Source organism: Primulina huaijiensis, chromosome 9 (assembly GCF_012295235.1).
Source record: "Primulina huaijiensis isolate GDHJ02 chromosome 9, ASM1229523v2, whole genome shotgun sequence".
NCBI classification, from domain to species: domain Eukaryota; kingdom Viridiplantae; phylum Streptophyta; class Magnoliopsida; order Lamiales; family Gesneriaceae; genus Primulina; species Primulina huaijiensis.
In genome coordinates, this window is record NC_133314.1 from 16,192,976 (window position 1) to 16,258,219 (window position 65,244).

The following is a 65,244-nucleotide window of genomic DNA, read 5'->3' on the forward strand; positions in this document are numbered from 1 at the left end:
TTTTACGACATCATGACTTTGTTCAATTTGTTTCTTTGGAATTTCAATTCGAGCAGGAGCATTTACAGCATGTATATATGATTTAGTTACCCCTTTTGTATCTGTAAATGCATCTGGTATTTGATTTGCTATTCTTTGCAAGTGCACAATTTGCTGTACATCTTTTTCACATTGTTGTGTTCTTAGATCCAGATGTAACAATGATGAAACATACCATGTAATTTTTTTTTCGGTATGTTTCTTGTCTCCCCCTAACATTGGGAAGATTTCCTCATTAAAATGACAATCAGCAAAACGTGCTATGAACACGTCGCCTGTCTGAGGTTCAAGATATCGAATGATTGATGGACTATCATAACCGATATAAATACCAATCTTTCTTTGAGGTCCCATTTTCTTTCGTTGAGGTGGTGCAATAGGCACATACACCATACATCCAAAAATTCTCAGATGAGAAATGTCTGGTTCTTTACCAAATGCAAGCTGCAATGGGGAGTATTTATGATATGCACTTGGTCTGATGCGAATTAATGAAGCAGCATGTAAAATTGCATGTCCCCATATAGAAATAGGGAGCTTTGTTTTCATAATCATTGGTCTAGCAATCATTTGCAGACGTTTAATCAATGATTCAGCCAATCCATTTTGAGTATGTACATGAGCAACAGGATGCTCAACAATGATTCCCATAGACATACAATAATCATTGAAAGTCTGGGAAGTAAATTCACCAGCATTATCAAGTCTAATTTTCTTGATTGTATAATCGGGAAATTGATTCCTCAATTTTATTATTTGAGCAAGTAATCTTGCAAATGCAACATTTCGAGTTGACAATAAACATACATGTGACCATCTGCTGGAGGCATCAATCAATACCATAAAGTATCTGAATGGTCCACATGGTGGATGGATTGGTCCACAAATATCACCCTGAATACGTTCAAGAAACATTGGTGATTCAGTTTGGATTTTGGCTGGTGATGGTCTTATAATAAGTTTTCCAAGAGAACATGCTTTACATTGAAACTTATTATTCTGAAAGATCTTCTGGTCTTTCAATGGATGACCATGTGTATTTTCTATAATTCTTCGCATCATTGTTGAACCAGGATGTCCTAATCGATCATGCCAATTGGTTAATATTGAAGAATTATCAATTACCATGTTTGATTCAATGGGACGTATATGTGTATAATGCAATCCAGTAGGGAGCATTGGTAGTTTTTCAATCACATATTTCTTTCCTGATTTATATGTGGTAAGACACATATATTTCTCATTCCCTTCATTCATTGTTTGAGTATCATACCCATGGGAATATATATCATTAAAACTCAACAAATTTCTTTTCGATTGTGGTGAATATAAAGCATCATTGATCAAAAATTTTGTACCATTAGGTAACAAAAATTGTGCTTTACCACATCCTTTAATCAAGTCTACAGGACCTGATATTGTATTCACCGTTGTTTTTGTTGGTTTTAGTTCCAAGAAATATCTTTTATCTCGGAGGATAGTGTGCGTTGTACCACTATCGGGTATGCAAACTTCAGCTTTGCTCATAGCATTTTCCATATTTGAACTTCAAAAAATATGCAATGAAAAAAAATTAATGACAATACATATGTAAATATAACACATATCATAATTGTACAATAAAACATTATCATATAAATACATGAAAAATAAATTATTGTACATTTATATTCTACCACTATATTGTTCATTTTCAGAGAAATCATTGAGAAAATCTGCAGCATCAATATTGTTCATTTCTATCCCACCAACATATTGATCATTTCCAGAGAAATCATTCATAAAATCAGAAGCATCAAAATGAGTTGAATCACTCAAACGGTCACTTCTCTCAGTGAAGTTGATCTCTTTTTCTTTCTCCTTTATTGATTCTTTTATAGAGCTTGCAAAGGTGCTCAGGGGCTCGACAAATACGAGACCAATGTCCTGGATTGCCGCATCTGAAACAAGAACTTTCAAATCTTTTCGAGTGATTTTCATTAACACTCATGTTCTCATGATGCCTTTTCTGTGGGTGGTTCGTGACGCCCTTTTGAGATGTGTTATAAAAATAATTATCTCTATTGTTTTCAAAAACACGGCCTCGACCACGACCAATTCCACGTCCACGTCCACGACCACGACCTCGACCTCGACCTCGACCTCGACCAAAACCTTGTCTTTCAATTTGATTTTGGTTTCCAGGTTTAAATTCATTTTTACTTACAGCATTTACTTCTGGAAATGCTGATGATCCAGTGGGTCGGGACTGATGATTTCTCATTAGTAGCTCGTTGTTTTTTTCCGACACAAGAAGATAGGCGATGAGCTCAGAATATCTCGCAAATCCACGCACTCTATATTGTTGCTGTAAAGTTATATTTGATGCGTGAAACGTGGAAAATGTTTTTTCAAGCATTTCCGATTCTGTGACCTCATGTCCACAAAATTTTAGCTGCGAGATTATTCGATACATCGCTGAATTGTAATCACTGACTTTCTTAAAATCTTGGAATCTTAACATATTCCATTCATCACGGGCGGTCGGAAGTATAACTTCCCTTATATGTTCAAATCTTTCCTTCAATCCTTTCCACAGAGCCATGGGATCTTTTTCGATAAGATATTCACATTTTAAACCTTCATCGAGATGTCGACGCAAAAATATTATAGCTTTTGCTTTTTCTTGTGATGAAGATATATTATTTTCTTTAATGGTCTCACTTAGACCCAATGACTCAAGATGCATTTCTACATCGAGAGTCCATAGCATATAATTTTTCCCCGTAATGTCGAGCAACAAATTCGAGCTTTGTCAAGTTTGACATGGGGGTACTAAAAAAAATAATAATGCATTTTATTAGTTAATGAATATTGCAATACAAAGTAATAGATAAAAAACAAATACAAGCATTCGTAAAAATAAAGAAAACACATGAGGAGGATATTCTCCGATAAGTACAAGATTCGTGAGTATTATAACCAAAATAATTAAAAATAACTTTGTGAAAGCCATCTTCTTTTTTCTTCAAAAATTTGATGAAGAATAATTTTAGAGAAGAAGAGAAAGTTGGAGTGATTGAATGTGTTTGTGAGATCATATTTATAGGGCAAAAACTAGCCGTTTTGTTACCGTTTATGACCGTTGGTGTACAAGAAAATAAATGTATGTATTTGTATAATTTTATGGTAATAATATGGTGTATATAATATTAGTAATGTTTTAAATAATTATGTATATCATATCACAATATTATAATGAGGTGTCATAAGATATTTTGTTTAAAAACCTTATAGACTTTTATACTTGTCGTATCCCTTACCGGGAGTGTGGGATGTCGTCTTAACATCCTCCCAGGATTTATAACAAGTTTTTTGAAAAATTTATTTTTATTATTTATAATAACATTATATTATATAGTAAATATATAAACAATAAATAAATAAACAATAAAATAAATATTATTACTTTTGTTACTTTTTTCTTCTGTTTTGGAGCTTGGAAAAATATGGAGGACTTTTAGAGCTTCGTGCTGATAACGTGTTGTGAAAAAGTAAAAATTTACGGGAAAAAGTAAAAATCTCAAACTCTCAAAATTATCACACTACACACTTTATAATATTTTTCTCTCAACTCAATTGTGATTTTCTTCACAAATGAGAGATCTATTTATAGAAAATTTTTACAAATAATCCAAAAATAAATTACATCATTACCTTCATCATCACACATAAATTTCAATATTCAACACCTAATTTTACCTAATTTTCAACATTCAGATATTCAACATTCAATATTCAAATATTCAATATTAAAATATTAAATTTTCAACAAAAACTAGTATTTTAATAAGTTTGACGTTTTAAAATGTTATCTACAGAATTTTTTTTAAAAAAAAATTTAATATTTAAATATAATGTGAAACAAAATTTTTAAGGGAAAAAAACTGTATAAAATATGTTGATTTTTTATCTGATGTGATATCTGATCATAGGTTAATATACACTTGTCGTTTTACTAAAAACCATAATTTATATTTATTCTACCACACAAAAGTTCAAAGCATCATGTTTTACTCACTTACCCAATCTAGATAATCAATGCTTACCAACAATACCTCGAAATAACGGTGTTATCTTATAAGATATGAATGATGAGGTATTTGACTTTAATTTTGATGAATTTACACGAGATGTCATTATCTTCGCACTGCATGACATGCTAGATGAGTATAAGAGACTCTCAAAATCATTCGAGAAGTTAATGCAGAAAAGAAAGGCCTCAAAGTTAAGTCAAGTGACTTTGGATATATGCAACGAAAGGAGCTTCAAAGTTTTAGGGTGAAATTAAATCTGTTGATAACTAAAATTATAATATGCGAAGAATGTTCCAAGAAACGTTGAATGAAAATCAAAGTTGTTCAAGTTTGTTAACACAAGGAACAAGACTTTCGTTTCTCTTGGAAACATCACTACAGCAAAAATGCAATACGACAACGGATCCATTGTCGTAGCCTTTTTAAAACTGTTGTAACTGAGGATGTTGTCGTAGGTGCGTTCAACGACAACGTGTAAAATCCGTTGTCTTAGGTACTAATTAGCGACGGTCGGTTGATGACACATCGTCGCTAATTAGCGACGTATATTTTAGCGACGGTTGAATATACCGTCGCTAATTTTCGCTAAAATTAGCGACGGTTCTCCATAAATTTTTGCAGTAAAATAAAAAAATTACTTTTAATATTTAATAAATCTAAAAAAAACTCACAGTCTCACTATTCTAACAATATTCATGATCTTAACTAACTCTTAAAAATTTACCAAAAATTGAAGCGAAAAATTTTACCCTAAATCGAAACTAAAATACTCTAAGAAAGAAAACTTTAAGTGTTGTGAAGTGGTGTGGAGGAAAATGGATATAGAATGTGGATATTTATAGACAATTTGCGACGGTTTTTTGTTTTAGCGACGGTTTTTTGTAAACCATCGCTAAAAGCGACGGTTAAACAAAAACCGTCGCTATTAGCGACAGTTGTTTGTTTATCCATCGCAATTAGCGAGGTTAAACAAAAGCGCGGTTAGCGACGGTTAACAAAAACTGTCGCTATTAGCGACCGTTGTTTATTAAACCGTCGCTAATTTAAATATTGCGACGGTTTTGCTGAAAATCGTCGTAATTTTTAAATTAGCGATGGTTTTAACCGTTGCTAAATTTAGCGACGGTTTTAGGTTAACCGTCTAAATTTAACGACGGTTTATAAGAACCGTTATTGTTTGTCCAAAAAACACGCTAATCGACAACGGTTTTAGAAACCGTTGACGAATATCCAAAAAAACACGCTAATAGACAACAGTTTATAGAACCATTGTCTTTGACCCTAAAAAAAAGGTCAAGAAAACCGTTGTCTTTGACCCCCAAAAAAACGCTAAAAGACATTTAAACCGTTGTCTTTTACTTAAAAAAACGATATACGACAACGATTTTCACTAAAACCGTTGTTAAAAAGTGTACAACAACGATTTTAGTGTAAAACCGTTGTCGTAAGTGCATTGTTGAAGGGGTTTTTTCTTATAGTGCATACATGAAATGTAAAAGAAAGCTGGTGATAAAACTGATTAGCTTTGGCAATAATAATAGCAACTCCCATGAAACAAATACTCAATCGTGCCCGGACAAAAATGATAAATTTTGTCCAATTCAACACGATATATGAACGTGACAATATAGAAATCCAAAAAATTCTGAATGTATTTTATGAGGACATGGCTAAGCATAAAGGACTGAGCTATGTCGAATCGGAAAGTTCTAAGCCCCACAGGACTTGGCTAAAGCAAAGAAAAGGCCCAGCTGGACAGGGTCACAAGTCTAGCTCGAGCCAGTCTAACAGAAAGCTTTATCCAGCTGGACATAACTCTGTGAAAGGTACATAGAGTCAGTACTATAATTGCAAGCCAATTCAAAAGAGATACAAACTAACTTAAAAGGATGATCGTTCCAAATAACATATGGTGAGACATAAGACATATCATAGCACCACACATGATTTTGCACAGTCTCACACTTTCATGGACATACACACGGGTAAACCAAATAGTCTAATTCAAGTGTGGGTATCAAAATATTGTTTCAATGACTGCGGGTGCAGAAGAAGAAGAAGAAGAAAAATAAAGAATCCACTTAGTATCTGTATAGTGGTTAGTCAAGACACATTACGGGAGATGTCAACCTGATCTCAGAAGTCATTGAATGCAACTGACCAAAAATCACTTTTGGTGATAGATTAAAAGATAATGATGAGGGTAAGAGCAAGATTATCCACGACAAAATCATTATCAATGATGTGATTTTAGTTTAAAATCTTTGCTAAAAATTGATTAACATTAGCCACCTATGTGATAATGGTATTCTGTTGAATTCCACAATCACACATGTATCATAAAATCTAGCAACAGTGATATCATGCTAACTGAACTAAGAGAACAAAACACCTCTCATACATTTTTTTTCATTTTCATGGTAACAAACACTGATTGAGACAAAAAGAGATAAATCACTTAATTTCAAATCATTTTCGATCTGAGCAATCAAGAGTTGATAACCAGACTTCCCAAAATCGATTTTACAAAAAATAATATCTGCACTGCAAGCCAATAGGTCTACTTTTAAAATAGGCGTAAATCCTCTACCAAATACTTGGATTTGCTGTACATAGATCTATTATATAATATACCAGTGAGCTTAAGCGGGATGAGGTACACTCTAGTGATAGTAGATTATTACTTCAAGTATACATGGGGTGATATTTCTACCATCCAAATACCGGATAAGTGTCCACTTGGTCAAGATTTGAAAACGGTTGAAAAATGAGAAATTTGTTGTGATAGATTGGATAAAAAGCGACAGAGATACTAAATTTACAAATAAAACACTTTCATAGATGACCAAAGAATTAAGCATGAGTTCTCTGCGGCAATGTAACCTCTACAAAATGGTGTTGTTGACAGAAGAAACTGGACATTAAAAGAAGCAGCTAAAACAATGATAGCAGATTCTAGAGTTTCTCATAAACTTTGGGCAGAAGTAGTCAACACATCTTGCTTTATATAGAACATATCAAATGACACACATCAAATGATAAATGAAAAATATAACAAGACTCTTTATGAGATCTGGAACGAAACAATACCGAATATTTCCTAGTTTGTTTGGCTACAGTTACTTCATCCATGATAATGGGTATACACATTTCACCGCGTTTGATGCTAAACTTTATATGGGTATATTTCTTGATTATTCCTCTGTTAACAAAGCTTATAGAGTATTGAATAAAAAATTTCTAAGTTGAATAAATCATACATGTTATCTTTGATGAAGCATTTGTCCATCCAGCTGAAGAAGAAATCAATGTGCATGATTTGAAAAACAAGTTGGATACTACTTACGACGATCTCTTACTTAAAATAATATTATTTTAATAATTGCAGAAGAATAACAATTTTCATACTATATGATTAATTATAAATGTAGCTCTTATAACAAAATAATGATCACAATGCATTTTACAAAATAAATTTAATAATAAAACTCCAACGTTTGAATACCATAATTATAAAAATCCACAGTTAATTAATAACGAGTGGTTTAATTTGGAAAAAGAGTCTAACGTGACATAATAAATTTCAACGTGCTTGTCACCAACACTAATGAATAAAAATCAGAGTAAATAGTTTCAAAACGCGCATAAATAAAATATGATGATCTGCAAGGTCATCGAGTGTGCACTGCCACTGGTCAGAGTCTGTTCACTGGTCACCGCCTCATCTAACTCATCTGCATCGATCAAATCTAATGAGTCTAATGACTCAACAAGCATAAAATGTGAATAACAAGTAATATGTAATAAGATTCGTGCAATTTAAATATAGCTAGTACATAACATAATATGAGCATAAATATGTATAACGCGAATTTCATGTATAAACATTTTCATAAAATCATATTTTCATGCTCGTCATACATAATCGTAATCGTAAATCATTTTGCGTGGAGTTCTGCTTAATGCAAGTGACCCATAACATAAATCGTCTGATCAAACTAACCACAGTACTGGGCCGACAAGGATCACCACAGACTTTGGACTGGATGTCCACTCCCTAACATATAACATAATTCCCTCGAAGAGGTTGGAGAAGTTCTCGGACACGTTCTCCGGCTTCCAAACCCATAAACATAATTGTCCATAAGACAAATCGCATACCTCAAAAATAATCATTTTCCACGTCATACATACATACGAACATCGTGGAAATCGTTGGATCGTCCCCGGACATGTTGCCACAACATCCTCAATTAATATCCAAAACAGCCCCTAAAGATGCATTTGGACGCGTACGACTCGCGAATTAAATAGAACCACTTGGGACTCGACCCACACGCGAACTACGTACCAAACTATTGTCCAAGGTCCTAAACCCAGCCCGAACTGTAATGACCCGAATATTTATTTTGAATGAATTACTAATTAATAGATGATTAAACGGTTGCTAATTAAGCATTATTAAGGAATTGATAATTCGGGATCAACCTGTTGGGATCCACCGAATTTAAAATGGACAACCCAATCTACTTCAGATTACATTATCCCGAGAAATCAAAGAAGAGAAATGAGATTCTGATACATGGCAGATAAGATTGATTCGGATTTTGTGAACTAGTCCGGATGCAGCTTATAAATAGAAGCTGATTTCTTTTATTTCCTACACCGCTTCTTTCAGAGAGAGTTCTAGCCATATACCTTTGATTTTCTAGCCAGTTTCTAAGTCATTTTTGTGTCGGGAAGTTTCGGAGCTAATATCGACTCGATGAGGGGTCAGTGAACTGGATCGAGACATCGTCAGCGGGCTGACGACGGACGCATGTATAATTTTAAGCCTTAAATAGTGATTTAAGGATTATTAGGAAGAACTTTGTAGCATGTTTGGTAATTCAGGATCTGGTTTGATAATCATTTCATTATGTTGGTATTGTCTAGGTTTAGAGCTTTCTGTCATAATATTTTAGTGAGGTACGTGATGTACTGACCGAGATATCCAAGCGTAGTATACACCCTTATATGCTGCATATTTATCTGTTGCATGATACATGTTTTACTACTTTGGCATATTACGCATGACATATCATGTCGAGCCTGATATCTTTTGAGATATATCTCGTTTGTTGGGGCGGGGGCCTCTCAGCCCTATTCTGTATTGTGGGCGATGCGGTATCGAGAGCTACAATGTTCGATGGGACCCGCGGGCTCTGATGACATGGACATTGTAGGTCCACATCTTGATGACGAGTGTGTGAGCCAAAACATTCCTAGGACAGATTAGAGACTACACACTCAGGCTCCTTTAGACTGAGCATGAGATTCTTGACTTGATCCTTGATATCCGAGCATATTGCATTTTGCATGCATCATATCAGTTGGTATACTCGTACATTCTCGTATTGGGCGATTGTCGCTCACGTCATTGTTTTTCGTCTTGGGCACCCCATTTCATGGGGAAATTCTTAGTTTGGACGGTTCGGACGGTCAGGACAGTAGCTAGAGCAGTTGGGTTTTCGGTGGCGATCCATTGGAGGTTTTATATGGTTTATCTTTTTCTTATTCAGAATTATGTTTTCGTTATGGTTGTATTAATCATTAATGTTTAAGACCGATGTTATTGTTTTGTTTTCGTTTGGGTTGTAAGTTGATTAAGTTATTGATTTTCGCTGTTTAATTGTTATTATTAAGTTTTAATTTTGCATATGTATTAGTCTGTTTAGTAGTGGCTCGGTAAGGGCACTACATTTAGTGGCATCGGAGCATGCAAAGATTTTTGGGACATTAGTAATTATGTTTTGAGGAATTAGAGTTTGATTTTGGTTTCTTTTCAGATGTCAGGAGATGGAAGCAGTCACGGAAGTGTTCGACATGGCCATTATGGCGACGATGAAGCTGTCCGAGAACATCGTCATAGAGATCATGACAGAAGGCGTCACCGAGATCATGATGAAAGGAGACGTAGGAACCGTATCAACATTATGGATTTCATGAAGATTGGACCTTCACCGTTGACAGGAGATGAGAATGCTGATATTGCTGAAGCTTGGGTCGATATCATGGAGCAGTGTTTTCGACCGCTGCACTACGACGAGGATGAGAAGATGGAGATAGCCGATTTCATGATCCAAGGAAAAGCTAGGAAATGGTGGAAACCTGTTTCTGCCATTCTAGTTCAACAACATGGACAGATTCGTTGGGAACATTTCCGTCAAGCCTTCATCAATCGTCACTTTCTGTCATCTCTTCATCAGGAGAAGAAGATGAAACTGTTGACCATTAAGGAAGGAGATTCTAACATTGAGAATTACCAAAATCGTTTTACGGATTTGTTGTCGTACGCTTCTCACATCAGTGAGAATTCTGCAGCAAAATATTCTCACTTTTTGAATGGTTTGAACCAAGAGATTTTTGATCGAGTTTCTGTCTGTGACAATCTGACTTCATACGAAGGATTAGCGAAACATTGTCATCGAGAAGAGATCAGTATTGCTAAGAAGAAGGCTATGCAAGCTAGCAAAAATTCTAGTTCGTTGAAACCGAGGGGTCAGTCTTTCAAGAACTACATATCTTCTTCTTCTTTCGGTTCTGGAGGGGTGCACAGTTTTGGTAGAAAAAGATGCAATGTGGCCATTGCGGAGGCAATCAACAGACGGAGAATTTTCGAAGAGTGACAGGTGCTTGTTTCAATTGTGGTGGTTTTGGTAGATTGCCCTAACTTGGATGATCAAAGTGGAGGCTGATGTTCTATGACAGGGTCTTACAGTGGAAAACTAATGGATCGGTTCTAACACCTGCAAAGGTGCTTTAAACACAATATTATCAATGAGCTTCAATAGCTCGTGTTCTAAGAATGTAAATACCGATGAATTAAATCGAGTTTGGTTTTAAACCAAGCGGAAGACACTCGAAATAATCTTTCGTTAAGAAAGCTGACTTATTTGAAAGCCATTTAACTTGTGTAAACTGAAATAAAGGGGATCAGTTATTGTAAATATCACTTCAGTTATGGTGAGAACTGAACTGATAACAGCTCGAACTGATCAAATCAATTTGAAAACGATAGTTAAACAGTTAAGTACACAAGATATATTTATAGATGTTCAGAGACTTCAACTACTCCTACGTCAGCCTTTCTACCACCTCGGGTAGGATCCACTAGAAGACTTTGATTTATACAATACCTTGTACAAACCCACTCAGCTCAAAACTTACCCTACTGCCTAACTGAAGTCCTAGTCTAGACTGAAGGCAACATCTTTCAGCCAACACTTGTTTAATGTCTATGTGTTAAAGACTACATAAACAATATTAACGTCTTTGTGCAAGAATCACTCAATTTATCAATACGCTCTATCTGTATGTACGTGAGTGATGGGGTGTGTGTGTGAGAGTGAGAGAGAACTGATACGAAAGTGTTCTCACACACTGAGAGAAAAGTTCTTCTAATCTAAGCTGATAACACTTTGAAGTGTTCCCTCAAATCTGGGCTGATTGTTTTTTGAAAGCTGATATGAGTTAATCGTGCCCTCCCTCTTTTCACACACTTCTATTATTTTTCTTCACACTTTTGTTGATTGTCTTGGTCTTGAATTTATAAAGGCTTCGAGATTGTTCATCAAGACTCATCAAATTTGTCCGTTGCAGTTTTAATTTGTTCCTTGATATGTGGTGTGCTGTCATTATGCCACATAACTTAAATTCCTAGTATTTAAATAAAATTAGTGTAATGGTGAGTAGGGTCAAATCCACAAGGAACGGAGGACGATTTCTTTCGAGTAAAATGTAAATACCCGGGGGGTGGAATTTCAGGATATCAATTTAATAAAATACTAAACTAAATTTATCCAAGAAAATAAAAACAATGAATTTAAATGATAATTAATCAATTAGAATAAAGTGAATAATTTAATATGAGAAAGATCTGATTCAAGAGAGTTCTACTATTTAATTATATCATTGTTCATCAGCTAACAAATAATTTATTCAAGTTATTCCAAGCAATTAACCTTAGAATTATAGAGATAGACGCTAAAATTCTTGTGTTTTCCTAAATTAATTGACCGAACCCAGCATCCCATCAAAATTTATCAATAATTAACTAGGCACGATAGTGTTCCATATTAATTAAAAATAGCATTTTCGTTTTTGTGAAAACAGTTAATCCTAAAATCTAACAATCGAGATAGCAGCAATTGATAGATCAAGTTTCGTTGATTTATTTAGATTAAATATATTATGATAGCACAACACATCTTATCTATGCTACTCATATACCAATCATTCATGACAATTATGAATTAACGAATTCATGGTTAGCAGTAGAAAATCCTATATCGAATTAAATTGTCAGATTAACCCATATACAATATTCATATAATTAAATCATAAATCGACAAATACTTGAAATAACAAGAATATTAAATCTAAGAACGAACACATCAAGTGATAAATTAAACAATAAAAACAACTCTTAAATCAGACTATAAAATTAGCCAAGCATGGCTCAATTTACAATCTCCATAAAAATAAATAAAGAAAGGAAGAGTACTAGAATTGTGGAGAAAATTGGAGAGAATACTTGAGCCCCTTTTCTTCTTCTTCTTTTTACGTGAGTTTTTGTTGGTGATTGGAGAAATCTTTTCTTCTCTAAAATCCGCTGCCTCCCACGTGAGTTGTGTAGGTAAAAAGGAAGTTTTGGGTCCAAGAATATAAAAAGCCCACTAATATAAAATTATAACTTAATCACTAAAATTAAAATATACTAGAAAATATCCTTCAAAAATATAGAGTTTTTTATGGAAACAACTCTATCTTGTATTTCTTCCTTATATAAAAATTCCTTAATTGTCACTAGGCAATCGAAGAGTAGTCATAAGGCGTGATCACGCCTTGTCCAAAAACCACTTCTGAATCTTTATGCTTCAAGTATTTCACTAAGATCATATCGGCAACTTTAATTGTGATATAAAATCACCTTTTTAGACCAAATTTATCGCAAGAGCAGAAAACTTCATCCTACAATAAAATCACACAAAAATGTGTCAATTAAGCACGTTGAAAGTGGTAACAATGAGAGATATGACAACAAAAAATGCCAACTATTATGAGCCTATCAAATTTCCCACACCTAAACCATGCTTGTCCTCAAGCATAAAAGAGTCCAATTCATTATATCAACTCATTATCCTCTTTCTTTTTCATTTACTTGTCCGTAAAATATTTTTTTTCATGCACCAAAGAAATTTAATTGTTGGACATCTGACTACCAATATCATGAGTAATTACTTCCATCCGAATGTATAGAAATAAAAATGCGTAGAGTCCAAACACTCCTCACAGGATTCGCTGATACACTTATTATTTCAACACATCATCAAGAGCAACTTCTCATAAATGTAGCAGTAAGAATGTAAAATCAGTTGCACACAAAGAAAACATCAGTTTATTTATTCATAGATTCGCATCATAGGCATTCAAGATTCAAATGAGAGAGCTAACGAATAAACACTAAATACTTTATGGATCAAACAAATTCACTCTACCATGTTTTTTTTTTTGGTTTTATTGTTTTTTGTTTTTTTCAATTAAACATGCAAAAAAAATGAGAAAATTGAAAATAGAAATAAAACTATATACCCTCTCCCACACCTATATGTGGCAATGTCTTTAATGACACAAAAAATAGATACACAACACAGACAGTAAAAACGCAAGAGAAGTTAGAGAACTCCCCTGAAAATTGTTGGGCATCGTGGAGTAAAGCTTTCTATTGCTGTGGCGGGGGAAATGATGGAAGCTGTTGAGACAAGATGTGAAAGAGGTGAGAACAAATAGTGTTAGATAAAAGAAACGTAAATTCTGTTTTTTTTTTTCAGAAGATTTTTTCGAACAAGGCGTGATCACGCCTTGTCAAAAGACATATATTTTGTTGGGACTACAGAGGAAGTGTATGAACAAGGCGTGATCACACCTTGTTAAAAGACTTTATCTGCGTTTAAGGACTCAAATTTTTTATTTTTTTTGCGCAGAAGTGGTATTCTTATAAGGCGTGATCACGCCTTGTTAGAAGACATCTTCTTCACAAAGGTAACAAAAATTTTGTACTATTTGAAAAAAAAAAATTTAAAATAATAAGAACAAAAAATTTGGATTGTCTCCCAAAAGCGCTTGATTTTTAGTCATCAGCTTGACCCTCAAAAGCACTCATCAAATAGCGGTTGACGCCCAAAGTACGTGTCATATGACACCACATATGGGTCTTTGTTCCACGTGCCCTCCAGTTTGGCTTGATGTATGCAATGTAAGCTCGTCTCCTCAACAAAACGTGACTTTAAATAATAGGCATGAGATGAGAGTATCATCGTTGGCCCTTGAAGAACAAAATCTGTTGAAATCGGCAATGAAGAAGGACAAGGATCTCCTAGATGTATGTATGATAATATTATCGACGAGCTCAAATCGATAGTCTCAGGAGCTTGTCCATCTCTCAACTTCATTGGTGCCTCATCTTCGTGTGATATTTCTTCCAAAATTTCTTCAGACTGAGGCTCGACAGTTTCCTCATTCAATGTCACGCGCTTGTTTACCATATCATTCAATCGACTTATGATTATTTCAATACTATATCCCTCATATTCTTGATGCTCGAAAGGTTGGTCTGTAGAATCAGATTGGCTAATTTCTGGAGTGTATTGGTGGCTCCAACTTTGCAGCGAAGGATCTCAATACTGATGGTAGTCAAAGTCGTCCATATCATTTAGCAAATATATCACATTGTCTTCACGTCGACAAAGTAGTGGAGTACCAGTTGTTAGTACTCCATTAAATACACATCTTCGTGTAAATGCATCCAAACCTTTAAGGAAAAGTCGAAGAAAAACATAGTTAGAAAAATCATGATTCCTGAATGTTGTTGCTAAATTATTGAATCTCTCTCATGCTACGTAGAATGGCTCTCCGTTTTGTTGGGCAAAACTTGTGAATATTTGTCGATGAAACATCTCGAAGTATTTCACAACAAAAAATTCTCAAATTCTTCTTTTCTTGATGAATCACATGTACAAGAAGAATGAGACATAAAAAATAATAACAAAACTCGAAAAAAAATTACCTTGCACCGTTCCCTGGCAACGGCGCCAAAATTTGGTATGTTGTCGTTGTGCCATCAAACTTAAATTTCTACTCTTTAAATAAATTAGTGTAATGGTGAGTAGGGTCGAATACATAGGGAACCGAGGATGATTTCTTTCGAGTAAAATGTAAATACGGGGGGAATTTTGGAATATCAATTTAATAAAATACTAAACTAAATTTATCCAAGAAAAGAAAAACAATGAATTTAGATGATAATTAATCAACTAGAATAAAATTAATAATTTAATATGAGAAAGATCTGATTCAAGGGAGTTCTACTATTTAATTATATTATTTTTCATCAGCTAACAAATAATTTATTCAAGTTATTCCAAGCAATTAAACTTACAATTATAGGGATAGCCGCTAAAATTCTTGCGTTTTTCTAAATTAATTGACCGAATCCAGCATCCCGTCAAAATTTACCAATAATTAACTGGGCACGATAGCGTTCCATATTAATTAAAAATAGCATTTTCGTTTTGTGAAAACATTTAATCTTAAAATCTAACAATCGAGATAGCTGCAATTGATAGATCGAGTTTCGTTGATTTATTTAGATTAAATATATTATGATAGCACAACACATCTAATCTATGCTACTCATGTACCAATCATTCATGACAATTACGAATTACCGAATTCATGGTTAGCAGTAGAAAATCCTATATCGAATTAAATTGTCAGATTAATCGATATACAATATTCATATAATAAAATCATAAATCGACAAATACTTGAAATAACAAGAATATTAAATCTAAGAACGAATACCTCACAGTAATAAATTAAACAATAAAAATAACCCTTAAATCAGACTAGAAAATTATCCAAGCATGGCTTGGTTTACAATCTCCATAAAAATAAATAAAGAAAGGAAGAGTACTAGAATTGTGGAGAAAATTGGAGAGAAAATCCATGAGCCCCTTTTCTTCTTTTTCTTTTTACGTGAGTTTTTGTTGGTGATTGGAGAAATCTTTTCTTCTCTAAAATCCGCCGCCTCCCACGTGACTTGTGTAGGTAAAAAGGAAATTTTGGGTCCAAGAATATAAAAAGCCCAATAATCTAAAATTATAACCTAATCACTAAAATTAAAATATACTAGAAAATATCCTCCAAGAATATATAGTTTTTATGGAAAAAACTCTATATTGTATTTCTTCCTTATATAAAAATTCCTTAATTGTGACTAGGCAGCCGAAGAGTAGTCATAAGGCGTGATCACGCCTTGTCCAAAAAACACTTCTGAATCTTTCTGCTTCAAGTATTTCACTAAGATCATATCGTCAACTGTAATTATGATATAAAATCACCTTTTTTAGACCAAATTTATCGCAAGAGCAGAAAACTTCATCCTATAATAAAATCACACAAAAATGTGTCAATTAAGCACGTTGAAAGTGGTAACAATGAGAGATATGACAACAAAAAATGCCAACTATTATGAGCCTATCAATATGTGTGTTGTCCTTTCTGACAGTTATTCTGGAACATCTTGACTTTAACCTCTGCTGTAAAGTTCATTGTTGTCCTTTGATTGGACAATTGGTTTTCTTAAATGCGCACAGCTGGTTTCCACTTTGATAAGTTTGTCATGTTCTGCAAACTGATCGGTTCCTAACTGGTGCTTTGAACTGATCAGTTGAACTGATCTTGAACTGGTGTGGTGAAATCAGTTGGCTCGTCAGCTGAACTGATTTCACTGCATCAGTTGAATTGGTCGGCTGAGATCTTCATCAGTTGAGCTCTTCATCAGCTAGCCGGGCTTCTGAAGGTCTTCTGCTAAACTACCTATCATCTGAACAATCAGTTGAACTAGTTCAGTTTGGGCAATCAGTTGGCACTTTCAGTTTTGGCTCGGTAGCTTTCTGCGCACTTAGGTGAATTCATTAGAAAAAAAATAGCAAGTTTTTTTAATAACAAAATAAAGATTGCGAACATGAAATGTTCCAACAAAAATATTCCGAGGCTACTGTGCAACAAAAAGGTTTTCCTGCTCAAGGTTCTCGTCGTGGAAGAATATCACAAGGATCTCAGAAACGCCTACGAATCCAGGGGCAAGTGTTTTCCCTAAACAAAGAGCAAGCTGAGGAGCAAAACGAGAGAGTCATTGCAGGTAATTTTATTTTATGTGGTATTCCTGCATATGTATTAATTGACAGTGAGGCATAGCATTCATTCATTGAATCAATGTTTTTTAAGAAGCATAAACTACCCTACTTGTCATTAGATGGTTTGACGTTGGTGTCTACACCGATGGGACAAGAGGTTTTAGCTAAAAGACTTGTAGTAGACTTTGTGCTGGAGTTTGGGGAAAATACTTGTCTGCCAATTTGATGATATTGGTTATGGAAGATTTCGATTATATTATGATAATCGACCTATTGACTAAGTATAAAGCGACTGTAGATTTTTATCAACGTATCATTCAGTTTTGTTCAGAAAAATATGAGAATTGGTTTCTTTTTGGTGAGGGATCTCGACCTCTAATGCCAATAGTGTCTGCTGTAAATGCACAACGGGCTTTAGCGAAAGGAGGAGAGCGATACCTCATTTATGATGTTGACGTATCGAAGGATGTAATTGATGTGAAGAACATTCCAATTGTCGATGAATTTCCTGATGTTTTCCCCGATGAAATTCATGGATTTCCTCCGGAGAGGGAAGTGGAAGCGGAGATAGAATCGGTACCAGGAACCGCACCTATCTCCAGAGCGCCTTATAGATTGGTACCAACGTGTTGGGGAATTACACCCGAAGCGATGCCGACCACGATGATAATATAGTACCCAAAAAATTGCGGAATAAAATAACTAACAAGAACACAAAGATTTACGTGGTTCACCCAATATAGGCTACGTCCACGGAGTACTGCAACTTTTATAACTGGAAGAAATATTACAACAAGTGTATACACCAATACACTCAATATTTCTCACACTCCCAACCCAAGTATACCGAGAAAATAATTTCTCTAACTCACACAAGAGAATTCCCGCACTCAAGAAAAAAATACACTCTTTTTTTCTATGCACTCTCTTTTTATCAAAGCTAAAAAGCTTTTGATTTTGGGATACTAAAAGCAAACAAGGAAGACTCAATTTATAACAAATTTCTGGAACCAACCTTTTTGGATTTCCCGATGTGGGATATGTGTGAAAATATTTTTTATTGTTATTTAATTTAATGTGGGTCCCACCACATTAAATTCTTACCTAACAATTCTCCCACTTGAAGACTTGATTTCAATCATGTTTTCACACCAACAGTGCATCAGCTCATGCCTCCTTTGTTAGTCTAAGAGACCAACTGAAGTCAAACACAACTTCAGTTTTCCAATGATAACAGCCTTCGTGAGCATATCAGCTGGATTCTTGCTTCCAAGAATCTTCTCAAGCTTCAACACTCCATTCACCCGATCTCTAAAGATCCTCATTCCAAGGATTTGTTTTGCATCAACCAAATCCTTCAAAGCAAATTCCTTTGATAACTCTTTCTCGAGTCTACCAATCTCCTCCAGACAAGCTCCTGCTATCAACATATCATCTACATATATCAGTAGTATGATATAATAACCATCAAGCTTCACATAACAACAGTGATCAGCCTGATACCTCAGAAAAACCATATTATTCATTACACCATCAAACTTCTTGTACCACTGTCTTGGAGCTTGTTTGAGACCATACAAGTTCTTCTGAAGTTTGCACATCATTTTCTCTTTCTCTCGTACTTCAAATCCCTGTGATTGATTCATTTCTTCATCTAGGTTTCCATGAAGAAACTTCGCCTTTACATCTAACTGTTCAAGATGTAAATTTTCTTTTACCATCAATCCAAGTACAGTCCTGATAGTAGTTAATTTACCATCAGAGAGAAAATATCAGTGTAACCAATGACTTCCTTTTCACCTTTTACAACAAGTATTTCTTTGTACCGCTTGCTACCGTTATGTTCTAACAGGTACTCCCACTTGCTATGTAAAACCTTTTTACCTTCAGGAAGTTCTGACAACTCCCACATGTGATTGGATGAAAGTGAATCCATCACATCTTCCATGGCTAACTCCCACTGTTTAAAGGTCTCGTAAACATCCAATTTATTTTTCACAAAATAAACCCAAAATTTCCTGCTCGAATCGTCAACAGTAGTGCGATAATATCTTGAGTGATCTCCAAGGGATGTCACAGGAGATGGTCCACATACATCAGTATGTGCCAGCTCCAAATCCGCTGATTTCGGTTCTCTAACCTCTTTTGAAAAGCTCACTGTTTTATGCTTTCCAAAAAATACAGCTTCACACAGCTTCTGTTCAACGATCTTTAATTCCGGTAGCTTTGCGTTTGAAACAAGCATCTTCATTTCCTTCTCACTCGTATCCCCAAGCCTACTATGCCATAGACTTGAATTAGCTCCAGCATCCACAGCCGCTAATTTATTTCTCAAACTGGAAGTCATATACAGTGTTCCAGTTTTTTTTCCTCGAGCAACAATCATGGCTCCCTTTTTCACTTTCCAAGAACCATCACCAAAGGTCACCTTATGACCTTCGTCGTCAAGCTGACCCCCTGAAATCAGATTGTGTGTCAACTTTGGTACACGCCTTACTTTGTTGATTTTCCAGACAGATCCATTTGTCATCTTCCTCCGGATATCACCCATACCAATTATTTCCAAAGGTTTTCCATCAGCCAGGAAAACTTTTCCCTAATCTCCCGCAATGTAATTATCGAATACATCACGATCACCATTGGTATGAAACGAAGCTCCCGAGTCCATAACCCAAGAATCAACCGGGCTTTCCATAGATAGTAATAGAGCATCATGTACCTCTTCAGTAACAACATTAGCGTCGTTCTTAGTTGATTTGCAATTCTTTTTCAAGTGATCAGTTTCACCACAGCTCCAGCACTTCACATTCTTTTCAAAATTGCTTTTGTCTTTTCCGTTTCTCGACTTGGATCTACCGTGCCATTGGTTAAAACTCTTTTCGCCACTCCTTCCCCTTCCTCTATTCTCGAGATTTAGAGCAGAACTTGATGATGTTGCTTCACCAAAATCCATCCTGCGAACTTCTTCATCAAGAATTTGATCTCTGACATCATTGAATTGTAGCTTTCTTTTTCCAACAGAGTTGCTAACCGCTGCCCGCATCGGTTCCCAATTGTTTTGTAAAGACGCAAAAAGAATAAGAGCCCGAATCTCATCATCAAATTTAATTTCAACTGATGTCAGCTGTGAAACAATCGTGTTGAATTCATTGATGTGTTTAGCCACCGATGCATCTTCTCTCATCTTCAAGTTAAATAACTTCTTCATGAGATGTACTTTATTATTTGCCGATGGCTTTTCGTACATGTCTGACAAATTGGACATCATCTCCTCCGTCGTTTTTGCCTCCGCCACGTTATGTGCCACGTTCTTCGTTAGGGTCAATCGTATTACACCTAACACTTGTCGGTCAAGAAGCTTCCAGTCATCATCCTCCATCTTTTCCGGCTTCTTTCTAGATAGAGGTTGATGCAACTTCTTGCTATACAAATAATCGATAATCTGTAGTCGCCAGAACGTAAAATCTGTACCGTCGAACTTGTTGATTCCCGGTCCCGATCCATCATCTCCGGCCATCACTTCTCTAGCCTTAGCAAAAAATCTTTTCTGATGTGGAAGATCAGGCAAAGCTGCAACCACAGAGCATACTCAGAATTCTTAAGAATATTCACAACAAGGCTCTGATATCAGTTGTTGGGGAATTACACCCGAAGCGATGCCGACCACGATGATAATAAAGTACCCAAAAATTGCGGAATAAAATAACCAACAAGAACACAAAGATTTACGTGGTTCACCCACTATAGGCTACGTCCACGGAGTACTGCAACTTTTATAACTGGAAGAAATATTACGACAAGTGTATACACCAATACACTCAATATTTCTCACACTCCCAATCCAAGTATACCGAGAAAATAATTTCTCTAACTCACACAAGAGAATTCCCGCACTCAAGAAAAAAATACACTCTTTTTTCTATGCACTCTCTTTTATCAAAGTTAAAAAGCTTTTGATTTTGGGATACTAAAAGTAAACAAAGAAGGCTCAATTTATAACAAATTTCTTGAACCAACCTTTTTGGATTTCCCGATATGGGATATGTGTGAAAATATTTTTTATTATTATTTAATTTAATGTGGATCCCACCACATTAAATTCTTACCTAACACAACGGAGATGAAAGAATTGAAACAACAGTTACAAGATCTTCTTGACAAGGAGTACATTAGACCCGGTGTGTCTCTTTGGGGAGCACCAGTGTTGTTCGTTAAAAAGAAATATGGGTCTATGCGGCTTTGTATAAATTATCGACAGTTGAACCGAGTAACAGTCAATATTAAATATCCGTTACCACATATCAATGATTTGTTTGATCAATTGCAAGGGACTTAAGTGTACTCAAAGATCAATTTATGGTCTGGATATCATCAACTTCGAGTTCATCAACATGATATCCCTAATATTGCATTTCAAACAAGGTATGGACATTACGAGTTTCTAGTGATGCCGTTTGGTTTGACGAATGCTCCAGCAGTATTTATGGATTTGATGAACCGAGTATTCCAGGAGTATCTTGACAAGTTTGTCATTGTATTTATTGATGACATACTGGTATACTCTCGTAGCCTTAAAGAGCATGCACAACATTTAAGGATTATGTTGCTAACCTTAACGAATCATCAACTGTATGCTAAGTTGAGCAAGTTCGAGTTTTGGCTCGACAGAGTTGTCTTCTTGGGACATGTTATATCCAAATATGGGATATCAGTGGATCCTAGCAAGATCAAAGCAGTGTTGAGTTGGACACGACTGGAATCAGCTCAACAGATAAAGAAGTTTTCTAGGTTGGCAGGTTATTACGGGAGATTCATCTCGAGATTTTCTCAGATTGCCAAACCATTGACACAACTGACGTGTAAGAATGTACAGTTCGAATGGACTCATGATTGTGAAAATAGTTTCAATGAACTGCGTCAACGTTTGACAACTGCACTAGTTTTAACTCTGCCATCTAGATCAGGATGGTACATTGTGTACACTGATACATCACTTCAAGGACTTGGGTGTGTTTTAACCCAGAATGGTCATATGATTACATATACGTCCAGACAGTTGAAGAAGCATGAAGAGAATAATCCAGTTCATGATCTGGAATTGGCAGCGATTGTATTTGCTTTGAAGATCTGGCTATATTATCTCTACGGAGTGGAGGTTTTATGTGGTTTATACTTTTCTTATTCAGAATTAGGTTTTGTTATGGTTGTATTAATGTTTAAGACTGCTGTAATTGTTCTGTTTTCTTTTGGGTTGTAAGATTATTAAGTTTTTTGTTTGAATTGTACTTGGAGTTTCAATTTAGGCATGTGATAAGTCTTAAATTCAATTGAGTTTGTACAAATTTTTATAAAACCAAAATTCTCTAGTAAATTTCTTCCTAAGTGGAAGAAAAAGATTACGAGAAGGATTAATCATTTGAACTTCAATTTGACATGTTATCACTTGAAGTACATGAATATATCTCTCAATAGATCCAGCCGAACCATTCCGCACTTTGAAAAAATTTAAAAAATGGTTCAATCGCATTAAGTCGGTCAATAAAAGAATTTATACAACTTACTACTTCAAAGTCTGGCTCAATGATTATCTTGAGTTTAGAAAAATTTAAAATGGTTAATTCATTCTTCTAAACTCGTCCCCTACATATTCAATAATGAATAAAAATTTTATATCATATTTATATATAACAAGAAATAAATTATTTTTCAAAAAAATTGTATTACATTAGAATAATAACACCTTTAAAAATTTAAATCTGATAATTACTAGTCAAATTTAATTTATAATACAATAATTACAAAATTAAATAGCAGAGGTATATATNTTACAACATTAAATAGCAAAGGTATATATGTTATGAGAAAAAAATTATATATTTATATTTTTTCTAAAAAAACATTCTAAATACAATATATATGTTTATTCAACTTTCATCACCCCAAAAATAATTTTATTATCACAGTTTTTATAGTCTAAAATAAAATATTATATTTTAAATGTATAAAATAACTAGCCGAGTAATATTTTTAAAACCTAATTAATTTAACTAGTTATAACATCGTGTCTGTTCGAATATTTTAAGACTTATGAATGGAAATTAAGTAAAAGAATAAGAAGGAAAAACTCAAATGATAGTTTCACAGGCGCCTCAGCGCCCAAATCCGGCTGGAACAATCTAGGCTACTGGACAGACGCCTAAGCACCCCTCTGTGCACTGAAATTTTTGCAGGGCCATGGAGGAGGCGCCTGACGAAGCTGGTTGACAAAAGGTTCCGAGTTTTAATGATTTTTTTGCATCCAAATAGTGTCTTTTTATGGTTGTCATCTGAATTTTGAATGAAGGGACACCTATTGATGAAACAACATATCTTTGTAGGTTGATATTTATATATACATGATCAAGGATCAACATTAAACACTTTTGAATTAGATTTTCTACTAAAAAAAGAGTATAAACTATTTTCAAGTTATTGTCATTGAAAATTAATGTGTTATATTTGCAAGAGGAGTTGTTGTATCTTGGGGAAGGATTGTCATAAATCGAAGCACCAAGGAGGGACAAATTTTTATAAAGAGATAGTGTTTAACACTTGCCTCCACTCTCAATTATTGCATATGCATTCACCTTTTTCGAGATTTCATCCTAAAGGCAATGTTGATACCCAAAGGAGGGCTACAGCAGATGCATGAAATCAAAGCGATTTCCTATGCAACAACTACATTTTGAATGGAATTGAAAATGCACTGTACAATGTATATTGTCAAGCCAAAACACAAAAGAGTTGTGAGAAATGCTTGAAAAAATAATATAAGGCCAAAGATATTGTTCTTTAAAAAATGATTATTTTATGCTTCTAATTGGATTACAAGATGATAGATTCAAAATCTATTGTTAGTCAAGTGCAAGAACTTTAAGTAATATTGCACAATATTCATGCAGAAGGAATGAGTCTAAGCGAGTCCTTTCAGGTTGCTTCTTTGACTGAGAAACTCGCTCCTTTGTGGAAGGAGTTCAAAACTATTTAAAGCACAATACAAAGGAGATGAGACTCGAAGACTTGATAGTGAGACTAAGAATTGAGGAGGACAACTTAAATACTGAATACTGACAGAGCTGGTTGACAAAATTTTGTGAGTCTATATGATGTTTTGCATTTGAATGGTGTTCTTTAATGATTTTCATTTGACTTTTGAATGAAAAGACACCTCATTGATGAAACAACATGTCTCTATAGATTGATATATGTATGTACATGATCAAAGATCTACATTGAACACTTTTGCATTAGATTTTTCTGAACATCATTGTACTCATATTGTATACCTTCTATTTTTTCTACTAAAAAGAGAGTATAATTCATTTTATAGTTATTATTCTTGCAAATTACTGTGTTGTATTTGCAAGAGAAGTTGTATCCTGAGAGAGGATTTCCATAAAACAAAGCACCGAAGCAAGGCAAATTCTTCTTAATAATAAAATGTTTAACGCTTGTCTCAACTCTCAATTGCTACATATTCATTCGTCATATTCGAGATTTCATGTACCACACAAACAACGTCTACTTTAGAAAGAATCTTTGTTACCAAAACTTTAAACTACCACACTTCCCATTTATTTCAAGACAAAGTAATCTCAGAGAATATTTTTTTCAATGACCAAGCATACCCTAAATTTTTCTAAAATAAGTTTTTGGTAAGAAAAGTTAGTGGAATGGCTACTATTTCATGTAAAAAATTTCCATATAATTGCTTTTTTTATCATTTAAGATTTCCATGGACTTGATTGAAAAATGATGAAATATTTCGACAATTAATAAATATCATTTAAGTTATTCACTTTTTAAAATGTGATAATCCTACAAATGCAATTATTTCTATTATTTAAATCTAAAAAATAAATATGGATAAAAATTGACACAACTAGTTTCAAAATTGCAGTCAGTATTAAAAAAAATGCAAGGATTCACGTGAGGTTAAAAAAGTGCTTTGGCTTTCGGAAAAGTTAACGTGGGGTGCATGTGATACACAGCTCGGTTCACGATCTCGATAGTGCTCTCCCAAGCTATTTCTTTCACCCAATTGTCATGCAATATATATCCCACGGAAGAAAGACATCGCCTAGGAACTGTACAGCAAGTCCAGCAGGATTTATCAGAATTTACTCGAAACACACAGCAGCCCGATGTCTCCAAAAACATATTGTGCGTGCCGTATATATATGTGCCAACAAACCAATGTTTTCATAACCGTACCAGCGATCGAACCAATCTATTTTAAAATAATGGTGCAACTGGACGATTGGATTAGAACATAGTTACATTATATAAAATAATGATATAATATAGTAAATAATATATTTAAAATTATANTATATAATATTTTTAACAAAATTCAAAATCAAATAATCATATATATATGACCAAAAATAAATTTTTAAATGTAAGAAACTGTTAAATCGATTCTTGACCGATTTGATCGTTAAAACGGTTTTTGAGTGTGGATAGGACTAGACCAGTGACCGGTTATTCGTTAAATCGGTCGGTCCATTCTGATTTTGAAAACATGACTACAGACAATTAAAATGGTTGCGGCCCATTGCTGAAAAAAATAAGGCCCAAATATTTTAGTCACCCTTACTGGGCCGTACTTTGGAGATATTATGAGGCCCAATCTGATGGACACACATGAAATAATGGATTTATAACATGTTGGAGTTGATTTGTGATAGGAACTTTGAACCTAGGGAAGAAAGTGGGTTTGGGCCTAACGGGTGCTTGACTTGTATTGGATCTTTTTGGATCGGGTATGGATATGCTAAAATAGATATTGTATCGGATATGGATATTATACCCAACATAAAATTTAAACTTCGTTGCTCGAAATAATCGCAAGTGTATGAGTCAAATTTTTGTTATAGCGTTCAGAGTACAAGTATTTAGCTATGCTTTAATGATTTAAAAAAAACAGTAATATATCAAGCTTGAAGCAAAACCTGATAATCAAATTAAATAAAACAACGTCTCGGATTAGGATCTCCTTAAATCCGAACAAATATAAAAATTTAGCTACTAGTCTTCATAATAAATTTGTCAAAACAAAGTTCTTAAACTAAAAGTACTTAGAAAAGTGAAGAACAGAATAAACGCTGAGTGAAAATCCTCAAATTCTTCTTGCTCCCTCGATTCTCATTTTTCTCTTGTATCCGACGGCTCTTGAAAATGAATTTTATGTCAAAAGTTTGAACGACTCTTTTAAAATCTGTGTATTAGGCTTTCCATGTAGTTAGATTTGAGTCTCAATGTTTTTGATTCAGTCTTGGCCAACCTTTGGATTTGGATTCCCATCAAATTTTGGGACTCGGTTCTTTCGAAGGGATTTAAAGTTATATTTTATCTCATTTGGTGTAGGTGGCCGAGGCTGTGGCTAATTGGAATTTGGGTTAGCATTTGGGTTCACCAACTCTTGAAGTATTGTTGCCACGATGGTCACAATGGCCACCAAATCTTCTCGACTCTGGCCAAATCTTGGTGGTGGTGGCGATCCTCGATTGTGAAGTCATAGTCTTCATTTTAGTTTTTGGTGTTGGCGTAACGCGGGTTACAATTATTTTTATGAGGTTTTCAATCATTTCTTACAAAGACACAAGTTTCTAAGGATATTGCAGGATATACATAAGAAGTATAATATATTTAATTAATTGCTCGAGAATTCATAGGATGAAATCAATGAATAAATCAAATAAATTTTATTGATTTCGAAAAGAAAAGACATACAATCAAGCAGTTTCAAGTATTTCTTTGCATTACATGGGGTTGAACGGAATTCAATTTTTTTCTAGAAATGGAAAGTTTGGATTTTATTGGATGGTTCAAAAGTATTAGTTATGAGGAGTATGAGATCGCAGATGTAATTAGATTTCGAGTTTTCTAAGTGTAGTTGTAAGTGACTCATAAGTTACTGTAAACGACAAAACGCGATTTTGAAAGATTAAAAGATGGAATTCTGTCGAAATACGGCTTTCATAATCGTAAAGCTAGCTTCGTTCGATGGGCCATTTCGGGTTGGAATGCCCTAGGCTTTTGTCAAAATGTGACATCGCCAAATTTTGTATCTCATCCAGATTATGAATCTAGCTCTGATATCACTTAAATGTTATGTCGGCGCCAGGAGAGTATCGAAATCAGTGTTGTTCAACAGTTAAACATAAAAAACAACAAGTCACTAGTACAAAAAATAGTGAAGACCAGTCTATCTCACAAAAAGAATTGTCTTTACAATGCAAAAATCCAAATACAAAATAGCAGAAATGTTTACAATTGGAAAAAGGTAAATCTAGCCGGACTTAAAATGAATGGATTTAAAATCATCTTCTTCACCATCCCCAAAATATAATTTTCTCATCTTTTAATTGATCTTTGTTCTTCTCTGGGAGGGACGTTAGGGTGAGTTCTTAGCAAAACACTCAGCAAATAAATGTTGACGAATATAACAGATAACAAATACATATACATGAAAATTTCTGAAGTGTCATATCGCAGTAGCATGTTGTAACAAAGATCAAGACATAGTATGGGCAGATTTCGAAACATAGGTCAAAATGTATCATGAACAGAACATAATCATCATATATTACTAAAATTTCATCTTATTTTACATGGTTCACTAATCAGTCTCCTCTAAATTACTCTTCTAAGGAGTGTAACCATATGACGGTTTTAAACCCGCCGTATAGGAGACATATCATTTCATATCTTATCGTGTTTCGAAATTTCTTTCTCATTTCAAATTTCAATCATACCGGTGCTTAAAATTTAGAAATTGAGCAAGACTTGACAGACGAAACTGAACGAAAAGACTAATAACAAACCAAGCATGACATGTTCGACCGCTATAAAAAATATACATATTCTTTTAAAAAAAACGCTCAATTACAGATAATTTCTTAATAAACTTTGGACGATTTGTTGCTCGATTTGTTGGACATGATGCTTCCACAATGGTGCTCGAAAATTTTACAGTCTTCTTGCTCGAAATTTGGATAATCTCTTGCTTGGAAATGGGAAGCCTTTGCTCGGAAATTCTGTTTTCTCCTTGCTCGAAATTTAGGCTATAATTTTGAATCTTTTATGTGTGCTTTGTTCTCTTCTATTTATAGGTTGGAGGATGGCCAGCTAAATTTGATCAACATTTTAATTCACAGATAAACTTTTTGAAAAAAATAAAAGGGACGAGATTATATTTTTAGNATCAACATTTTAAGTCACAGATAAACTTATTGAAAAAAAAAAAGGACGAGATTATATTTTTTAAAAATATATTAATTAAATATTGTAAAAAAAGATAATAAAGTACTTTTAATCTTAATATCGCATTGCCGACATTCTTCCCCTACTCCCACGAGGTGTACTAATAGTAATAACTAGACGACCTACATAACGTGCCCCCAAAATTATTGTCCCAATTAATTATTAATAATACCCATTTATATATATATATAATGTTTCAAATATATTCATGCAAAAAAAAAGGATTGTTTCAAATATATACATATTAAATTAAATTCAAAATTTTGATTGCGAAAAACCGACTTAAAATTCAAATAAATTGATGTTTTCTTTGAAAGATGATGGATCACACAAATTTGTGTATGATCTTTTCAATCTTAAACATTGTTCTAAGTTCAAATAGTTTTCGGAGTAAATTTTTTTTTTTTTTTTTATCTTTTATGTGAGTTAAAGATACACATGAAATAAATTATAAATTAATTAAATGAAAAATTATTTTTATAATTAGAAAGTGATCATACCGAATCTACCAAAAATAATTGTTAAAATAACCACATTTTAAAAAAAAATAGTAAAAGATAAAATATTTTGTCAAATAAGAAATGCAAGAAAAATAGAAAAAATAATAACAAACATATCATTAACCTTTCAATATCAAACAAAATAAAATGACTCCATTAACACACACACATACATATATATACTAGTAAAAATGTACACGCATTACATGTATTATTATTATTTTTAATTTGATCAAATAATACTAAATAATTAATACAAATTTATTTTCAATTTAGAACAGTTGTTCGATTTAAAATAGAAGTTTTGTTTAGATTTTTTTAATGTAAAATATGGAGTGACTTGAAGAAGTTTTAGTATGATAAGAAATGTAATTATGAAATTAAATATTTTCGTGTCCTTTAATATGATTACTCTAAAGATGTCACACTTAATAATGAGTAGGTATCTTGTGATACGGTCTCACGAATCTTTATCTGTGAGACGGATCGNCAATTAATTAATTCGGACATCACCATCTCGAAATTCTATTTTAAAACAATTTTATTTTAAAATAATATAGTTTCTGTACCAGATACAATATTCATTTCCAACTCATCTACTTCAAATCTTACTCTAAAAAAATATTTTTTTTAATTTGATTTATTTAATTTTTTTTCTTATTAGTTATCAAATGTGTATTTTTCAAATCAAACTCGAGTCAAAATTATTTTGTTCGATAGTTCTCGAATCTAAATATTTATTAATGTAATATTATACGTTAAATATATGCACACACACACACATATATATGTTTCAAGTATTTACGACATTTCAATCTTTCGAACCGTCACTCTTGAACTTTAATATCCGAACAATAATCCGAATAGTTTGCAAATGGATTCGAATATTTCGAGCCGAAGACGAATTTCAAGTCGGACTCGAACAACAAAAATTAAAATTTCTAAGTTACGAATCGAGATTAAACTCAAATATAGAGATAATTCAATTTGAATTCAGACTTTAAATTTTTATTATGACCCTCAAAATTCTACTGTACATAATCATGGAAAACCCACAAAAAGAAAGGGAACAAAGATTCCACATGTAAAGGGAAATCTTTTCACGCCTCTTTTTATGTTCGGACTACTAGTTGATGTACAGTGATAGAGCAAGAGACACGAAGGTGGCTGGAGGAGTTCTAGTTCACATGGGGGCGGGGTAGGTTAATGGGAAAAGAAACAATTTTGTAGCGCACAAGAGCGAGAAAAAGGGCGATGAAAAGGTGGGAGATTGATAAAAGTGGAGAAGGGCCAGAAAAAAAGCGAGAAAATTTGGGAGAAAAGTTGTTGAGAGTGGGGAAAAGTGGCGGGTACACTACCCCTGTGGCACCCTTTTGGAGACCTAAAGAATTGAGACTCCTATCATTAGCAGCAGCGGCTGCAACGGCTCCTCATGGTCATGGTGGGGATGATCAAGTGCAAGAAAAAGGCCTCGGTTCTGTAGGAGATAACCCTTTCCAGGTTCCTCGTGTTTCTGCGAGGAAACTTGCTGCCATCCTCTGGGAGCTTCATCATTACAAGCTGCCGTTGGAGAAGATGAACCACCCTAGGCTCCGCCGCCTCAACCAACATCGCCACCCGCAGCTTTACAAAGAGAAGGATGGTCTTGAACCGCCTGATCCTTCACCTGGTTTACCAGACATGGTAAAGAGTTTGATACTTCTACGTGTTTCTTTTGAAGGGCTAATAGTAGAGTCTAAAAGATTCTTGCTTTGTTCATTAAATATGCATAAACCATACGTCTGAGTTTATTTTTGATTGCGCGACTGATTGGTTTTTCCTTTTCTTTTTCTTTTTTGGATTTGAAATTTGGAGGTGGATTTCGAGTTCTTGATTTGCTTTGCAAGTGTAGTTTGTTTGTTTGTTTTTTTTTTTTATCGAAGTTTAATCTTTCATTTCAAGTGCTTGTGTTGTCCCAACTAGTTTTAAAAATTGTTTCATGTGGTATGCTATCGACTGTTCAAGGTTTGTATTTATACTGGTGGTTGGTCGATCATTTTCAGGGATGGTGTTTGTTATTGTTTTCACGCCTCTCCCGAAACCCCGAGTTAGCTTAAGCACACATGTTATTTGCTGTCCGTGCCTATATGTATGATGGGGTTTTACTACGATTGGTGGCCATTTTCATCTAACAATATTATTTCTTTGCTTTAAAATACTTTATTGGTTTGGCCAGTTTTTACTATTAGCTTGATTATTATTCGTATTTGTGTAGAGCCAACTTGCCTTACTCCAGTAGTACCTATTAATCTTCCATTTTATTACATTGCATTCTGTCTTTAGGAATTTCCCCCTGAATTTGATTTACTCCGTATACATTTTGCGTCTACTTTTTAACTCGTAAAGTTTAGTTATGTGTATGTTTGAATATGATTATAAAAACTTCAAGTTATTCATCACGGTACAGAGTTTGCTGCATAAGGTATTATACTTTTATGTTTTGCATTACTCTTGGTTCTGCTTTTACGGGTATTTTCTTTTGGTTATTAATGGCAGCCTGGAAGTTCCAGTAGTTTGAAAAAGCATGTTGCTGCCACACTTATGCAACATCATCGTGCAATCGAGAGGAGTAATCATGCTCTACAACCTGTGTCACCAGCAAGTTATGGTAGCTCGATGGAGGTACAATCATACTCTTCCAGTTTCTTTACATTTCCAATGTTTTGATACGATGTTTTACATGAAACTGAAAGAGTTCTCGGAGTCTTATAAGACTGTGATTTACTTTGCATTCCACCACTCTGCAAAGCAAATCTTGGAACCATTTATTGATTCCTTTCTGCCTAACCTGTTTTTCAACTTTGACTAATTTCTCTGTCTAACATGCAGATACTGGCTTGTCATAGATGGTTTCACCTGTTGTACGATATTTTTATTGATTTCTCATTTGTTTGCATCAAAGTACAATGTGGTTGTATTGTCCCAATGGATTTTCGAAAGGGTTTAATGATCATTAGTTCATATTGTTTCGATCTTTAAAGTGACTTTGCTTAGTGTTTGTCTTTTGCAGCTTGCACCTTACAACCCTGCAGTTACCCCTACCAGCTCCATAGAATTGAAGGGAAGAACCGGGGAGACGAGCTATAGCTTAAAAACATCGACTGAACTGCTTAAAGTTTTAAATCGTATTTGGAGCCTGGAAGAGCAGCATATATCCAATGTATCTCTTATCAAAGCATTGAAAAAGGAGTTAGATCATTCTCGTTCACGGATCAAAGATTTGATAAGAGCCCGGCAAACTGATCGTCGCGAAATAGATGAGTTGGTAAAGCAGATTGCTGAAGACAAACTCATTAGAAAGAACAAGGAGCAAGAGAGAATCAATGCCACTGTTCAGTCCATGAGGGATGAACTCGAGGATGAGAGAAAGTTGACGAAGAGATCAGAGAGCCTGCACCGTAAGTTAGTCCACGAGCTTTATGATGTGAAAACTACTCTTGCTAGTGCCTCCAAAGAATTGGAGAAAGAAAGAAAGTCGCGCAATCTCTTGGAAGATCTTTGTGATGAATTTGCATGGGGAATAAGGGATTATGAAAAAGAACTGCATGTTTTAAGGCAAAAGTCAGATAAATCTTGGGATGAGCGAGGTGATCACGACTTGATTCTTCACATATCTGAGTCGTGGCTTGATGAACGGGTGCAGATGAAGCTGGAGCTGGAACATGGTTCGGGAGAAAAGAAGTCAGCAGTGGATAAGTTGCGCACTGAAGTTGAAGCTTTAATCCAGAGTAAAAACAATGGTAATCACAAGATCGATGGCAACAAACTATTGAGGGATCCCACATTCCGAAGAAATTCACTTGAATCAATCCCACTAAAGCTGCCTGTTAGTGCTCCCAGAGATGAGGATGATGATGACTCTGTAGGTAGTGAGTCCAACTGTTTCGAGCTCGGAAAAACCAGTGAATCCAACCTAAAATCCCAAGAAAATGAATACCCAAAAAATGGCAATGACGAAAAACTGAAGCAAAAGCAGGTGAAGAAATCTCTTGGGTCTTCTGAGAGGGAAACTGGTTTCAATCCATCCAGTTTGCAAGTGAAGTTTGAAGAACAGATGGCTCAAGCCATATCACAGGGTGAAAAGACAAACCATGTCGCAAATGGAGAACACTCTGTCGCTGGGAACTCAGTAGAAGCAGCAAAAGTAAATAGTTCTGAGAGGAAGCATGAATCTGAAGGAATTGCTGGGTTGAACACAAATTATATGATTGACAATTTGATCAGAAATCACTATTTATTGTCAGAAAGCGGAAATGTACAATCTGATCAAGATTTTGGGGTAGCTTCTTCCGTCTGGAGGAGTCATCCAAGTCCAGTACGCCAATGGACTGAAAAACTACCATCCCATGATATGAATCTACTCAACCAGTCATCTTCAAACTTGCCGAAGGACTTGAAGGAAAATACATTGAAGGCAAAGTTATTTGAAGCAAGAACAAGGGGACAACGATCACGCTCACGCCTAAAAGCTTCAATTTTTCCTTCTATAAATAAATAATATGGTGTTTTGTGTATTTCTTAACTTTCTTGTCATCGTGCGCAATCTTGATCTGTGAATATTAGCCCGGGTAATTTCCTCTTTTGGATGTTACATATTTAGAATGTACTATTATTACATAGTCGTCTGAACATAAAGTGGAATCCATGTGTTTCTAAACTGTTGAAATCATCATTGATATTTGAAGGGGAAATATATCCAGGTACTAATTTTCATTTTTCATCTCTTCTTTTTCTTTAAGCATTGATATCCTTGCATAGTGAATTATCAGGCTTTTACTATGTCCTTTATCATTAACTTGAGTGCAGATCGCTTGTCCCTCTATCATTCTCTACTACATGGTGGTACATGGAAAAATTCCCGAAAAAATTATGTTAAATGGTTCAGACCATTTTCATCACCTTAGTAGAGTGAACAAAATCTTTAATCAAGAATTGAGCACATATTGCATGCTCAGATTATTGAACTCGGTGTTTGTTGGCTGGAAAATTTTAATGGGATATGAGCCCTTCGACAGGAAGCTTTAACAAGGTACTCCTTTATTGTCGCATGACATTGGGAAGATGAAGGGTGTTTTTCTTTCCTTTGGGTTTCCTTCTATGATTGAGATAGTTTTTTCGTCTAAATCTATCATAACCGTGCACAAGGTGTGAAGAAGTGGACCTGGAAAGCAGGCAAAAACAAGAAAAAGGGCTTAAGTAATGCTTGTGCATTGAAAAAACTCGAGTTACTTCTATTGTCATGTCACCTGTCATGTAAATAGGATACTTGGCATCATTCTGGTCTCCGAGAATTGACAGGAAATCATCTTTTGACCCCTTTGGCATCAAAGCAGCTCTTTTCTGTCTGCTAAGTGAATTCTCATCCTGTGCCTTCATAAGCCACAAATCAAGAATTGTAACTTGTTTTCTTGGCGAAATTTTTCTGGGATTTTGTTATTATCCTCAAGTATTTAGGTTTATCTTAGATGGACTGTGATACTTGCCTGGTGAACTTGAAGATGGAGGTACATATTAGCATGGAAAAAGGGCACCGCTCCTATTTCATGGACTGAAACACGGTTTCTTGATGCAGTTTCTACGTTCATAATCCTCCTTGTTTTAAGGTCTATCAGATTGTAACTGTGTCCTACAGAAGCCTCTGACGAGTAAATCCTCTGGATTTTATGAGAAAAAGGAAAAACTGTGTTATGATCCAAGATTGATGGGGTCGTATGACTAAAGATCAGAGAAAACACAGAAGAGTTACTGTTAAGGCATCATCAATGCTTTGTGCTGCAAGCAGATCTCTGGAAATGAAGTTCCTGCCTATAGCTCCAGCCTCAATCTCATGTTCAGAAGGAGGAACTGAATTCAGTGTAAATGCCTGCGGAAATTGTGTTATCAGGTGTACAAAATCGCATCTAACCCCTAAGTATCGGCTCATTCAAAGTACAGGACCGCACACTTGTTATATACAAAATCCATAGTTGAGGAGCCAGTCATAAATGATATAATTTAAATCACTTAAATTGTACAATTCAAATGCTATGTTTTCGGTCATGCTAACACGTAGAGATATCGGGAAATCCTGCGACCAAGCAAGGGTGCTATTGGAGCAATGATTTCAAATCACATGAGTACCAGCCCACAAGTGTTGAACCCAAATGCGCAACTCGGGAGCTCTCCTGCGTATGTGTAAGCGATAAAAGATGCTCCATTCGGCATAATTCCCTTAATCAAATACCTACAAAACCATCTTACATATAAAAAAAAGTAACTCCAAAAGGGAAAGACAAAAAACTAACTTTGCTAAGCTAAAAAGATTTTCTTGGATGGTGTAGACTAACGTATGACCAACGAGTGCAACATTAGCATCCTCATTATGAGCTGCTACAGCCATTGAATAATTAACGACGAGAATATCAGAGCAATCGTCGTTATTATCGTCCATCGGATCTTTCTCTGGCTTCGAAATGAATGGAAGTATCTCTTTCCTAAAATTAAGAAGCATGATCTACAAAATATGAACAAGCTCCATTAGACAGAATGTTTAGTCACTAACATATGCATACTGATATATGGATTATATACATATATATACTTCAAGAAACGACGTGCCGCTCCCTCGAGCAGTTCCTCTGAGTTCATCCCAGTATTTGGGGTACTTTTTCTGGTTGTTTTGGATCAAGGAATCGAGAAGTGGCCGTGAATGCTTGGATTTAGCAAAAGGGAGAAGCTGGTTTTTCAGAATGAGGTCTTTCGATAGCCTACTTCGTATTTTTCTGGAGAATCTTTGGCCTATCAAGAATCCGAATTCGTAACCGTTTTCGCATGAACCAACTTCAAATATCTCTAGCTCGCTTGCTCGCTCGTTCGTGCTAATCTCCATATCAGACGCTTTGTGTTTCTATGTTCTTGCTTGTGTAGTTTGGAAAGAAGAGGTTTATTATAAAAGCACCTTATCTTTAACTGTCAAGTGAACCAAAAGGGGGTTTTGGTAATTGTTAGTCTTTATGGCATGGATTGGTTGAAGCTTTTATTTGAGATTTTTGAATTGGATTAGAATTTTAAAAATTGGACACCTCCAACAATAAGATTTGTCCAATTTTTTTTTTTTTAAAAAAATTTAATATGAATTTTTCAGAATTAAAGGTGTAGAGTACACAAATATAAAATTAACATTCATAAAAACTTGTAATATAGAATTAAAGGTGGTAGACTTTTCTTTTTCTTTCGTCCCTATAATTAAGTAATAAGCTAAAGATATTCTAAATAATCACTTAAATAGTATTCATTTCTTTTGTTTTGGTAACAAATGTTTCGCAAGTAAAAATTAAGTTTGGGTTCCCATTTTTTTTTTCTTCCATTGATATCATAGTTAATATATTTAATAGTTTTTTTTTTGGCATTGTTTACAGGTATGATTACTGTTTCTGCTTATGGAGGTCCTCAGTTTTGGCAAAAATTGCTCTTTAAAGTTCTTCAAGAATGATCAGAATTTCTAATTAAAATTTGTCATCATCAACATTACAAAATGGATTTGTGAATCTGGATTTTATTTCAAGTGGTCGATCACATGAGATTCAAGAAGCGGAATTCTGATTTTCAGACCTTGAGACAAATCTAATTTTAAGTTATGGATCATGAAGCTAGCTAGTCAGGGTGATGCCAGTTCTTCATACCACCATTACATCGAGCGTGCGTACAAATACAGACCTGTGAAGGTCGTCGACTTTGATTCGCCTCGTCAGGATTGTATAGTATATCTTGATTTGAAACGGGAAGAATGGGCAAATTTCTTTCCTTCAGGTCGAGTTTACTCACAGACTCATTTGGGAGGGAAAGGATTTTTTTTTGTCTGCCCACTGTAACATAGACCAGCAAAGCTCTGTCCATTGTATCGAGTTGTTTTTAGGCATGCAAGAGAAGGGGTAAGCAGCTTTTACGGTCGGGTACGAGTTTGCATCAAGGACTAAGCCGCTTGAGGAGAGTTTGTGAGCAAGTATAAAGGAAACTACACCTTTACTGGAGGTAAAGCTGTGGGCTATCGAAATCTTTTTGGCATGCCATGGACGGTTGTTATAGAAGAGGATGGTCCTATCTTTATAAATGGTGTTCTCCGTCTCAGGGCAGAGCTCACAGTCAAACAATGAGTCTTTACCATGCATGTGTAGACATGTTTTCCGATTCGGTCCACTTGAGTTTTGAGCCATGACAAAGCCTAATGTCAAATGTAATTCAGCCAAGTCCTTGGGGGATGTAAAAAGTAACTACCTTGAACATATAATTGAAATTAAATTGCATAATTCGTTCATATGGTTTAGGTTTCTTAGTTTCAGATGCTGTGATATAGAATGTCTCAAGTCGCAAAATACAGTTATTATATAGGAATGTAGCAGAATGACACACTAAAGACTTGGTTTCTGCATGAGATCAAACCGGACAATTAAAGCAAAATGTCCATGACACGAGTTCAAACATTCTAAAAACTAGAGATCTTTTGCAACAATTGATGTTACGGAATGCAAATTCACAAATACCTATATCGGGATATAGGATAGCATCCAGTCAATATATGTGCACAGAGCAAGCATGTGGGCTAAAATAAGTGCACTATAAAGTACCAGCCAGAAGATCAACGTATCAAATTATCAAGTCCCTCAAACTAGTGATGCTTCTGGATATATGCATATGCAACATATTTGAGATTTTGATGGTTGTATAATTGTCCTAAATATGAACCTTTCAGTGAGAGTAAATGCATCATAATTTGAGGGATTCGATAACCAAAAAAGTATTGCTGCTCTTATTAACTGCAAAAGTAACAGTCTATGATCCATTACGAGAGAGTAAGAATCCTTGTAACGAATACAACACCAAGTAAAGTAATTGCCTCATGAACATCAACGGTAAAACAATTTCAAAAACTGGATTATACCAAACAAACCTCTATCAATCAACTCTTCTGCACTACACTCTGGTCTTTCGGGCAAGCTTGGACCACTCAGTGTGGTATGATCCAGGACAATCGATTCTCTCATAAGTATGTGCTCCGAAATAATCCCTCTGAGCCTGCACAAGGTTGGCTGGAAGCCTTCCACGTCTATACGTATCAAAATACTGCAAACTCGCAGACATCCCCGGGACGCCAATTCCCTTCTGAATTGCCAGACCTACAACTCTCCTCCATGCTGCCTGTCTCTGTACCATCTCCCTTGCAAACTCAGGATCAACCAACAAATTGGCCAGCCCCGAGTTCCTCTGATATGCTTGCTTAATCCTATCCAAAAACACTGCCCTAATAATGCACCCACCTTTCCATATCCTTGCTAATTCCCCCAGGTTCAATCCCCACCCCTTTTCAATACTCTTCCCTCTTAACAAATTCATGCCTTGCGCATAACTACAAATCTTGGATGCATAAAGAGCCTGCCTAACATCATCGACCAACCTCTTTTTATCCACTGAAGCCACATTGTTAATCATCTCCTCCTTCAAACCTTCCTTCTTGAAAATCTCAGCAGCCTCTTCCCTCTCCTCCTTCAAGGCACTCATATAACGGCTGTCCAAAGAGGCAGCAATTGTTGGAGCCGCAATCGACAACTCAGCCGCTTGTTGCACAGTCCATTTCCCAGTCCCTTTCATCCCCGTCTTATCCAAAATCTTATCCACCAAATGCTCACTACCCGTCTCCTCATCCTCCACCTTAAAAATATCCCCAGTAATCTCAATCAAGAAACTCTCCAACTCCCCGCGATTCCACTCATCGAAAATCCCAGCCAACTCCTCATTCCCCAACCCTCCAACGTTCTTCAACACATCATACGCCTCCGAAATCAGCTGCATATCCCCATACTCGATCCCATTATGCACCATCTTAACAAAATTTCCCGACCCCCCTTCACCAATATAGGTAACACAAGGGCCATCATCCACCTGCGCGGCCACCTTATCAAGAATATGATGAACATTCAAGTAAGCCCGGTGGGATCCTCCCGGCATCAAAGACGGACCATTTCGAGCCCCATCTTCACCTCCAGAGACCCCCATTCCGAGATAGAGCAAGCCCTTATCAGAAACCTCGGAAATGCGACGTTCTGTATTTTCATACCACTCATTACCACCATCAATGACAGTATCACCGGGCTCCATATAAGCCGACAGGGCAGCTATAGTTTGATCAACAGGTGCGCCAGCTTTGACTAAAATGATCACTGACCTCGGCTTTTTAATCGACAAGACAAAATCTTTAGGATTGTATTGGCCAGACAGAGGGAGATTACCTTCCCGATGAGCTCGATCTACAGTTTCATCAACTTTTGAGGTGGTGCGATTGTAGACTGAGATGGGGAAACCTTTCTCTGCTATGTTCAGAGCCAGATTTTGGCCCATTACCGCCAGGCCCGCAAGCCCAATGTGGGATAGCGTAGCTGCTGATTCCATGGCCGATCCGAGAGATGAGCGGAAGCAGGAGGGATATTGTGAGCAGTTCTTGAATTGAGAAAGAGACAAAGCACTGAGGTTTCAGAAATGGGTCATTTAAGACTATTAATATCACTCACCAACTGAAAATTTTGAAATGACGAGTTTAGCCTTCCACTCGTTGCACATTTTTTATAATTAAATTGATTTAAACTAAGAGATGTGAGGATATGACCCCGAGAATCAATTTGAAATGCATTTAGATGCGAAGTTTCAATCACATGATAAGTTTCATCGACATTGGAAAATAACATGGGCAACATTAAAGGAAGTGAGATGAAATAACAACAAAAATTTATTCAAGGGTATTCAGGTCATTTGACCTGAGTAGTGGTATAATGATGAACTTTATCGACGAAGAGCTTTATTAGCTACGATGATTTCTAGGTAGCCTAACCCAATTGTTTTACATTTAAGTCAGGTGTTTGCACCAATAGGATGCCAGACTATAACTATCATAGGTAAAATGTAGACAATATACTAGTATTATTTGTTTATTTCACACTGAATATATGGGGCAAAAAGCATGGACAACCTTGCGATTTGGACAAATACACCAGTTCAGACTTGTCCAAATGTTTGGGTTTGGGGGCCGTTCGAGTTGTATCTTTTGGTGTGAAGAAGGGGCACTACTTGGGAAAACTAAGGGGTCACGTAAACACAGCACGTTAAATTTATTGACATTACCATGAAATACGGCTATGATTAATTTGCATAAGCGAGAAAAGTATTCCATCTGTATATAATAAGATTCCATCGAACTTTTACATTGAAATTCCTCTTCCCCTAATCATCCTCTAACACAAAGCATCAACGGAATGACACGAGTGCGTATTAGAGTCAGTTAACATTTTGTTAGTTAGTTAAATAGTTAGTAGTATGGTTATTGATTGCATGTATATACAGAACACATTGGCCCCTGAAATCAATTTTGGAAGAATATTTTCGCTCTTCAATCATCATCTGTAATATGGTATCAGAGCCGCTTCCACGCGGTAATCTCTGAGGTTCCGTCGCGACGTTGATCGGCGGTACTATTCCGAAGTTCATCATCTCAGATTGTTTCTCCAATTTCAGCAGAGCAGAGGTGAGTTCATTCTGCCTCAATTCCTCCGAAGCTGTTTCGAATTTGTAGAATCTCGTATTCATGGCGAACACAAATCCATCTGCATGGAATTTAGCATCACGATCGGTATTTGATGATCCTTCGAGCCCGTATTTTCTACACCATTCCGATAATCCAGGGCTCGTACTTGTTTCTCAACCACTCACGGGTGATAACTTTGCATCGTGGAGTAGAGCGATGCGAATTGCCCTTTCTGCCAAGAACAAACTGGGATTCGTTCACGGATCGATCTCCAAACCATCAAATTCTGAGGTGAACCTGCTCAATGCATGGGCCATGAACAACAATATAGTCATCTCTTGGCTATTAAACTCGGTGTCCAAAGACATATCGGCAAGCATTTTATTTGCGGACTCAGCAAAGGAAATCTGGAATGATCTTCAAGATCGATTTCAACAAAGTAATGGTCCAAGAATCTTTCAACTGCGCAGGGACTTGATCACTCTCAGACAAGATCAAGATCCGGTCAGTGTTTACTCTACCAAAATCAAGGCTCTTTGGGAAGAATTGAATCACTTTCGACCCATGTGTAGCTGCGGAAAATGCAATTGCGATGGGGTCAAGAACTTTGAAACATATGTTCAAATGGATTATACCATGATTTTTCTTATGGGACTGAATGATTCATTTACTCACATTAGAAATCAAGTTCTACTTCTTGATCCCCTGCCATCGATCAGCCGAGTGTTTGCTCTAGTAGTCCAAGAAGAAAGATAGAGAGCAATTGGTAATCAAAGCTCCATGAATGCATCAAGTCGTAACATGGCATTTGCGATCAAGAATGAACAAACTCAGCCACATGTCAACAACCGACCACCATCAAGATTTCCAAAAGGCAGGCCGTTCTGCACTCATTGCAACATTCATGGCCATACGATTGAGACTTGCTACAAAATACATGGCTATCCACCTGAATTCAAGACCAGAAACAAACAAGGGAACAAAAGCTATGCTGCTGCTCTTGTCAATCAAGGAAATGACCAAATTTATCATTCTGAAATTCAGGCCATCAATATGGGTACACCCTCGAATGTTTTTCAAACCCTCGACAAGAGTCAGATAGAACAACTCATGGCCATAATGATTCAACAGCTTTCTACCGCTGACAAGAAAGATGATCAACATGAGAGTGAAAAACATTCAACTATCTCAGGTACATGTCTATCCATTTCAATCCCAAATGCATTGAAGTATGTTACTTGTTGGATAGTTGATTCAGGTGCCTCTAGACACATTTGCGCAAATGCAAGTGCCTTTACTTCCCTTAAGGCAGTAGAAAACTCAAGAGTGATGCTACCTAACAATGCATATGTGGATGTTCGATTCTATGGTTATGTTAGACTAGGCGACTCTCTAATTCTGTTGGATGTCCTTTATATACCAGATTTCAGATTTAATTTGATGTCTGTCAGCTCTTTTATTGCCACAACGCAAAATGTGATTAGTTTCTACTGTCACTCATTCATAATTCAGGACATGGTAACAAGGAGGATGATTGGTAAGGGTAAAAGAATAGAAGGCCTATATGTTCTAGATGCTAGCTCACTCCGCTCAGAGGCTTCAATTAATCAAGTTGGAACACAAACTTGGCACAACCGTCTTGGCCATCCATCACTCAAAGTGCTGCAGAGTTTAAAGACACATATTTCTTTTGATAAGGTTGATTCTCCTGATGACACACCTTGCTCAATATGTCCGGTAGCAAAACAAAGACGACTACCTTTTGTTTCTCTTAATAACAAATCCTCCAATGCGTTTGATCTTATACATTGTGATACATGGGGACCCTATCATGTTCCCACAGTCAATAAACAAAGGTATTTTCTGACTATAGTCGATGACTGCACACGATTCACATGGATTTTCCTCATGCAACATAAATCCGAGGCTTTAAGTGTAGTCACCAGATTCTGCAACATGATTGAGACACAATTCAATAGAAGAATTAAGGCCTTTCGAACCGACAATGCTAAAGAACTTGTCTTCACAGAACTCTTTCAGGATAAGGGAATATTACATCAATTTCATGTGTTGAAACACATCAACAAAACTCGGTTGTTGAAAGAAAACATCAACACCTACTTAATGTAGCTCGATCGCTATTCTTTCAGACACGAGTGCCTCTTGAATTATGGAGTGATTGCATCATGACAGCTACTTACCTAGTGAATCGAGTTCCCTCTCCGACCACTCAAAATAAGTCATCGTATGAGCTTCTATATCAGAAACAAGTCGATTATACACATCTACGGGTCTTCGGGTGTCTTGCATTTGCCTCTACACTAACAGCACATCGTGACAAATTTATGCCAAGGGCACGCATATGTGCTTTCTTGGGATATCCACCAGGCATGAAAGGATACAAGCTGATAGATGTAAGGAGTAAGGAAATCTTTATCTCACGAGATGTACACTTCCATGAGTCAATCTTTCCTTTTTCCCATTTACCTCATGCAACAGAAGTCATTGATCCATTCCCATCTATTGTCCTTCCTAAACCAGCTCCTGTTGACACCCAAGTCCCATTGGAATGTCATATCAAACGTCCCATGCCCACTCTCAGTCAAGACCAAGATCCTCTCAGTACACAATATGAACCACCTCATCAATCATCTGAAAACATTTCCCTACCAATTATGCCAACTGAAGTAGAAGCTACATATGCTCATGATGATTCTGAAGGCACATCCCCTGTCTCATTACCTCTAACTGTCACTCGCTACTCCTCCAGGACATCTCGCCCTCCTTCTTATCTAAAAGATTACCACTGTCATATGCTAAAATATAACTCCCCACCTTTTTCGGCAAGTGCATATCCTCTAGATCATTACATATCTTATGATTCCCTACCTCTTATAAAAACTTTGTGCTCAATGTTTCATCTCAGTGTGAACCCCAATTCTATCACCAAGCTGTTAGATTTGACTCTTGGTGTACATCAATGAAAGAAGAACTTGATGCAATGCAAGCAAACAACACATGGTCAGTGGTTCCACTTCCCACGGGAAAACAGCCCATTGGTTGTCGTTGGGTTTACAAAGTGAAATACAAATCTGATGGCTCAATAGATAGACATAAGGCTAGATTGGTTGCTAAGGGCTACACACAACAAGAAGATGTGGATTTCTTCGAAACTTTCTCTCCAGTTGCAAAACTCGCCACTGTCAAAGTTCTTGCTTTGGCAGCTAGTCAAAATTGGATTCTTGCTCAACTTGATATTAACAATGCATTCTTAAATGGTGATCCAATCCCTTTATGGACTCCGTCAAGCATCTCGGCAGTGGTACACCAAATTTTCCCATGCCTTGTTGGAATCTGGTTTTAGGCAGTCACCATCCGATCATTCCATGTTCATTCGAGGCAAGGGTCAGTCTTTCTTAGCTCTTCTCGTATACGTCGATGATATCATCATAGCAGGGCCATCACTCGCTCTCATTCAAGATTTAAAATCTGATATTCAAAGCCGATTTAAACTTAAGGATCTAAGTGATCTTAAGTATTTTCTTGGTCTTGAAATTGCTAGATCATCAAAAGGAATATCCCTATCTCAAAGACACTATACACTACAATTACTTGAAGATACATGTTTACTATCATGTAAACCAGCAACAGTACCCATGACACCACATACTTGTCTCACTTCTCTTGATGGAGATCCGCTTACAGACATCACACAATATCGACGCATCATCGGACGTCTCCTATATCTAACGCTGTCCAGACCAGACATAATGTTCGCCGTACACAAGCTCAGCCAATTTGTGTCTAAGCCACGAACCATTCACTTACATGCAGCACATCAAGTTCTAAGGTATCTCAAAGCCAACCCTGGTCAAGGAATTTTCTTTCCAGCAACTTCTACCATACAATTAAGGGGATTTTCAGATGCTGATTGGGCAAATTGCGCCGATACAAGAAAATCAACCACATGCTTTTGTGTCTTTCTTGGTGAAGCATTAATCTCATGGAAAACTAAAAAGCAAATGACGATTTCCAGGTCTTCCACTGAAGCAGAGTACAGGGCATTGGCCACTACAACCACTGAAGTATTATGGCTCACCCAATTACTCAAGGATCTGCAAATCAATTTGTCCACACCAGCCATCATATTCTGTGACAATCGATCCGCCATTCATCTTGCCAACAATCCTATGTTCCACGAACGTACCAATCGCATTGAGATCGATTGCCACTTCATTCGTGATAAAATCAAGGACGGATCCATCAAGCTTTACCTATTCGTTCACAGCTCCAGCTTGCGGACATGTTCACCAAGCCACTCTCCCTGCCTACTCTCTCCCATTTGATGTCCAAGATGTCTGTACAAAACATTTACAGTCTATCTTGAGGGGGAGCTATTAGAGTTAGTTAACATTTTGTTAGTTAGTTAAGTAGTTAGTAGTACGGTTATTGATTGCATATAAATACAGAACACATTGGCCCCTGAAATCAATTTTGGAAGAATACTTTTGCTCTTCAATCATCATCTGTAATAGTGCGCAACCGATGGTTTGATATCCAGAAAGCAACCTGACTAAAAAGAACTGCATACTCGAAGGCTTTCTTTTCTCGTGCCTTTTCGATTACCTCGAAAAGATGCATCTTAACTGAAACATCGGGGAAGGTCATACAACTCGAGTATGAACAGATTCCTATTCACCTAGTTTAATCTTGCAGCTACATGAAGCACCACGAACACACAAGGTTTATAAGTCGTCCTAAATATTCATGTGTGCAAGAAAAACTAACTCCTCCCAAATCAAAAAATTTAATACCGAATGGATTAAAATCACTGTCTATCGTAGGTCGAGTGGTTAGGATGGCCTCTCCACAGAAATCCACTAAAAAGGAAGAAAGGGAAAAGAGCATCGCACCATTTTACAATAGAGATATTAAGTACAAGTGAATAGAAGAGCACATAACATTTCTAGCCTTTTTAGAGCCATTCTAACCTCTGTGCTGGGATTTTCTCTTCTTCACAAAGGTTAAGCGTTCCAGAAGCCCAGATAAGTCCTAGCCCATAAATCGAGCTAACTTAAGTAAATAATTGTTTTCTTTTTACCTGTGTGAACGTATTTAATACCTAAATACAAAACAGCAGAAATCAAGTGGACAAATTTGTTTTGCAATATCAGAAAATGATCATTTACCGCTACAAGCCTCTAAATCTTTACTTGGTATGAATTTTTCTCGATTTCCAAAAACTTGGTAAATATGTTGCGGCAGCAAATGGACAACCAAAAAATCTTACAAGATTTTGGCAATCCTTATTTGACATTCCTTCGTTGCCGACGGCACTAAGATGACTCAAGTAAGTCTCTCCGGTATAAATGTAACACAGCTGTTGCCACAAGAGCACACTTAGGCCGATCCCCACTGAAACACTGGAGATAAAAAGGTAAACCAGAACAAGTCCTTGAGCTGGTAGAAACACTGCAGAGCTCAAGATAGCAATAGCACGCTCTTTTAAGGCTTGGAAAAGAAACTCTGTACCAGACAACCCATTTAATAGGTTGCCTGTTCCGAGGTTTACAGGTGGCCAGATATAGATGGTAGCAAACAGTGTCATAATAGTAACATAAAGTATACTGGTGACTGCTGAAATGAGAAACATAACAAAGCATCGGTGATTTGCTGCGCCAACACAGTTCCCAATCTGCATAGAAGAGAACCTGGTGATTACGTGGGAAATGAGAGAAATTATACAATAAGATCACATCTCATGGCAAAATCCCAGATGCCAACTTTTTTAATTAAGTCATAACAGGAGAGAATGTAATGGTACGGGAAATCATTTACAAATAACAAATAATAACAAATGGTTATAACACTGATGAGGCCAAACTACCGTGTTATGACAACGTAAAGCACTAGCATTGGTGCATGAAAAGCTACTATTACGCCTTTAACACACCAAACTCGGCTATCCAGTTTTTCAATTTGCTTATTGGGATCAGACTTACTCTACGGAAAAAAATTTGTATCGGTATTTTGCACTTTAAAAATCTCAATGCACACAAGCACAAAATTTCTTAAACCATCTAATATTTGACGCACCTAAAGTTTTACCAACCCTCTTTGCATCTCAATGCAAAACATGATTTTATTATTAATTGAATTGCATCAAACAAAAATTCAATTATACAGGCTGTGAAAGGGTGTTCAACACTTACAAATGGGCAGTGATGATCCATGTCGAGTATACACGTTCCACATGAACGGCAATGGTGTGTCCGGGGTGATTTTGGTTTTGAGCAGTAATGACAAAAGGTGTAATTCTCCAGTCCACCTTTCCCCACCATCGAATAGCTACCCCAAATTATAATTTGTTGAACACTGGCAGGTCGAAATGCCGCAAGGCAAAATGAAGATATAGTAGATATAGACAGGATCAATGCTAAAGTAAAATGAAAAATACCACAGAAGTAACCGATCGAGAAGATTACAGGATAAACAGCCCAAATGCCACCACCTGCGCCATCACAAAAACAAAGATAACACTAATATCCATCAAAAGCAAAACACTACTCCTGTACATCAGTGCTTGAATATGTGGTATCTGGACTTTATTGTTAAAAGCTTAATACAAGAGAAAACTCAAGAAGAAACTTTGGAAGCAAGAACCAGGGAGCTTAAACATTGTCGACAAGGCATCAGATACTTACATATAAAGAAAAGCATAACTACAAGAACAACACAGACAAAACAACGGTCCCGAAATCTTATCCATCGCAAGTATTTGTTATTGCATTTCACTGCCATTTGCTTCGTTATGGCTCCACACCAGCCACATTTAAATACAGATGCATGGGGTGGGACAAGAACACGAAGTCCACAACCCCAACAGGTTTCCTCAAGATCCACATCAACAGATATCGAGTAAGGATCCTCCTGCATGTTAGTATATGAATAAGGTACCGAGCCTGTATAGACATTTGGATAGGTGTATATTGAATAGTTTTTCACAGTACAGAACTGTAAATGACGTCATATCCATAAACAAAAAAAAACATATTTCCACCACTTGCAGGAGCACGCGAGTGTGTGTGTAACTGGGTTTTTTTGCTGAATAATATCTGTTATTTCACTTTTCTTTCCACATACAAAGTAAATGATTCAATCCAAACATCAGAAGGGATTGCATTTTTTCTCTATTCAGTTCACGCCCTCGAGATGATCTGATTTGCTACGTGGATGCATTTAAGCTGACAGTAAGTGAAACAATAATATACAAAAAAAACGACTCGTGCCTCATGGTAATAGCAAATAATCAGAAAGAGCTTGACTAACCCCTCACCACCCATTCAGTACAAATTAATCATGCTACCCCTTTGCACTCGTCAATACAAGACCACCGTGATTATTCCCCATTACAGCCACAGAGAGTTGCAAAAACAACCTAGTGCGACCTAGTGCTAGTAGCAGTCATATTACACTATCCATGAACAAAAAAAATTAGAACGTGCGGAAAAAGTCAACAAGTTTTCATTGCAAAATCCTCGAGAAACGACTCGATGCAGTCTCGAATATACATAACCAAATTAAGAAATTACTAAGAAAAACCCCACAATCAGACTAAACCTAACAAAATTCAATGATAAATCCCCCAAACCAAACAGAATCATATGAAAATTCTAGCACGAATTAATGAAAAATCAAAGGAAAGTACTGGACATCGATGTGCTTAAGTTTCTAGATAAAGATAGCAGCACCTCGGGAACGACGGCGTCGACGGCGGAGCTGCGGGCGATGGAAACTGTTGGATTCATGCTGCCGCCAAAAAGCAGTCGCGCCGGTTAAAACTAAAAAGTGAAGTCCAACTAATAACTCGGTTTTAATTACCACACCGTAAATTGTGGACTATCTGATATTATTAATGGCTTCTTTTTGTATTAATTTATAAAATATCTTTAAATTTATTTAGATTATTATTATTATTATTATTATTATTATTATTATTTAAAAGAAAAAATATTGTTTTATGTGACAAACTAAATATAAATATAGCAATATTAATATCTGTTTTAATTTGTGATTTTGTAAAATTTAGGTTTATAGTCAAAGAAAAATAAATGTCAAATCGATTAAAACATGAATAATACTAATAAATATACCTCAAGTATTTTTTTTTTGAATAAATAATATTTTGCCTCAAAAATTGATTTTATATATATATATACATATATATTTGCATGATTATTATAAATAATAAACCAAAAATGTGTACACATTTAATAATAGACAAGCTAAACAAGAAATATCCTAAGTAAAATCTAAAATAACTATTTTTTTTTATTGAATAACATATTGTACACTTCTTATGTGCACTTAGTTAAAATATTTATATCCATTATGATATGTTAAATTTATTATGAATCTTGGTGTTTTAAATTTTGAAGAATGATTTTTCTACAATAAAATTTTATAATTTGTATTTAGTTTAACCTATAAAAAAAAATATGGTTCTACCAAAACATAGATAGTAATCAAATGATAAACAGAGCTCATGGCCGAAATATCAAATGAACTGATCTAAATTATGTCTCTCTCGACTTATATATATGTTATTTTTTTAAGGAATGACACTAAATAAAATAAAAAATAAAAAAAAATAATTCCCCTTATCATTTGGTTCCATAATCATTCAGTACCAAAAATAGCATAGATTTTAAAGAGTCATTTACACAAATATGTAATTTAAATCAAAAGCCCACTTATAGTAATTTTTCAATAACTTTGTTTAGAAAGTGTAAAAAAAAAAAATTTGGATCAATGAGTTGTCCTAACGATTGCTCTTAGAATGTCTTATGGTATTTTTATGATTGATATTATTTTGAAAAGAATATAATTTATTTTTTTAATTGTATTTTTTTAAAATATCATGTTTATTAAATTATAGAGTTTTGTCTTTCTAGATCATAGATATTTATAATAAGAACTTTAGATATGATATTATTGTTTAAACGCTAGTGTCTTGTTTTATTTACATAAAGTTTTGAATGTTGAAATATCCCACTGTATGTTGAATTAGATGTGACAAGAATACATGCAACATTTAACTCTAAAACACACAATCTCTTTATTACCCAGTATTTTTATATCATACATCGACTCATCAATTTCTTTCCATCAAGACCCAATTGTATTCTTGTAAAAGCTAATAAGAATTTGAGGGGTTTCACGTTGGAAGACCTTACAAATCATTACACGTAATCATCTGTTTTATGTATTTAGCTTGAATGACTTCTATGTGTGCGATTCTTGTTCATCTACTTTTCTTGTAAGTTTTACACTTATGTTTATAACAGTGTTCTAAAAAAATTGTAGGCAAGTGGACGGCCACCCATCGTCCATCTTTTTGGTGTTCAGACGGGATCTAGACGGTTTAAATTTATAATAAGTTTACTGTTAAAACAAATGAAATTTCACATAGCAAAATGCCTCTCATTCCAAACTAACAGTTTTGCATCGTTGTTCATTTGTTTGCCTTCATTCAATTTGCTTGAGATTTTCCTGAAAAAGTTTTGAAATGTCTCGGTTTGAATTTAGGGCCTGGGCTGGGCCTGATGGAGCGTCTGGACGCCAAAATAATCTTGAATGGAATTGGGGTTGTGGACTTGGGCCTGGTGGAGCGTCCTATTTATTTGACGGGACGAGACGAACTTAGCCCATTTTGACAAATCAACGGTAGATTTCATTCATATAAAAAAAATTCAATATATAATATAGAGATGTATGATGTGATTTGAGATATTTTGAAATATCATTTATCTCCCTTTAAGCATGCATGGCATGGCTATTTTTAAGTTCAATTTTCACATTTAGGTCGATTTTAGTCCGACTTGATTTAATAACGTCGACTTTTATTAGAACAAATAAATATAATTTTTTTTATAGAAACAATCCATCACAAACTATATTGACTAACCACATTATCATAAATCATATAGCAAGGCGTAAAGTCCATTACGACCCAAAAAATGAACACGTTCGATTTGATTATAAATTTAAAGGGAATAGAACACTTCAATTGAAAAACAACAAAATGTCACAAAACTCCCAACACCTCCTTGATGTCCATTCTAGCCGATCAAATATTATGGTAGAAACAGATAAAGTACCACTAAGGTAAAACACATGAAAAAATTTATTACGATAAAGATAAATCTCAAATATATCATGATACATTCAAAATTCATTATCTATCACAAATAAGATCGGGTTAGTACGAGTCTTGTTACAGATCTCATCTTTTATGTGCTTTTCTTCCTAGAATTATTTTCATATAAGGTACCAAGCTCCTCTCAATTCTACATGCTCAGCTACCTCACTAAATACCCTAGGATCGGGACTCGGCCTATTTTGGGGAAAATAAAAATAAAACTTATTAAGTGGATGAATAGGACAAAATAGAAGAATTGACTAGAAGATTCCGCTAGGAACAATCAGATCAAGCGACACAATATCAGCAGCTTGACGCACGAGAACTTCCCAAGAAGTCATCCATCACAGTACTATTCTCACTCAGACACATTTAACCTAACATCCCCCACCCAAGAAGTATATAAATATGCTTCTTAGCAGACTTGAACCCATGACCTCACTCGTATACCAATTGTTAGGTTCAAGCGCTTAACACTAGGCCAAAAACTATAGTCGTTAACCAAAGCACAACTTTATTTTTTTATACTTGTGACAACATAGAGTGCATCTATTTGGGTACTAATTGGTCGGGCTGTTAGGCCCATGAATATGCAGAGGGGTGTGTCTATCTGCTGGTGTTGTATTATATCTCTTAGAGATCAGTCTTACCCATTTAATATCATTGGTCATGTTCCTAGCATATACAATATTACCCGTTAAGATCTGACGTCACTATTTTACGGCCCACTTGGCCAACCATATCAAGCGGCACAACATCAGTATTTTAATGCACGAGAAATTTCTAGGAGCTCATACATCCCAGTATTACTCTCACTCATGCACACTTAACACAACAGTAAGTGACAATGACAGGAAAGAAACATATATTTAATATTTGAGCGGGAGTCCGAATGATGGCAACCACACAATTAAAAACCATACAAAGATTAATATTTGAGCGGGAATCCGAAATCGGTAAGGTAAACTACTGCGAGATCTCAACCTTCTATATTCATATCGACGATTGAAAAGAGAAATATTTTAAAAATCCCGACCGTTAATTTCAACGTTCAAATATAGTCTGAAAAAAATTCGAACAAAAAAATTCTTGAAGAAGTACAACGTGCTCGGATCAGGATCCTGTCCATTTCTACGTTTTATATGTCATTTGAACTAACACATAATCTGGAAGAAACAAAACTCAAGTAGCAATATAATGTGCTCTTGTCGAACATGCCACAATACAAACATTTGGTCTAATTTTCATATTTTTTATACCAAAAAAGGGGAGCTACTATTAATTCCTCAGAGTAGCCACTCCAAACCGGATCCGAGATGAATACACTATAGACCAGAGCCCTTTAAAAAAAAGGATGGGCCTATATTTGATACAATTAAGTCAGAGTGAGAGCCCAAAACCTTACACGAAAATTTGAACTGATCTTAGCTCGGGATGAGTCTTCCAATAAGTGAAAGAACAACCAGTCGAGCTCATGGCATTGTCAGCCGAGCCTCAGCCCAAACGAATATTATGGTAGAAAAAAGAAAAAATACCACTAGGGTAAAACACCTGAACAAATTTATTACGATAAGGATAAATCCTAAATATATCATGATACATTCAAAATTCATAATATGTCACTGATAGGATCAAACTAGTACAAATCTTGTTACATATCTCGTATTTTAAAGACTTGTCTCACTAGAGTTCTTTTCCTACAAAGTATTTAGTTCAGCACAACTTTATAAATACCAGGTATCTCTCATGACTTTATACATTCACACATTTTTTTCACTTAACACCACTCTTTTGCCCTCTTAAGTTTTGACTAAGTGCTCACTTAAGTATCAGAGATAATATTTAGGAAACATCTCTGACGTCCTCTAACTTATGTTCGTCTGTGCAGACCCGCATTAAAGTTATGCTCGACCAACATCATATCAACAAGGAATATTTTGATCACTAGACCGAAATAAGATATATATATATTTTTTTTTTGCTACATCAACATCCAATAGATAAACATCACATAACTGATATTTATATAAGTACAAACAGTAGGTGTCAATATATATACATATATGCGAGCGCACACAAGATTAAAAGTAATCAAATAGTTTTATTTTATCCCGATTCATTCCCTATTATACTCCCACGTGCGACCAAAGGTACTGATATGTGGAGAACAAGTGTCAAAGTAGTGGGCCAAGAATTACACGTACAATTACATTGGATGCCTTTATTTATCCGTAACATGGCGTCTACATACATCTATACGTACTCGATTGGGTAGCATGCACGTTGCAATGAATACGTACAAATAAAATGTGGTTCTTGATTTTTAAGTGGAAATTGAATTTATATAATATATATATATATATAGCCTTGATTGTGAAATGCAAGTGTTACATCTACGTATGATCTATATAAGTTGCCTCGATAACAAGGCATAAATAATTGAAGGTCATAAATAGGGAAGATAACAAGTTCTAATTATTAACTTCGTGTGTTCAAATCATCTTAGAACTTATGTACGCATGATAGCAACATTGTCGGACTCAAGAACATGAGTCGAACAATCTTCGCTAGCTCGGAATAAACGAGAAAATTATAATTTTTTTAGGCCGGACTGATATTTTGATATATACGTTTTATACGTCTTGAAATTTCGATTTCGAAATAACATGTAATGTTATACGCATAATATATTGGATATCGAGTGGGATGGACGGATTGAAACCACTTGGGTCTGCAATTGGAAAATTTTGAAAGATGGAGGCAATCACCTCATAAATCGTAAGAACTCATGGTATAATATCATCAAGAAATTCAAAAAACTAAAAAAAAGTGTTTTGGAATCCATAATATTCGATAATCTTTGCGATTTATTTAAATGAATTAAACATAAAAGCATGTTTGAATCCATAATACTTTATTTGAATGGAACTATTTCATTAGAGTTATTTAAATAATTGTCACAAGTTGTTTTTTGAAAAATACACATACACAAACAAACAAACAAATAAACAAACTTGTCATATTTAAAATTATTTATTTTTTCAAAATTTCTAAAGTGAAAATGACATATGAAACTAGTAGCTATCTAGCTATCATCAAGTTTTCAATGACTCAATTTCGATAAAAACTAATCTATGTACATATATTAATTTCCAATCCTTATCGTTATTGCTCAAGTACTCCACTAGGTGTCACATTTTAAATCTATATACAATATGTGATTTAAATTTTTAAATTTTAGATTTTTTTTTTGCATTTTTAATTATTGGAACCAATTTTTGTAAGGACGAGTTTGATATATGCGGTCCAAAATGAGTTTTTGTGGAAAATAAATTGGCCTTAGTGAAATCAAGAAATCCCCTATTTAAAACCCACTTTTTTTTTTTTTATTTTAAAAAAGGCACATTTGCTCTATTTGTGCGTGGTTTTACGCATGATTTTTAAAAATATGATTAATTTTATAGTTTCGAGTTCCCCCATCCACACACACAATGGTGATAAATACTATTGACAAAAACTTGTGTGAAACGATCTTATTGGTTGTATTTTGTGAGAAGGATCTCTTATTTGGGTCATCCATGAAAAAATATTATTTTTTATGATAAGAGTATTACCTTTTATTGTGAATATCGGTAAAGCTGACTCAGCTCACAGATAAAGATTCGTGAGACCGTATCACAAAAGATCTACTCAATACTATTTGGTGGGTGAAGTTGAATTCATGTCTAATTGTAAGTTTTAATATTTCGTATTGAATATAATAATACAATTGTATTATTTCCATGTTATATTTAAATATATTTAGCTACAAAAATTTGTATACTTTCTATGCGCAGACGAGTAATTAGATTCATGTAAACGTACATATGTCGATTTCGAACTGGTTATTGATTGCAATCGCGCATCCTCATCCAGAATATGAATCTAATTAAGATATGATTATTTTATCGTGTCACGTCTGAGTCTGCGTCTTCGTATTCGTTTTCGCTTTGTAAAAATAGTCAACAAATTTTTTTATAAGACTATATTGTAACATCTTATAAATCATTTTAAACTTTGATTTTTAACCTACGTTCGAATATAGACAAAATTTCAAAAATCTGAAGTCTGGAGATGGCTCTCGTGAGTGTAAATATGTATGAGCTCCGGTAGTAAGTATTTCATAATTGGTCATAAAAGCTTAAAGTTTAACATCCCATGCACTACACGTCCTTCAATATTGTTAATCGATTTTTTTTTTTTAATTTGAGATACAATAAATACTTTAATATTACAAATTTTATTTTATTTTACTTTATGTTATTTTTTTTAAAAAAAAAATGAATTCCTTAATGAAATTTATCAGTTGATTTGGTGGAGACTATATATAATCAAAATTTTACAAGTATATAATTTTACTAAAATCATAAATAAAATTACTCAAGAAGAAATTATTGCGTAAAAGCCAANATTATTAATTTTTTCTAATAACCCAACCAACTTACGTGCTAAGGAATTTCTAATCACGTTTAATTCTCATACTGATCGGGCCAAAGGAATGCCCCCATGGCAAAGCTCTTCTTCTGGTTCACATCTCCGGAGGCGGGCAGGCCGTACTCGCCGAGAAGGCGGTCGAGCTGCCACTCAGGCATTGACTCGTAGTCGGATTTCGAGTACCTTGGATAGTGAAGAGGCATCTGAAACTCAGGTGCCACACATTGTTGTGGGTTCAGGCCGCTGGACGTTGTTTCTTGTTGGTTGTGGTGGTGGTGGCCATTGGGCGTGGTTCCACAGTCAGAGGCGGCGCGGGGAGAAGGGACAGGGCTTGAAGTTCCTGTATTCATTGTTTGGTGGTATTATTTTGTATGATATGAGTTTCTTGAGTGGATTTTATGGTTAAGTGGTGGTGCCTTTTTATAAAGGGAAAACTTGAATGATATTTGCATAGGTGGTGGTTGAGAAGAGTATTTACATTTAATATATGAATTTTCTACATATTTCTATATTCTTCTTCTAGCATATATATATATATCATGGTAAGAGTGTTAATTCAGGTGGATCGGGTCGAAACAAAGATATTATATAAAAAATCTCAACCCGAACTCGAAACAACCGGAGAATTCTAAAACCGAATCCGAACCAACCTCATCAACCCGATTTGATTTTTATCTTTATTATTTTATTATTGAACAAAATAATAAAATAAAATTATAAAAATTCAAAACACATAAATGTATAATCATAATAAAAATATTTTAATTTAAACACATGATAATAAAAAATTTATCGAAATATGATATATATTTTCATGTATTTAAATATTTAAATTTAGTAGTCTAAATGATTAATTACTCCAAAAATAATAATATTCAAATATTTCATTAAATAAATATTGCGCGTTTAAAATTTTAACATTTATTATATTAATATACAATAAAAGATCTTCAAACAGAAAAAAAAAGTAACTTTATTATTTCAAGTTCCATTTCTCGATCTTTTTATATTTTTTTGCACAGGTCAAACCCTGAAACCACATATGAAATAAAAATTAAATAAATTAGAATGATTTTTATAAAATTTAGTTTGCAAATTTCAACTAACTTACTTTTCAATGTATGTATCATTAACAACATTATAATTATTAATAATCTATGATAGCATTATTTGATTTAGTGTCATAATTCATATGGCATTTTTTTAGAGTCAGATTTTACATCCAACTCGATCTGATCTAAACACGAAAAATCTCAACCCTATCCTAAAATTTTTCAAGTCGACTCAGGTCAAGTTGGCGGGTTGGGTTCGTTTTTGACACTACTAGCTAACATTTTAATTTTTTGTATTCAAATTTTGAATTGGTTTAGACGTGGTCCAGCATTTAGTAATGTTTCTTTCAAATTTGAATGATATATATATACATAAATAATAATATTCAAACAATGAAATTTCTTAAATTTAGAGTTTTATTAAATAATGGATAAATTTATTGTTTTAAACTATACATTTTCAATTCAGGGAATAAAAATTTAATTACATGGAAAATCATTTTGTTTCACTAATATTTGTATCATATTCTTTGAATTTATATATAAATTTGGTTTTAGATTTTTAGTTTTTTTACGGTTCGGTTTTTTGACCGAACTGAACCGAAAACCGAGTTTTTTCATTTTTAATTTTTTTAAATCATTTTTTTAGTTTTAAAATAATTTGTTTTTATTTTTTACTAATAAATAAATTAATTAAAAGAAATAGAAATTCGGTTAAACAGAAAAATCGAAAATAATTTGGTTTATTACCGAACCGTGAAATCCGTTTCTGATTTTCAGTTGAATTCGGTTATGTCCAAATGAACACCCCTAACATAAAAATAAGCAAGTGATAAGTGATATTTTAAATAATTAAATTAAATAATAATATTCATTATCTTTTAATCTATACTATATTATTAAGTTTGAGACACTTAGAATAACTAACTTTTGGTGTCATGGTCTGTTTTATTAATTATATATTAATAAAGTAGTATGATTTTAATATAAGTCATATGTAATTCAGCGGTTAAAGTTTTTGTTTTTCATGCATTAAGTTGCATGTTCAATTCCTATTTGGATCTTTTTTTTATTTATTTTTTAATTCATATATCAAATTTGCATTATAGTTTCTCACTTTTTCTTATAATTATATTTTGATCCTCATTTAAATTTAAACTAAATGAATTATAAAAAAATATTTGCGTGCGTCGATGAACTAGTATTTTATTAAGTCTAAGCAACATATACAAACTGTTTTTGGTGTCATAGTGATTTTCTATCAAATTTTTCCTTTTATACCTCTAAAATATTCCGCCACATCTAATATCTTTCAACAAATCATCTCACTCACAATTCCTAAATTTGAAACATAAATGAACCAAATAAATCTTAAAGGTATTTTTTTCTTTCTTTTTTCTATTTATTTTTTTAATTTATATATCAAAATTGCAGGATAGTCACTCACTATTTCTTATAATTATATTTTGATCTTTATTTAAATATAAATCAAATGAATTATAAAAAATATTGTACGTGTTGATCGGTACACTAATATTGATTAATTAAAATAACATCCAGAATATAATTTGAATACAAAGTCACTTGCGTATCTATATGTTCAATAATATCTGTAATATTTTATATTTTATTATTGAATAAACTATTAAATATATTATATTACTGCTTTATTGAGTTTTAAATACATTTTTCAGTATTTTTTTTTAATTAAATCCGTTTGCGTTTTATCCACATCCAATGCTTAATCAAACTGAGGTACTCGAATCCTCGGCCGTAGGAGGACAAGTGTGTGAAACTATAGTGAGCCAAGGATGTTACGCGTACAATTGAATAGGACGCCTTGCGTCTATATACGTATATTGGGCAGCTCGCACATTGCATCGATACGTACAAATACAAATAATTTTGTGTGTTTTTTAAACTCATATTCTACATTATATTTTAATTATTTTAATATAGAACACCGCCAACTTCTGATTTTTCATATTTTCACTTTTGTTTTCAAATAATATTCATTTTTTATTATTCTTTGATCCGATTTTTTAATATATAAATTTAATCACTTTTAAAAAAGCAAAAACTGTTGCAAACACTCGCGAGAAAATTCAATTGTACTCGCAATTTTTATTGGTTACAAAATGTTCTCATACTGATAGAATCTAATTAATATTAGATTCAATATTTTAAACCCTCTTTGAGTGAGGTTGACTCCTACTATTTCAATTTAATTTCTTTATGAAGAATAAACCAAGAACGTAGAATAGGAAGTAGAATACCGAGTAAGAGTCGAGAAGAAAAAGAGAGAGAACGCAAATAAATTCTTCTATTCCCCTTTTCCATTACAAACTCCTATCAATATATATCTCTCAGTAGTCATTAACAACCCTTACAATTCTAACGTATCTTAACATGCTACTTGGAAACGTAATCTTTCATCCAACATGGAGCTTTACGATTCCTTACCGTTTTATCTTCCCACTGGTTGGCTTTTTTTGTTTCTTTTTCCTGTGCTTCTGGAGCTTTCCCAATATCATTTGTCTTCCCAAGTTCTTGAGAATAATCGACAATAATTTCTTCAGAGTGGGCCTCGTGGATCTCTTTATTTTCAGCCCACTTTCTTACAACTCCTTGGGCGATGATGTTGTCAATAGGTATGTTCAATAGTCTATCATTCCCCTCTCCATCGAAAGTGACCTTGTCCCCAAGGTCTAGTTGGGGAAATTCACGAACAAAGTTTGAAAAATCAACCCATGTGGAGTCCTCAGGTGCAGAATTGGACCACTGAACAAGAATTTGAGGAACAAGTGTACCTTTCCTGAAGAGCTTTCGTTGTGCTAAAATAGCTAAAGGAAAGCGAACGAACTTATTTCCCACAACCACTGCAGGCAGAACAGGAGGGGCACTTGGCAATGGTCCTTCAAATGGTTTCAGTCGAGATACATGAAAAACGGGGTGAATTTTGCTATCTATAGGCAATTCTAATCTGTAAGCCACAGAACCAACACGCTCGAGAATGCGAAAGGGACCAAAATAGCGATAACTTAGCTTGTGATTTTTGCGTATCGCAACTGATATTTGGCGATAAGGCTGCAATTTTACCAGCACGAAGGAACCAGGTTCAAGATGTAAATCTTTACGGTGGCGGTCAGCTTGAATTTTCATCCGATTTTGTGCACGATGAAGGCATTCTTTAAGAGTTCGTAGAATAGCATCTCGTGTGCTTAGTGTAGCGTCTATAGACTCATTATCTGAACTGCCGCGTAAATAGTTGGGAATTGAAGGGGGTTCCCTTCCATATAAAGCTTTAAATGGTGACATGCCAATAGATGAGTGGAAAGCGGTATTATAGCTATATTCTGCCCAACCCAAGAATGAATACCACTTGTGGGGTGTATCAGCCACAAAGGCCCTTAGGTAATCTTCTAAGCACCGATTAAGGACCTCGGTTTGTCCATCTGATTCTGGGTGATAAGCAGATGTCATGCGTAAAGTAGTTCCTTGCAATTCAAACATCCGTTTCCAAAATTGACTAGTAAAAATTGGGTCACGATCTGAAACCAAAGATTTTGGAATACCGTGCAAACGGACCACCATGTTATTGAATAAATCAGCGACCGTTACAGCAGTAAAGTGGGTTGGTAATGCACCAAAATGTGCGTATTTGGACAATCGGTCCACCACCACAAGAATAACTGTATATCCTTTAGATTTGGGAAGTCCGACAATAAAATCAAGAGATAGATCATCCCAAACTTGGTCAGGAATTGGCAGGGGTTGGAGCAAACCATATGGTGGGGCTGTAGAGTACTTAACATGTTGACATATTGAGCAGCGACGCACAAATTCTTTGACATCCTGACGTATGGTCGACCAGAAAAAATTAGCCATAACACGGGCCAAAGTTCTTGCAACACCAGCATGACCTCCTATTGGTGTTTCATGGTATTCTTTGATAATGGAGGTGCATAATGATGATTCGGAAGACAGATAAAGTTTTCCCTTGTAGAATAAAATTCCATCTTGTACCTTGTAAGCACCATCAGTCAAGTCCCCAGAATGAAAGCGATGGTGTAAATCTTGTAAGTGAGCATCAACTGCATTCATATGCCGTATCTCCGTAAGAATAGAAAAAATGGGACCTGTTATAGCCAGAAAATGACTATCTATTTCATGGTCAACATCTTCATAAACACGTGACAAAGTATCGGCTGCAACATTTGCTCGACCGGGCTTGTATTCAATTGTGAACTGGAAACCCAACAACTTGCGCAGAAAATATTGTTGTTCCGGTGTCTGAATAATCTGGCCAAGTAATTCTTTTAAAATTTTATGATCTGTACGGACAATAAAAGGCCTGCCCAACAAATATTGGCGCCATTTGAGATCTGTACGGACAATAAAAAGCTTGCCCAACAAATATTGGCGCCATTTGAGAATGGCCTCGGTTACTGCATGCAATTCTTTAATATAGGTTGAGGCAGCAGACATTCGAAAACCCAATTTCTTACTGAAATAGGCGACTGGGTGGCCATCTTGCATAAGTACAGCTCCGATCCCCACATTTGAAGCATCTGTTTCGACCACAAAAACCTTTGAAAAATTTGGTAAATGAAGAACTGGGGCTTCCATCATCGCAGATTTAAGAGCATCAAATGCTGAAGTTGCTGCTGCCGACCAAACAAAGGCCTCTTTTTTAAGTAGCTCAGTGAGTGGAGCTGCAATTGTTGCATAACCACGAATAAATCTTCTATAATAGCCAGTGAGACCCAAAAATCCACGAAGATGTTTTATGGTCTTGGGTAGAGGCCAATTATCCATGGCTTCCAATTTGGTGGGATCAGCTTGTACTTTTCCCGAACCCACAATATGTCCCAAATAATCAATTGTATGTTGGAAAAACTGACATTTGCTCATCTTAGCAAATAACCTATGATTTCGTAAACAATCCAAAACCAAACGCAGATGATATAAATGATCTTTGCTTGAATTACTATACACCAAAATGTCATCAAAGAAAACTATGACAAATTGACGAAGGAAAGGTCGAAATATCTTGTTCATCAATGACTGAAAAGTTGATGGGGCATTAGTTAAGCCGAAAGGCATAACGAGAAATTCGTAGTGTCCGCTATGTGTGCGAAAGGCAGTTTTCTGAATATCTCGGTGATGAACTCGGATCTGGTGGTAGCCGGACCGCAAATCCAATTTAGAAAAAATCAAGGCATCCTGAAGTTCATCAAATAATTCGTCAATGGTGGGAATAGGATACTGATCACGGACAGTGACTGCATTAAGAGCACGATAATCCACACAAAAAGGCCAAGAGCCGTCTTTCTTTTTAACCAACAGAACAGGAGAAGAGAAAGGGCTATGGCTATCTCGAATTATGCCCTGGTCAAGCATCACTTGAACTAAGTTTTCCATCTCTGTTTTCTGAAAATGTGGATATCGATATGGACGTATTGTGATGGGTCGAGTACCAGGCTCTAAATGAATCCGATGATCTATTGTACGATGTGGTGGTAACCCTTTTGGCTCCGCAAAAACATCTATGAACTCGAGTAACAAAGATTGAAATGGTTCGGCCAAATCACGGTGTTTGATGTCTGAAATTAAATCCTGCAATTCCGGAGTCGGTGCTGTAACATCTGCTGGTACAAAGTATAATAATTGAGAAACATGATCATGTGATAACAGAGCCGTTAGTTGGTGAAATGAAACCGGCAATGGTTGTTGTGATGTAGAACCATGCAACTGGATGCGTGTGCCTTGCCAATTAAATTCCATAGTCATCTTATTATAATCCTGCAATATAGGTCCAAGAGTTTGGAGCCATTGTACTCCGAGAACTATCTCAGCCCCTTGAATAGGAAGAGCATAAAGATCAATAATGAATCGATGGCCCTGTAATTCAAGTTTAACATCAGCAGCTTTCTTTTGGCAGAGTAGAAAATCGCCATTTCCCACAATTACTTTAAATCCTTTGGTAGTAACAAGATCCAATCCCAAATGATGTGCAGTTGTTTCTCGAATAAAATTATGGGTGCTCCCATTATCGATCAATATGTTGACTTCATGTGCACCATATTTCCCCTTGACACGTAACGATTGTGGATTAGATTGGCCTGTTAATGCGTTCATACTTACTTCAGAGATATCTTCCAATTCCTCAAGTTGGTGGCAGTCTGAATCCTCTTGAATATAAAGAGAAGAATCATCATCGGTACCCATAAGTAGCAAGTATTTGCTTTTACAACGATGTTGTGGTCCATACTTTTCATCACAGTTGAAGCATAAACCTTTCTCCCGTTTTTCTTGTAATTCTGTTGGTGAAAGTCGTTTGATGGGTAAGGAAGAATGAGATGCAGTGGGTTTTGGTTTGGGTAAAGGAATAATGGAACTAGAAGAGTGGGTTTGAGAGGAAGGTGATGGTAAAGATGTAGAAAAAACGTGTTTACCGGAAGCTTTAAGAGCCAAAGCTCGAATGTCATGATACTTTTGCTCGTATAACCTAGATAATGCCATGGCTTGAACTAATGAAGTAGGTTGCACCATAAGTAACTCACGTTTGAGTTCCGGTTTCAGCCCATTAATATAAAAACTAATAAGAAGAGATTCAGATATTCCAGACACTTTATTAGAAAGCAATTCAAATTCAGATTGGTACTCTGACACGCTATGTATCTGCATCAATTTGGCAAGCTGACCTTGATAATCTTCAAACAAAGAGGCACCAAATCGTTGTCGTAATTGAACCAAAAACTCCTTCCAAGAGCGGAGCAGCCCATTAGCTTGCAGCCATTGGTACCAAGTAGAAGCCGAACCTTCAAAATATGCTGCAACAATTTGGAGACGCAAATGCTCAGGAGTTGAGTACATATTAAAATATTGTTCTGCGCGAAATATCCATTCACCCGGGTTTGAGCCATCAAACCGAGGAAGTTCAAGGCGCAGAGAGCGCAAATGATGAGAAACATCAGATCCAGAAGTAGCATCGATACGAAATGGTGGCGGTCCGAGAATGCCATTTCCATGGTTATCTGAATTATTCACAGTACGCTGGGAAATAGCTTCGATTCGAGAATCCATTGCTAGCATTAACTCTTGAAATTGCTGAAGAGTTTTGGAGATGCTTTCTAAGCGTGAGTCTTGCTCTTTCAATGTGTCCTCAATTCCCCTTCATGCCATGACAACGAGAGCACCTTGATAGAATCTAATTAATATTAGATTCAATATTTTAAACCCTCTTTGAGTGAGGTTGACTCCTACTATTTCAATTTAATTTCTTTATGAAGAATAAACCAAGAACGTAGAATAGGAAGTAGGATACCGAGTAAGAGTCGAGAAGAAAAAGAGAGAGAACGCAAATAAATTCTTCTATTCCCCTTTTCCATTACAAACTCCTATCAATATATATCTCTCAGTAGTCATTAACAACCCTTACAATTCTAACGTATCTTAACATGCTACTTGGAAACGTAATCTTTCATCCAACATGGAGCTTTACGATTCCTTACCGTTTTATCTTCCCACTAGTTGGCTTTTTTTGTTTCTTTTTCCTGTGCTTCTGGAGCTTTCCCAATATCATTTGTCTTCCCAAGTTCTTGAGAATAATCGACAATAATTTCTTCAGAGTGGGCCTCGTGGATCTCTTTATTTTCAGCCCACTTTCTTACAACTCCTTGGGCGATGATGTTGTCAATAGGTATGTTCAATAGTCTATCACATACTTTCTCGTATGTATAGATTTTGAATTGTCAATTGTCATTACAATCACACTCATTCGGTATACGAATTGAACCTCATTGAAATGTGACAACTTTTTCTTTGTGACTTATAAATACATTGGATATCGACCAATATATATCAGAATTCCCACATTCTGAGGTTTTTTTTAATGAGTTAATAAAGTAACGTAGATACAGAAGTTTTTAAAACTACCGTATCACGCCAATTAAACTGGGATGATAAAATTTGCAACTCTTGTAATTTTTTTTTAAAGAAAAGGCAATTCAAGTGGACGTGACTTTCATATATTTTTTTAGCACTTACTAGGTAAGCGTGATGCATTAATATTAAATAATACAAGTCACGCTTATCTAGTGGGCGTGATTTGATTTAATTAGGAAAAATTAAAATCTGCACGTCTTGGTGATTGAGGAACGCGCCACATGTATCAAAAGCTGCAAAATTAATGGGTCAAAGGCTTCAAACTACAGCCTAAATAATTATTCGGAGACATTATTGTTATATGTGTTGTGAAAAAATAAAAATTTACGGTAAAAAGTAAAAATCTCAAACTCTCAAAATTATCACACTACACACTTTATAATATTTTTATCTCAACTCAATTGTAATTTTCTTCACAAATGAGAGATCTATTTATAGAAATTTTTTACAAATAATCCAAAAATAAATTACATCATTACCTTCATCATCACACACAAACTTCAATATTCAACACCTAATTTTACCTAATTTTCAACATTCAAATATTCAACATTCAATATTCAAATATTCAATATTAAAATATTAAATTTTCAACACTCCCCCTTGTGATGATGATCATAATGATTGTCTTCATTACGTGTTTTTATACTGCCTCGTTAAGAACCTTACTAGGAAAAACCCATTGGGATAAAAACCATAGTAAGAGAAAAAGAGTGCAGTCACGTAAACTCCCCCTCATGTTGACACGAACAATTCTTCACAGATTTCGTAGATTGCGCATCCCAATATTATATATATGCTTTCTGAATATTGTAGTA

At 35.2% G+C, this 65,244-nt stretch overlaps 4 protein-coding genes across 6 annotated transcripts; 1 reads left to right on the forward strand and 3 right to left on the reverse strand.

Annotated features, from left to right (window-relative positions):
* The first annotated feature begins 30,209 nt into the window (after positions 1–30,209).
* Positions 30,210–33,922, forward strand: LOC140984368 (uncharacterized protein At5g41620-like). Its single transcript, XM_073451740.1, has 3 exons — positions 30,210–30,846; positions 31,699–31,824; positions 32,213–33,922. The coding sequence occupies exons 1-3, from the start codon at positions 30,418–30,420 to the stop codon at positions 33,698–33,700; spliced, it is 2,043 nt and encodes a 680-aa protein (XP_073307841.1). The 5' UTR covers positions 30,210–30,417; the 3' UTR covers positions 33,701–33,922.
* Positions 33,923–34,035: 113 nt separating this feature from the next.
* Positions 34,036–36,158, reverse strand: LOC140984369 (uncharacterized). Of its 2 annotated transcripts, none has more exons than XM_073451741.1 (7): positions 35,783–36,158; positions 35,529–35,695; positions 35,323–35,425; positions 34,949–35,065; positions 34,686–34,856; positions 34,449–34,572; positions 34,036–34,363 (listed from the first exon to the last, which is right to left on the reverse strand). In XM_073451741.1, exons 1-7 carry the CDS (start codon positions 36,068–36,070, stop codon positions 34,224–34,226), a joined length of 1,110 nt encoding a protein of 369 aa, XP_073307842.1. In that variant the 5' UTR covers positions 36,071–36,158; the 3' UTR covers positions 34,036–34,223. The 2 variants fall into 2 exon arrangements, with proteins under 2 accessions (XP_073307842.1, XP_073307843.1); XM_073451742.1 differs by having other exon boundaries at positions 35,773–35,968.
* Positions 36,159–37,964: 1,806 nt separating this feature from the next.
* On the reverse strand, positions 37,965–39,712 carry LOC140984790 (6-phosphogluconate dehydrogenase, decarboxylating 1, chloroplastic-like). The gene has a single exon (XM_073452413.1). The coding sequence runs from the start codon at positions 39,622–39,624 to the stop codon at positions 38,152–38,154; it is 1,473 nt and encodes a 490-aa protein (XP_073308514.1). The 5' UTR covers positions 39,625–39,712; the 3' UTR covers positions 37,965–38,151.
* A 5,980-nt stretch (positions 39,713–45,692) lies between these two features.
* Positions 45,693–48,635, reverse strand: LOC140985393 (protein S-acyltransferase 11). 2 transcript variants are annotated; one of them, XM_073453247.1, is made up of 4 exons: positions 48,502–48,635; positions 47,455–47,680; positions 46,963–47,261; positions 45,693–46,445 (listed from the first exon to the last, which is right to left on the reverse strand). In XM_073453247.1, the coding sequence occupies exons 1-4, from the start codon at positions 48,556–48,558 to the stop codon at positions 45,960–45,962; spliced, it is 1,068 nt and encodes a 355-aa protein (XP_073309348.1). In that variant the 5' UTR covers positions 48,559–48,635; the 3' UTR covers positions 45,693–45,959. The 2 variants fall into 2 exon arrangements, with proteins under 2 accessions (XP_073309348.1, XP_073309349.1); XM_073453248.1 differs by having other exon boundaries at positions 48,511–48,629.
* Positions 48,636–65,244: the final 16,609 nt, after the last annotated feature.

Bases quoted from the DNA above. Each gene is read 5' to 3' on its own strand.
- LOC140984790 (XM_073452413.1), bottom strand. From the start codon at position 39,624: ATGGAATCAGCAGCTACGCTATCCCACATTGGGCTTGCGGGCCTGGCG.
- LOC140984369 (XM_073451741.1), bottom strand. From the start codon at position 36,070: ATGGAGATTAGCACGAACGAGCGAGCAAGCGAGCTAGAGATATTTGAA. The intron at 35,426-35,528 runs GTTAGTCTACAC...ATGGTTTTGTAG, and splicing joins GTTGCACTCGTTGGTCATAC to GTATTTGATTAAGGGAATTA. The intron at 35,066-35,322 runs GTACTCATGTGA...CAATTTCCGCAG, and splicing joins GGTTCAACACTTGTGGGCTG to GCATTTACACTGAATTCAGT.
- LOC140984368 (XM_073451740.1), top strand. From the start codon at position 30,418: ATGAAAAGGTGGGAGATTGATAAAAGTGGAGAAGGGCCAGAAAAAAAG. The intron at 30,847-31,698 runs GTAAAGAGTTTG...TATTAATGGCAG, and splicing joins CACCTGGTTTACCAGACATG to CCTGGAAGTTCCAGTAGTTT. The intron at 31,825-32,212 runs GTACAATCATAC...TGTCTTTTGCAG, and splicing joins GTTATGGTAGCTCGATGGAG to CTTGCACCTTACAACCCTGC.
- LOC140985393 (XM_073453247.1), bottom strand. From the start codon at position 48,558: ATGAATCCAACAGTTTCCATCGCCCGCAGCTCCGCCGTCGACGCCGTC. The intron at 47,681-48,501 runs GTGCTGCTATCT...ACTAACATGCAG, and splicing joins TCGACGCCGTCGTTCCCGAG to GAGGATCCTTACTCGATATC. The intron at 46,446-46,962 runs GTAAGTGTTGAA...TCTTCTATGCAG, and splicing joins TGGATCATCACTGCCCATTT to ATTGGGAACTGTGTTGGCGC.